Source organism: Ipomoea nil, unplaced genomic scaffold (genome assembly GCF_001879475.1).
Source record: "Ipomoea nil cultivar Tokyo-kokei standard unplaced genomic scaffold, Asagao_1.1 scaffold2928, whole genome shotgun sequence".
In the NCBI taxonomy this organism is placed as follows: Eukaryota; Viridiplantae; Streptophyta; class Magnoliopsida; order Solanales; family Convolvulaceae; genus Ipomoea; species Ipomoea nil.
Window position 1 is genome coordinate 1,336,912 of NW_017619356.1, and position 72,089 is coordinate 1,409,000.

General features: G+C 36.1%; 2 protein-coding genes, 2 long non-coding RNA genes and 1 other non-coding gene across 5 annotated transcripts; 3 read left to right on the forward strand and 2 right to left on the reverse strand.

Moving 5' to 3' along the window:
• Positions 1-7,906: 7,906 nt before the first annotated feature.
• LOC109162312 (double-stranded RNA-binding protein 2-like) lies at positions 7,907-12,137 on the reverse strand. The gene is made up of 3 exons (XM_019311044.1): positions 11,767-12,137; positions 9,090-9,309; positions 7,907-8,792 (listed from the first exon to the last, which is right to left on the reverse strand). The coding sequence occupies exons 1-3, from the start codon at positions 12,010-12,012 to the stop codon at positions 8,161-8,163; spliced, it is 1,098 nt and encodes a 365-aa protein (XP_019166589.1). The 5' UTR covers positions 12,013-12,137; the 3' UTR covers positions 7,907-8,160.
• Positions 12,138-14,703: 2,566 nt separating this feature from the next.
• Positions 14,704-34,308, forward strand: LOC109162244. Its single transcript, XR_002051054.1, has 3 exons — positions 14,704-14,715; positions 20,387-20,391; positions 33,965-34,308. It is a non-coding gene; the product is annotated as an uncharacterized LOC109162244 (long non-coding RNA).
• A 6,173-nt stretch (positions 34,309-40,481) lies between these two features.
• On the forward strand, positions 40,482-42,691 carry LOC109162259 (tubulin gamma-3 chain-like). Its single transcript, XM_019310979.1, has 6 exons — positions 40,482-40,835; positions 41,147-41,200; positions 41,261-41,365; positions 42,099-42,173; positions 42,275-42,319; positions 42,593-42,691. Exons 1-6 carry the CDS (start codon positions 40,482-40,484, stop codon positions 42,689-42,691), a joined length of 732 nt encoding a protein of 243 aa, XP_019166524.1.
• Positions 42,692-42,854: 163 nt separating this feature from the next.
• LOC109162293 lies at positions 42,855-43,729 on the forward strand. The gene is made up of 3 exons (XR_002051065.1): positions 42,855-42,901; positions 42,978-43,088; positions 43,705-43,729. It is a non-coding gene; the product is annotated as an uncharacterized LOC109162293 (long non-coding RNA).
• Positions 43,730-64,805: 21,076 nt separating this feature from the next.
• Positions 64,806-64,887, reverse strand: TRNAS-GCU. The gene has a single exon. It is a non-coding gene; the product is annotated as a tRNA-Ser (tRNA).
• Between the last annotated feature and the right edge of the window lie 7,202 nt (positions 64,888-72,089).

Here is a 72,089-nt window from a genome sequence, read left to right on the forward strand (position 1 = left end):
TATCGCCCATTTTACTAGAAAAGTCATCATTTCTTTGTCAGATCAAAGAGAGTGGCATGCAGCTGAATATTTTATCTTGTGATATTTTTAACTAATGATATTATTTCTTAAAAAAAAAATCAAAGAATCTAAGTAAATGTAGCCTTAAACTATAATTTTTTATTTTTTTTTTGACACACATCATTAAACTACCTTCCACATTTGCATGCTCTGTTCCTTTCACCATAGAAACCTTTTTCACCCACAAATGGAAAAAGAGGGCCTATTAGATATCTTGGTGGTTAAGGGTTTTGACAGATCAAACCTAGCCACTCTCCCCCCCTAGAGGGTTTACACACCTCAAAGCTTTTTTCCTCTTCACACCACCAAAAGGTGAAATTTGATAAAATATTTACGAACCGAAAGTATTATATATATATATATATATATATATATATATATATATATATATATATACACGCCCAAGAGAGTTAGGCCTATAATGGGTAAAATAAATGACAATCAAAATTTTTAATCAAATGAATGGCTCAGATTGATCAAATTTTAATTTTTCTTTGAGATTTTCTAATTTATCATGATTATCCGTTAACTTTTCCGTTAAATATTATTTTCCCGTTAATTTATGTTAGTTCACTGTTAACTTACTCATTGATTTCAATAAGAAAGGTCTTAGGTTCGAACCCCATCCCAATCAAAATTGACATAATTAGTATTTTATTTTACTCTTATTAAATTACTAATTTTTTCACGCGCATTGCGCGAATGAGATAATGCCCAATGATTATTTTTAAATAAGTAATACGTAATTCGGAGTATATTAATACAAAATTATATATAGGAGATGTTAATGCATAGGTAATTGAATGTTGAATTTGTTTATCTAAATCAGTAATTTAAAGTATATATAAATGCAAGATAATGTATGAGAGATTGATTATAATTGTCACTATAATAAATGTTTGCAACTTTGCAATAACGCTAGTTTAAATACTTAATCTAAAAATGATAGTCTAAATAAAAATACTACTTTCGATTTAAATTTCTCTAAATCTTCTATATTCTCTTTTGGGTAGCATTGTCATTGTCTTCATCTTCAATACTTGTCCTGATCTTTTTTTTTTTTTATTCGTAGTGTGTCATGTGCAATTGGATTACTGGTGGTAGCATAAAGGGCGGCGTCATGCAATGAGATTATGATGTAATAAGTTTTAGATTTGTCTTGCTATGTATATGATTGAGGTCTTAGTTGTACTATAAATTCTTTATCTTGCAACCGTCTGTTGATATTTGGCAGTGATAGTTTTTTTCCTTACATGTTTCATGTGTTGTGAGATGTGTGTCGTAGATTATCATGTGAAAAGTATTAAACAAAATATTAATATGTATTATATTTGTATAAAATACTTGGTAAATAAATATATATAACATATTTTGTATTATAACTTTGATATTTAATTACAATATATTGTAAAAAGAATACATTGACAATGTAGTGAATATAATTAATTAATGAATTTGAAGGTATGGAATCTTTGAATTGTAGAAAATAAAGATAATATAATTAATGAAATTATATCTATTTTTAATGTTTTTATAATGAATTTTGTTTTTGAATAAAGACAATATAGACATCTCGTTATAAATTAATTAAATGCATATGTATTATTTTTGGTTGTAGCTACTAATTTATTTAATTTAATAAGAATAATAATTAATAAAGTAGGGTATTTGTTGCTACAAGTGTCAATAGAGAATGATAATAAATAATTCGAAATATATAGTTACAATAGATATTGCTATAATGATTATAGTAAAAATTAACTTACAAATTTCTTCATAAGTTTTCACTTTTCATGCATTGATAAAATTTTGAGAATGATGTGTAAACTTGTTGAATTAGAGCCAGTGGGATGTCAATTCTTTGAAAAATGGTCATACCGTTTTAGAGTACATATATAGTTGTATTTCTGATCAACAACTTTGTAGTTAGGTCGCGCAAGTATGACAATGATGGAAGAACAATTTTGTACGAAAAAAAAATAATAGTACAATATTTGTAAAGTAATGTACAATTGTACCATTATAGAAATACATACAAAAAATATTAATACCATAATGGCCTAAATCATTCCAACAATGCAAAAACATAATTGGAATATTGAGTCTTATTCAAAATATAATCAAAAGAAGATTAATTAAACGAAAACAAAAACTTAACCTAAATTTGTTTTTAAAAAATGCAAGAAAATGATTGCAAGGTTCCTGATTTATAATCTTTGATGCTCAACTTTAAATGTTATGTATTTAGTTGAGCTAATTATTTGACCAAAATTTATGTTAGATTTTATATTGTATTTTTTAACATATGCATAGTATATGTTTTAGAATTATGCCAACTCTGATTGGGGTGAGGTTCGAACCTAAAACCTTTCTTATAAAAATTAATAGGTAAGTTAAGAATAATAAATAGTTAACGGAATATTCCGTTACTAAAGTTTATTCTAACAGAGTTTAGGGTTATTTAAGGGAAGAAAATAATAATATAATAGAGGTAAATAAGGAAAATCATTAAAAATATACTAAAATCAAAATAATATGAGCCATACATTTTAAGAAACAATACCACCAACAAATTTTTTTTTTGGTTCCAGTTAAGGGCCTAACAATATTGACTACCCTTATTAGATTTGTAGATCTCTAGATGTAGATGTAGGTGTAGAAATAATAATTTAGTAGCTACAACAAAAAATAATACATATGCATTTATTTAATTTAGAATTATGTGTCTACAATACCTTTATTCAAAAAAAAAATTATTCATTATCAATAAATTAAATAAGAGAAATAATTTCATTAGTTATATTGTCTTTATTTTTCTCCAACATAAAAATTCTTTACATTCAAATTCATCAATTGATTGTATTCGCTACATTGTCCATACAATGTCTTTATTAAATCATTATCTATAAATTAATTAAGAGAAATAATTTCATTTGTTATATTGTCTTTATTTTTCTCCAAGGTAAAAGTTCTTTACATTCAAATTCATCAATTGATTATATTCACTACTTTGTCTATTATCTTTTTTATACACTATTTTTTAATTAAATATCAAAGTTATAATACAAAATAATGCTATATATTTATTTACCAAGTATTTTATTAATACCATAAAATTTTAAATATATATATATAATTAATAAAGTCAATCATATTAACTACTTGAGCGATTTGTTGACAAAGAGAGTATTCAATTCAAATCACACAACAAATTGAAGTGGAAAAGTACCTCGCAATGTCCTTGTTTAACAATCAACAGTTAACAGAATATATTAGCGGATTTGACCAGCGAATTATATCAACGGTGGGTAAAAAGATATTTGAAAAAATTAGCTGTTTAGATTAACATATAAAATGACCAAAGGGTATACATAATAATAATAATAATAATAATAATAATAATAATAATAATAATAATAATAATAATAATAATAATAATAACTGTTTTAAAATAATAATAATAATAATAATAATAATAATAATTTAATAAAAAAAATAAAAATAAAAAAAAAAACATATGAGGAGCTGAACGTTCGACTCCCCTTAATTTGCCACTTTCTCCATATCGGTGAAAAAAGTGACATGTATAAAGCACACGACAAAACCCTAGATATGCTTTACTGCCATTCTACTCCACACACAAACACTCAACCCAAACAACAAATATTGTCATACACTATCAATTTCATCCAATTTTAACTGTTAACAAAACATTTCTTACTTAGTTGTAGATCCATTCCAGTTGCAGACGATGAATTACGCATTGTCCAAACGCAGAAGAGGATGTCCAGAAGAAGTAGATGACGTCTACTCGAAGATGATGTCCAGACGCAGTAGACGGATTCGTTGCTTTTGTATGAGAAGGAGAGGTTCCAGTCGTTCTTCGCAGTGTAGTGTAGAGTATAATTTGATTTTCAAGTCTTAATACGATTGTTGACAACCAAGTAGAATGCCCAGAGACCGGAGGAATTTCCCCCCCTTTTAATTCACTTGCAACGACTGTTTTAATTTGCCCTCATCAATAAAAAAATATAGAGGTGTTTTGGAAAAATCATTCTCAAAAACGCTAAGTGAAAATATTGTAAATTGCAATGTTTGTATTTTCAGTGGTTTGGAACAAATTGTTGTTTCAAACTGATTGAATAACCAAACACTTTCTTTTGCATTTTGATCTTTGGGTTACATCATATTTACCAATCGTTCAATATCTTTGGATTATATTATAATTAATTAAATTTTTACTACATCCAAATTCCTTAAATTAGGAATTTCTTTATCCATAATAATTTATTCAACAATAATGATTGAACTAAATGAACACGGAGCAAAACATATCTAGTTCATTAAATATATTAGAATCATTTGCAACAAAAATACTTGGTTACTATTTAAAAAAAAGTTTACTAACAATTATTGATGAGTTATTGGACCCAATGGACTGAGGCCCAGGAAGAATAATCAAACAAGAAGGCTTGACCCAAATGATTGGGCCAAAAGGATGAGGTATATTAACGGACGGAGGCCTGGCCAGCGAAGTGGGCTGACCGAGCCCGGGACCCGGCTTAGTAATGGCCGAGTCCCAGGCAGTCGGTCCTCACGAGGAGTCGACTTTTGACAGTACCGTTGGGCCATAAATGCAGAAGATGACCGTTCCACCAAAGAGACGTAACGACCGAGCAACGACTCTTAGCCATAATTACTATTCATTGTAAGCCTTAATCAAGGGATTTAAGTCTTTTCCTTTGAAACTCCCACTTCCCCTTGTATAAATAGGTGAGGAGGAAGTCGAGAGAGGGGACACTCCGTCTACTACAAAATCAAGCATAATATTAGCAAAATACATATCAATCTTCTTGTTTATTTTTCATTTTTCGTATTTATCTTTCCGGTGAATTCACCAACTCTTTGGTTGTGTTGGATCTCCGTGGACTGCCAAAAGTCTTAAAACCAACAATTATAATGAATTTACTTATGTATGAACTTATCATATATAATCTTGCATTGATATACTTTCAAATATTTATTTAATTATAAACATTGGGCATTAACTCATTCACGCAATGCGCGTGTAAAACTAGTATACTATACTAATAAGAGTCAATAAAATTAAGTCTATAATGAGAAATAAAAAGTATCATTTCAATTATTTGATTAAATGAATGGTTCAGATTATTTTGATTTTAGTATTTTTCTTTGATTTTCCTACTTTACCCTCTATTATATTTTTTTTTTCCCTTAAATACCTTCACATTACGTTCAAAAAAAAAAAAAATACCTTCACATTTCGTCAGCATAAACTTTAGTAACTGAATATTCACTGAACTATTTATTATTCTTAACTTACTCATTGATTTCCATAAGGAAGGTCTTAAGTTCGAACGTTATCCCAATCAGAGTTGGTATAATTGTTGAACATATACTATGAATATGTTAAATTGTATTGAATAAAAAATTAACGTGAACTTTGATCAATTAATTAGTCATATTATACATAACATTCAAAGTTGAGCATCAAAAATTACAAATAAAAAATCTTAAAAATTATTTAGAGGAAGGGAACCTTAAAAATCAGAACCTTGAAAATCATTTACAAATAAGAAACCTTGAAAATCATATTGTTAATATAATTAATTCTTTTCTTAGTGAATTACAACTTTCTAGTGGCATTCGACCTTTAGCAGCAACGATGTTGGTCTAGATTTTTGTAATAGTATTGGCATTGTTTACCAGTGTAGATACGAGTTGTGGGCAGTGCATGTTTGAAATTTCAAAATGATGCAATGAGTGGTAAAGTCAAATTGTCATGTTCATGGAAGGTAGGTGATCCACATCAAACAATACTGTAGCAGCAAAACTATGTTCACAAATGGGCAAATGATTTTCCGCTCTTGTGTGATTTGTGGACTATTACATAGGCCACAAAAATAGTGTTTACTAAGTTACTACTTGAGCTGTGTAGTTTGCAGAATATTACATACGAGTGAGGTTCAACCAGAGCTACTCGAGCTGTGTGGTTTGCGGGCTATTACACAAGAGTGATGTTCAACCAGGACTACTTGAGCTGTGTGGTTTGCGAGCAATTATACATGAGTGATATTCAACCAGAATTACTTGAATTGTGTGGTTTGTGAGCAATTATACATGAGTGAAGTTCAACCAGCGCCACTTGAGATGTGTAGTTTGCGAGTTATTACACAGGAATAAGGGTTTATCCAGTCACTACTCAAGCTGTGTGGCTTGTGAGCTATTACACATGAGTGCATGCAGGTTTTCTTTCCCTCACCACCCAAAAGAAAAAAGATTTCCCAGGTTCATTTAAAGATGGGGGAGTCAAAATGTGAGGGTTGAGAGGGAAATATTTCAAATGGCCATAAATGAAGAACCAGCAATCATTTCCCAGTTGAGTATCCCCAGGGCTCAATCATTGAACATTCCAAGAATCCATGCCCCCAACATTTGCAGAAACTCTGTGACCTTTTACAAGTTAATTTGACCAGAAACTTGGCACTGAGAATGGAGTTTGTTTTTCATTGTTTCTGCTATGCAGTCTCTGATCAGTCACTTTTGATTGAGAATGCCTGTTCTGTGATAATTTAACTAAGTTGGTCAACAATTTATGAGCCATGTCTGGGAAATTTGGAATTGATTTCATTACAGGGTAGTGTTTCACCATGCAGATGAGACATTATGTGGTCCTGTAATGTTTTGGAAATCCATATATAGAAGTAGGCCTTCACTGATGCTACAAGAAGCCCATGCCGGATATGATTGTGAAAATTTACTGCCTTACTTTTACCTTTTGCTTATTAAAAATATGTAAACCTGGAGACCAACCCTAACTGAGTTGGTTAGCCTATTGGTTTAATAACCACAAGGTTCCACCGATGAGAGGCCGTTTGGTTTGAACCGATTAATTATGGATAACCTATGCTGGTTTACCTTCTTATGGTCCTTGATTAGCTATGAGCAACCTAAGCTGGTTTACCTCCTTATGGTCCTTGATCAGCTATGAGCAACCTAGGCTGGTTTACCTCCTTATGGTCCTTGATCAACTATGAGCAACCTAGGCTGATTATCTCCTTATGATCCTTGATCAGTTATGAGCAATTTAGGTTGGTTTACCTCCTGGTCCTTGATTAGCTATGAGCAACCTAGGCTGGTTTACCTTATTATGTTCCTTGATCAGCTATGAGCAACCTAGGCTGGTTTACCTCCTTATGGTCATTAATCAGCTATGAACAACCTAGGCTGGTTTACCTCCTTATGGTCATTGATCAGCTATTAACAACCTAGGCTGGTTTACCTCTTTATGGTCATTGATCAGCTATGAACAACCTAGGCTGGTTTACCTCCTGGTCCTTGATCAGCTATGAGCAACCTAGGCTGGTTTACCTCTTTATGTTCCTTGATCAGCTATGAGCAACCTAGGCTGGTTTACCTCCTTATGGTCATTAATCAGCTATGAACAACCTAGGCTGGTTTACCTCCTTATGGTGATTGATCAGCTATGAACAACCTAGGCTGGTTTACCTCCTTATGGTCATTGATCAGCTAGCTATGAACAACCTAGGTTGGTTTCCCTTCTTATGCTCATTGATCAGCTATGAACAACCTAGGCTGGTTTTCCTCCTTATGGTCATTGATCAGCTATGAACAACCTAGGCTGGTTTACCTCCTTATGGTCATTGATCAGCTATGAACAACCTAGATTGGTTTACCTCCTTATGGTCATTGATCAGCTATGAACAACTTAGACTGGTTTACCTATTGTGATCCTTTGCCAGCTAGGCTCACAAGGCGAAGTTTACCCTCTGCACGAGATAACAACAGACATACAACCTAGAAATAGCAGCACTACAGAACATGAATAATATGAAACTAGTTTAATTGTCATATCCTTGAAACAGGTCAAGGCTACCCTCATAACAGCAAAAATTTAGTAGCATCTGAAGCTAAAGTGACCTGCTTTAACTACAAGTTTACACCAGGATACAGCATTAACAGCAGGGGGAGCACTGAGATTAAAATGAAGTAGGCAAAAGCAAGACTAATAAAGCAAAATTGTTAAAAGTGGGTATTTGAAGATTTCAGCAAAAGTTATCATATTTGGAGCTGTTCCAAGCACCTCAAGGCTGTTGATTCGTCGACCTCGATGCATTCAGACTTGTTTGTAGTTTCCTCGGTCTTGGACAGATGTGCAGTATTTGCGACAGCTTCCTTTGTGGGTGTTGGAGCAGCAAATACAGGAACAGCCTGCCTGATGCAGACAGGTGGAGCGACCCGAACAGGTTGGGCACGCACCATTTGAGAGGGGTGTGCAGGAGCGGGAGGTGCTGAGAAAACAGGAACTGCTGTTCTTACTGTAACGGGAGGAGCAATGCCACGGTGGTAAGGCGTTCTATATTGTCGAGCAGGAGGATATGGAGCTGCCCCCGGTGCAGAATAGGCGTGGCTATCACCCGTGGCTGTTGATGATGACCTGTGCCGAGGAATGGTTTTCTGGCAAATTAAAGGAAGGATTTTGGATGTGGGTGCAGGGTGACACCGAGGGCTCGACGACTGAGAGCTAGGAATAGGGAACTTCTTCTGGAAAGGTATTGAACTAATGCTAGAATTAGCCATTTCTATCTTTTCCTTGGAGCGGTAGTTCAGTAAGGCCCTTGCGATCCTCATCTGCTCCTGCTCATCAGTGTTCTCGGGCTCAGATGACAAACTCGCATCTTGCTTCGCCACTGTCGGGAAAAATACAATATTGTCACAAAAATGGCTCATAGCTTTTTACAATGGAGAATTCTTCATGAAATTCAGAAAGAAGCGTATATAATCTCGGGAGGTTTACTTGCAAATTGTCCCTTTATAGCTACTCCATCAAAATTTAAGAATAGCAGTAACAGTTTAGTGAAGGAAAAACAGGTGAAACTAACAAGGAAGGCAATGTGTCCCACGAGGAACTAAATGGCCTTAAAGGGACGAACATTAATTCGATACTTCCTATGTCGGTTTTCAATTTTGTAGAATGGGGGACTCACATTGTTTCAACGACGACCAAGCCGCCAATGCAGCATTCTTCTCAGCTTGTTTCTTGTTTTTGGCTGGTTCCCCAGTAAACGTGATTCCGGCTAGCTCCACTGTTCCTGTGAAGACCGGATGGTGTCCAAGGCCCGATCTGAAGGTTGCATATTGAGGCAAAGGGGCTCCAACTCTTTGTGAAATTGCTTGTAAGAGGTTTTTATACACTCCCGTTTCGTCCTACATTCAGCCCGTTCAATCAACAAAAATAATCAACTTTCAGCAATCATTTCGAAACAGCTTAAACAATAAGTTGCAACAATCTAAATAGTAAATACATAATATTTCTTAGTCTGCCAAGTTTCCAAATCGACCCTTCAGATTGCTGACCGCAGAAATAAAGGGAAGAAAGAGCGGGCAAGTGAGTGCGTGTTCCTTTCTTCCGAGTAAGAAGTGAAAGTCAAGTTCATAACTTTGAATAGATTCCGAGATAAGCAAAGACACATATTTTCTTTACAACTTTTTATCTTAAAACGGAGATAGGCAAGACCTGATATTTCTACCTACCCCTACATTTTTTTCCATTCGATCCTTAGTTCCAATGCAAGAATTCTTAGTTTAACCATGTTTTAAATGAAACCACATCCAAATACCAAAAACCTACGACTTTTATTTTGTAATTATTTGAGAAGAAATCATGTTAAATGAAGTTTCAACCTTGTGCCTTGTAAAACCCAACCTTGATAGAGACACCGGTTGACTTGGTTTTTTTTTTTTTTTTTCTCCTGTAATTATCATTTGTCCAACATGGCAGACTACCAAACCATTTAAAATTATTAAAAAAAAGAAAACAAAAGAGTAGTTCTTGATTCAATCAATTGAATTATCCGATTTCCACACAGCCTATGGAAGTGAACAAGGACATGCAAGTCCACCTCAATAAAAGGTTGGAATTAACGTTTTCCTTTAGTTTTCAGGTCTTGAACCCCACGAAACACCCCCCTCAATAGATTAAAGTAAACTAAAACTAAGTAGATGAGACTGTAAATACAAAGAGTAGTTTAATTTCACTTCCTAAGTGCCCCGCAGAAGATTTCCCACATTATATTCAATGTGAAATGTCCCGATTGGTCATATCTACTTCAATCTTAAACTACATGCACGAATGAAAACCTATACATATTAGCAAAAGTCAACAATGTCCCTGATCAATCTTTATTATATCAGATTAACAAACTTCAGAGCAGAAATTAATGCAATATGAAAAAAGAAAAAAGAAAAAAGGGCATCATCATCCCATACTGCCAAACTGATAGTCAGCCCACCTTGAATCAAGTACATTTGTTTATATAGTTAGGTAGGATTAACCCGCATTTTTCAATGTAATCATACTAACTTTTGCATTTTAGTTTATCCCTAAAAATAAAAAAAAAAAAACTGAAAAAGTCAATAGTTTTAATGTGTCTTTATCATGTGTTCATGTAATTGAAGGTTGGGATTAGTTTAAGCATTCAATCATTGAATATTAGGTTAAAGATCTGAGGCTATAAATGTTGAAAACAGAGTTTAAGGTTACATACATTTTATCCAAACTTTTGATACTAAAATTGCATACAAGCCACTACTACATCAATTCACCCAAACAAAATGCTTGTTAACTCCCTTTTCTTTGGGTGCATTATTTAAGCAAAAGGATTGTATATCCCCGGGCCGGGATAGCACTTTAGCATTTATCACTTCCATAGTTGTATGGATTAATTACTTAAGTCACTTAAGCACGGGGTCGAGAGTTCAAACTCATGTGTATGCAGCAATGCCCTTAGGAGAGGTGCCCGAGCAAGGCACTTAAGCATGAAATCTAGAGTTCGCCCTTAAGAGAGCAGTCATAAATAAGACCAATGCCCTTGGGAGAGCTGCCATGAATAAGACCCAACCGAGGCACTTAAGCATGAAAGCTAGAGTTCGACCATAGGAGAGGTGTCGTGAATAGGACCCAACCGAGGTACTTAAGCATGAAATCTAGAGTTCGACCTTAGGAGAGTTGCCCTAAATAAGACCCGACCCGACCCGACCGAGGCTCTTAAGCACGAAATCTAGAGTTGGAACTCATGTGTATGCAACAATCAACTTAAGAGAGAAAAATTCACAAGCATTCATTTTGGAGTTGAAAAAATGGCCACAAAATCATATTCAATAATATAATATATTAAAGAAGTGCCCCATAATTTAATGAATTTACTACAACACAGTACAAGAAGACCCCAAAACAGCTGTTAAGCAAATGTGAATATGATATTAATTATGGTCCCTCTCAAGAAACTTCCCCAACTTATGTTTTCCCACTTATCCCAAATTAGACCAACTTCTTTTCATGAAATTCCAGTGGCATTACAACCATATCCAAAAGCTAGTGTGACTGTGTGAGGACATTATGGTCATTTCCTACGCCATTAAATTCCACCACCAACCTCAGAGCCGGTCATAGATTCCGGTCATCTTAAAAAGGTTGTCGACGATAACTCCGACCAGCGCACGCTAGCGCCGTCAGTATCGCCGGAAAATCAAGAAATCAGTTCCCATTTCAAAGCTTGAGCCTTTGGCAATCCATTGCGGAAATAATGCAAAAGTAAGGCTATAAATTAAAGCAATTTCGCATAACGAGATGTGGGATGAGAGAGAGAGAGAGAGAGAACTCACGAGAATTCGAGCGGCCAGGGAGTGGGAGGGGCCACGGTGGGAGAGGGAGCTGAGAGCCACCTCGGCGGCGGCGTGCTCCGCCAGGCGGAGGGTGGGGCAGTAGTGGGGGCTCTCGAAGGACTCGCCGTTGAAGTTAACGATGGCCTTGAAGCGAGGGGCGTGGTCGGGGCCTTCCCTTATGCAGATGTAGGAGGGCAAGGTGAAGCAGCTCCGCTGCGCCAGCTCCTGTAGCTGGTTCTTGTACATTTTCCAGCGCAGAATCCGATGAGTTTTCCGGCGGGTTGAGAGAGAGAGAGAGAGAGCGAGAGAGAGAGAGAGAGAGGAAGAGAGGTTGCAGGGTGTGGCGTTGCTACAAAAAAAAATGAGCAAGGATAGGACAATGAGATGTATTTTTGTAAGTTTGTTGTTTTTAGAGGGGCAAAATTAGAAATACCAAGAAGTTGAGGGGGTTGAGCGTCAAGAGAACGTTAGACTGCATGGATAATACAAAAGTATTCCGTGGAAAAGTAGAAGTGACAGTGTGACACTCTTTTTGTTAATTTGACCCTCTTTTGGGTTTGTTGGGTATTAGTCCACCCAAAGTTTATTATTTTGAGCTCATATGTTGACATTTCTTAGAAATTAACGTTATTAGTGTGTAGTCCAAAAAGGAATTTATGCCAAATTTTGTTTCTTCTTTTACTTTCCTAGTTTTCAAGTTATTGGAACAATTACTAATTGCTTTGGTTGAGACAATAGTCCATTTATTGTGTGTTTCAAGAAAAAATAATATACCCACAAGTAAAGGGGAGTATCGAGCATGCATGTATACGTGCACGCACACACACACATATATGTATATGAATGAGATTAAGTGAGAAGAAGCGCCCAATAACAATTGGGTGAAATTTGAGCAGTTGATATGTCCAGATCCACAACTCTAAAAAAATAACATACTCACAAGTAAAGGGGAGTGTTGAGCATGCATGCACACGCATACGCGTGCGCACACATATATAGGAATGAGATCAAGTGAGTAGAAGCTCCCGGTAAAAGATGGTGTTAAATCTAAACCGTTGATCTATCCATATAAACAATTAAAAAAACATTGGGAAATCACAATTTTGGTCCCTCAATAACTGTCAATGTAGTCCCTAGTTTTCAATTTCAATTATGCACTTGTAATATAACATTGTGCACATGAAGAACAGAACTGTGCACATGAATAGCAAAACTTATACACATGAAGAACAATATGAAGTGGCGGGGAGGGGGGGGGGGGGGGAGGGGAGGGGAGGGGGGGAGGGGGGACCAGCGAATAGTTAAGAGATACATCAATTCTCAATATGGCTTTGGCACCAAGCTGGAAAACCAGTAAGATCATCTTGTAGAGTTCGAGTCACGTCTTCTAGTGGGAGGTCAAGGATGTGCATGCCTTTAGGGTATCTTCTGGATAGGGCTCACTACAAGAAAAATCACGAATCACGACGGAAACGTCGCGACAGAGCGTAATCCGTTGTCGATTCACAACGGTTTTTGCGACGAAACATGTTCTGTCACGATTTTGCATCGGAAATGGTAACGGAAATCAATTTCGTAGCGATTTTTGGCGCGAAGTGAGAAAAAACCTAGGAAATTTTGGCGCCCACATTTTGGTGACAGATTTTGCGACGGAATTAAGTTCTGTCACCACAACGGCGACGAAAAAGGCAACGGTTGATGGTTCCGTTGCGGTTTGCGACAGAATTGGCAACGAGAATTTATTCCGTTATGATATTTGGCGCAAAGTGGAAAATATTCCCACGTAATCTTTGCACCAAGGAATTGACGACAAAGGCTGAAGACGGAAATTGCGACGAGTATTTTTTCCATCGCGAAAATATTTATATTCTGAAGTAACGTTTATTTTTTGCAACAGAATGGAACGACAGAATCAATTTCATCGCAATATATTGACATGTTGGTGACAGAAAATGCGACGCCCTACATGTTTGTCGCGTTATGGCGATGGAATCGTAACGGAAATTAATTCTATTGCGATTTTTGATGCAAAGATAGATTTGATGTTTGAGGTTAGGCGAGGGAACTTGCGGCGATTGTTCTTTCCATCAGTAAAATATTTAATTTTTAAGTAAATTTTATTTTCGCTACGGAATGAGATGACAGAATCAATTCCGTTGCCAATATGTTAACACATTGGCGACAGAAAATGCGACGGCCCACTTGTCCGTCACGCAACGGCGATGGAATCAGCAACGAAAATTCATTCTGTTGCGATGTTGGGCGCAAAGATAGATTTGACGTTTGAGGTTGGCGACGGAACTTACAACGATCGTTTTTTCCGTCGCTAAAATATTTAATTTTGTAAGTAATGTTTATTTTCGCTACTAAATGAGACGACAGAGCCATCTCCATCGTGGTCTGATGGCACCTGGTATAGACTTTCAAATGGAAAGTCCCAGGATCGACTCCCATCCTAAGCATGGGTCGGAATACCCTTGAAAAAAGGGCGGTCCCGGAAGGTCTCAGGCTCGATTCTCATCCCAAACATGTCCGTCGTGCTACGATGATGGAATTAGCAACGGAAATTAAATTAATTCTATTGCGACGATCGTTCTTTCCGTCACTAAAATATTTAATTTTTTAAGTAAAATTTATAGCTTTTTAATGGTCGAATTTTGCACTAGGTTTGGTAATACAAGTGGAAAATTTTAAAAATTTAATGTAAAATTGAAATTACATATGAATTCATATGCTATAATTAAATTGCATAAATTTTTTAATCACTACTCCAGCCGTCCTATTTTACTTATTTTACTTTCCTTTTTAGTTAGTTCTGAAATAGTGTATTCTTTCTAAAATTGAAATTAACTATCATTTTACATTTTTCAATTTACCATCTTGAGTTGTTTATATTTCTAGGCAATTAATAGGGTGAGTACAATTGTACTTTGTACAAATGACACATACGTCAAAGGGGCATAAGAGTTAATACCTCCAATGGTCCTCCGAGTATTAGCAATTTACCAGCTGTGGTCATCCGAGTTTTAAATGGCTTTCAATGGTCCTCAATATTTTAAAAAATAACTACACGTAGTCCTTTTAGGACGTCTCGTGGTCATTTTAAACTCGGGGTTTTTTAAGAATTAGGACCACGAGTGGTTATTTTTTAAAACATGGAGGACCATTGGAGGTCATTTAAAACTCGGATGACCACCGCTGGTAAATCGCTAATACTCGGAGTACCATTGGAGGTATTAACTCGGGGCATAATTAGAAAGTTAAAAATAATTGTTTTATTGTATTAAAAATCGTGCAAAAAGCAAACGTGCCAAGGAATTATGGACAGAAAGAATATTTACTTTTAACAGAAAATAAGTTAAGTTTTACTGTTTAATCAATATTGAATTATAAATTTACTTTATTTTAACATAAAAAATTGTTACAACATCATTTTTATTATCGATTATAATTATCAATAACAATATTCATCTTTACTATTACTTTTACTAGAAGTTTAAAATACTCTTTTTTTATTATATCAAAAATAATAATTTTTATTTTATATTTAAAATTGTACTAAACATTTACCTATTTTAACTTTCGTGTTATATATATATATATATATATATATATATATATATATATATATATATATATGTTAATTTAGTTGACCAATACCCTATAACCAAACTATCGATAATTAAAATTTTTAAAAATCTTTAATCAATGACCGAATTGCAATATCTTATTTAAAAATTTATTAACTGAATTTATCGGTTTGATCGCTTAACAAATTTTCACCGAATTGTACACACTTTTCAATATAATAATTAAAGTTTGTGTGAATATTTAAATATGAAAAAGTTTATTCATACACAAATGTGAAAAGTAATTATATATAGAGTAATTAATTTTCTCAATTATTTGGAAAGTATATTCATTGTAATCATTAATCCAAAACGACGGTAATTTTTATAATATATATATATATATATCTGGCCGCCCTGAGGCTTGAACTCACAACTTCCGTATGAGGGAACAACTTGATGTCACTGGACTACAAAGTTGGTATATATATTTATATTTATTTACTTTAAAAAAAAAAAAAAAAAAAAAAAAAAAAAACTCAAGCATGAGTATTGCTCTGTAAGTAATATCTTCCTTCAAAATAATTATTAGTAATACTGCGTATCTGTTATCCCAATTACCACGACCCACGTATTCCCCATTTCCCTTAATTGTCCTAAAATCTCTAATTCACACTTCTGCGTCTGCGACACTATCGCTGCGTCTGCTATCTGCGAAGTTCGACCAGCCGACCAATGTGATCCCAGCGCCCCAGCCGGCAGCCGCCAAGGTCTGAGGTCTCCCTTCGGTGGTTCTGCCTTCTCCCAATTCCAGTCTCCGTACTCGATATCTCCGGCAGATGGCAGTAGCTTCTCCAGTTCTCCGTTCTCCGTTCTATATTCGGCTATAGCCTATAGCTCTATTGTTCTAGCTCCGTGCTCCAGGTAATTAGGCAAACACTAATTCATTAAACAATTTTTTTAGTAATTAGTTACTTGTTACTTGTTATTGTTGTTGATACAATTAAAGCTTAGTAATTAGTTAATTCAGATTCAAAATTTAGTAATTTTTAGTAATTAGTTTTCATCGTGATTTGAGATTTTTCTGTGGTGCTCACGGTATTTGAAAAATTATTATTGATTTCTTGAAGAATTGGTGAATATTATTGTGTTCAAGTGAAATTGTAATTTTAAAGGCGTATATCTACATCCCTGAACATCGTATTTTAAAAGTGTACATATATACATGTGGTTCATCGTTCTGTAATTCTTTTCAAATGTGGATTGCTTGGTTAATTTGCTTATATACATATGCGTACATCTTCTAATTAATGGAAGGGGATGACTGATTGGCTTACTGTATTTCTTATATATACATACTGTAATTAACTAAGGTGGTTGGATGATTAGTGTGGTGGGTGTGATTAACGTTCTTTGCTTTATTCATATATTTTGCTTTGTTTTAATTGAATTAGTGTTGATGGATGATTAGTGTAGATGGACGATGGGTTCAAAATTTAGTAATTAGTTACTTCAAATTCATAATTTGGTAATTAGTTGCTTGTTAATTGTTATTGTTGTTGATTAACTGATTAGTTGTTAAAATGTTAGTGATAAATGATAATGTGATTACTATCTTACATATTTCATGTTTAGTTGCCTATCAATGCAAGAACATGCGAGGAATGAAAAATCTTGGGTTTGGCATGCTATTGATTTTGTTAATGGGTAACTAAAGGAGGAGACGTTTTGCATTATATTTGCTTCTTTTGAGAATAAGTGTCACTTTTCTTGCATATGTGGTTACATATGGATACCTCAAACTCTTATTTTTTGATATTCAAACTACTGGCTGAACATTTATGTTTCATTGCTATTGTGGTTTCTCAAGCATTTTTAGTTCTATATATACGATGCATCATCTGCTCACTAAGATATATAAATGCAGTTTATTAATGCCAAATCACAGAGAACATGATATTATTCTCTTGTCTAATGAGAAGAATAAATTGTCTTACGATATTGGAATAGTTTTTGAAGTGTTGCCTTGGGCATATAAGTAGTAGATAATAAATAGTAATTTATGCTCATTAGAATTTATTAGCCTACTGATTTTGATTTTCCTTTTTACATTCGTTGATATCTATGATCTTAAAATTTTTATATGCGTTAATTAAAACAATGTATGCTTATTAGTTGAGATTTGTTAACACTATTGTATTAGTAGATACTTTTCTTAAGATTATTTTAATATATAATCATTGTGATTTTATTTTATTGTGCCTATTGTGTTGATGTTGAGATTTTTATTGTGCCTATTTCACTAATTTTTTTTTTTAACTTTTGTAGCAGCAAGTTGCATTGCAACGGGATGTATTAACTCAATAGAGAGGATGTAGATGAGTGTCAATTGTATTATGATGCGGTTGCCAGGCATGATAATAAAAGAGTTTATGGACTTGACTCATATGAAGCACATCGAACAATATAACCTCAACATCGAAGCCATTAGACAATGCTAATTCTGCAAAGATGCAAGTTGATATTCAGGATTTGAAGACTTCTATGCTTCTTATGCAGTAAAGATTATATGCTGTTGAGAGTGAAAGAGCTGGTACTTCATGTCTTCATCAACACCCTCATCACAACCGAATTCAATTTGATATGATTTTTCTTTTATGAATTACTTTATTGTTTTTAGACATGAATTTGGTATTAAGTACAACATTTAATTTTTTCAACTTCAATGTAGTATCACTTTTATATTACAAGCTATATTGTACTTCAGTTTGCATATTAGCCATTTTAAATACAAATATTAGAATTTTCACAAAATAATAGTAATTATGAAAATATTAAAATAATAATAATTTAGCAGAATTGTGACGAAATATAATTTTAGCGGTGGAATATTCATTGTCATTATGACGACAAAAATGGTGACAGAAAGATTTATGTCAACTAAAACGTGACGGAATCACGACAGTGATTAGTTTTGTTATTTTTTTAACGACGAAATTTTGTGACGGAAAACAAATTTTGCGATGGAATATCTAGCGATGGAATCACTACGGAAATTTGTTCCATCACTTTCTTATGATGAATTTGTGCGACAGAAGATGAAATTTGCAACGGAAAAGTTAGCGATGGAATTGCGACGGCAATTTGTTTCGTGGTTTTTTTACGACGAAATTTTATGACAGAATTCAAAATTTGCAACAGAAAGGTTAGCGACGGAATCACGACAATAACTATTTTCGTCGTTATATTTCACGACAGAAATATGCAACGGAATATGAGTTTTGCGACGAAATAGTTTTTCACGCGATAGCGACAGAAAGAAATATTTCCGTTGCCAAAATTGCGACGGACTCGCGACGTAATGACTTCCATCACCTACTTTGCGACGGACAATTCTGTCACCATTTTCCGTCGCCACCGCTCTCGACGGATTATTTCTGTCACGAGATGAAATACGACAAGCCTTGACACTACGGAATGGATTCCGTCGTGAAAATGTAAAATTCCGTCGCAAAACGCGATTTGCGACTGAATTTTGCGTTTTTGTGACGGAAATTTTCCGTCGCTAATCGCTATTTTTCTTGTAGTGGCTGCTAGGGTGTCAGCCAGAGCATTTTGCTCACAAGCAACAAAGTTGATTTACCAGTCCATGCAGTTACGCAAATCCTTTCTGCATGCAACCAAGATGTTATGCATTGCATTGCTGGTTCCGGAGTTATTGTGAAATGCTTCCACTACTTCTTTCGAATAACTCTCAATTCTAACATGCCTAAAGTCCATGAGGTTTGCGAGTTGAATTCCTTTTAAGAGGGCCCAAGCTTCAGCCTCCATGGGAGAGCATGTTCCTATGTTGTAAACAAAGCATTTTCCCCCATTTCTGGTACTATCTCTGACAACATCGTCGCAGTCTGCTTGGTTTGTTTGTAGATTGATCAAGCCATCTACGTTAATCTTCAGGAGGTTACCTTGTGGTTTCGTCCAGGAGAGGCAACTCCAGACTCTTGTTTCATTCTCGATCAAATTACCGTTAGCTCTTGCAAAGGCTACCCTTATTTCTTCCTGCTGTGCTTTGATCCAGGATATCTTGGCACTCAGAGGTAGCTCAAGTTTATTGAATATTGCCTCGTTTCTCCACTTCTAAATACACCATGTCGTAATGGCGAAAAGTGAGTTGTCCTCATTAGGGTGATTACGATTGCCTTTGCTTCTGACGTCATTATCAAGCCAGTCAAGGAAGGGAAGTGACCTGGCCCTTGTGTAATTACTGGGGAATAACGTCCTCCATACTGTATCTGCTTCCGGGCAGTTTCGAATCACATGGTCTGTGTTTTCAACCTTATCACTACATTTACAACACTTATCACATGTGGTAAGATCCCATCTGAATCTGGCTTCATTCGTCATTATTCTACCATGTCTAACAAGCCATATGAAGGCTCTCATGCGATTGGGTACCTTTAGTTTCCAAATGCTATTCCATTTTTCTACTTCTAGGGCTTCACCTTGGCTTGCTGCAAGCTGGTATGCTGAGTTAACCGTGAAGGTACCCGAGGCCTCTTCCCCCTACACAATAGTGTCATTCATATTATCATCATTGCAAATAATGAAAGCTGCCAATCTGCGAATGGCCTCTTAAGGAAGCAAGTGCTCCAAACGTTGCAGGTTCCAACCTCTGTCCTCTTCCCAATAATCTGAGACCATGTTACGACTCTCGTGTTTTGGGATTGGGGCAATGGCCATTTCCTTAAGGGGCCGGTTACACAACCATAAATCATGCCAGAAGCTAGTAGATTTTCCATTTCTAACTCCTTTCCTGGTTCCACTGGAGAGGATAGGGGCCGCCCTAATAATACCTCTCAATGCGTTTGAGCAATTGTTCTTGGGCCTCCATGAAAGAGGGTCCTGGCTGGTAATAGAGTACTTGGCTTTAAGAGTACGTACCCAGAGACTGTCTTCATTTTGCATGATTCTCCAGCCAAGCTTAGCAAGAAAAGCTTGATTCATAACACTTGCCTTACGAAGCACCAGGCCACCACATGACTTGTTCTGAGTTATGGTATCCCATTTGACCAAATGACATTTCCTATCTCCAACAGAACTTCCCCATCGGAAGTTCCGGACTGTGCGATCAATAGAGGAGGTCAGGCTAGCTGGGAGAAGCGTGGTTTGCATCATATAGTATGGTATAGACGAGATTAATGACTGAGCCCGCGTCTGCCTATCTGCAAATGAGTTCATTTTCAACCTCCTATGGATGGATGGAATGCCAAGGTATATTCCCAAATCTTCTACCTTTTGGCGTGCTTGTGAAATCTGCTATGGACTGTTGCAGTTCTGGGGGAGTATTCCTCGAGAAAAAGATGGATGACTTCAGATAGTTCACCTTCTGCCCCGAGCTCTTACAGAAGGTATCAAGACAACTTTTGATTACAACAGCTTGATCTAATGTGGCTTCACCAAACAGGACTGGATCATCTGCAAAAAAGAGATGAGATAGGTTAGGTCCCTGTCTAGTGATGCTGATTCCTATCCATGTCCCTGCATTAACCGAAATGTCAATAATGTGACTCAATCTTTCAATACATAAAACAAATAGAATATGGGAAATGGGATCTCCCTGTCCAATCCCTCGTCCCGGCTTGAACTAATCTAATCGTTCCTTATTCCATGTGATAGCCAATCTAGATGAATTGAATACACACAGTTTAAAATGTTCCTTCTCCAATTCTGGTTGAGTCCAATCTCTTGGAGTGTATCTTCGATGAATTCCCATGAAAGTCTGTCATAGGCTTTATCCAAGTCTACTTTCCATACCATCCAACCCATTGCACCCCTCTTGCGCCTCATGGAATTCAAAACCTCTTGATAGACTAATACATTATCTGAAATCTGCCTCTCTGGTACAAAATTGGTCTGGTGAGGACCAATAAGCTTCTTTGATACAGCCTTCAATCTCAAGGTTGTGATTTTAGTTAGAAGTTTATAAGAGACGTTACACAGCCCTGTGGGGCGTAATTGTTTTACAGATTCTGGAGAAGGAACCTTCAGAATAAGAGCAATAGTAGTATCATTACATCCCTCTGGCATTATGCCATCCTCAATGTACATTATTTGTTGCACTTTTAATATATTTTACTTGCACTTAGGTGCACTATATGAAAATGTTACTTGCACGTCAAAATTCAATATTTACAAAAAATACCATTGCGTTTTTAAAAAAAAAATAAAATAGTGTTTCTGATCCGTTAGATCTGGACACGTGGACGATTGCGATTAGTTCTTAGTTCTCTCTTGAGCAGTTGGTTCTCACCTAATCCATGTCATATATATATATATATATATATATATATATATATATATTCATATATATATATATATATATATATATATATATATATATATATATATATATATATATATATATGCGCACTTCCGTAAAAATTACTCATCATGAGAAAACTATTAACCAATAAGAATCCTCTATTTGAAATGATCTAATAAATATGAAGCAATTAAAAAATATAGTAGTATTTTTGTAAATAAATCAAATTTTAAAGTACAACTAATAAAACTATAGAGTGCAACAATCAACACTACATGGTATAACTAAGCAAAAGTAGAAAATGCATATGTTAAGGTAAAAATAACTCAAGCTTTAAAGTGCAATTATCAACATTATATAGTGCAATTAAGCAAAGTTACATAGTGTGCATATGTTCAATGCACTTATACATATGCGAGATGTACTTTATGATGTTATTAGTTACATTTATAGTATTGTTAATTGCACTTTAAAGTGTATATGTATGCCGCACGTGCAGTTTACTATCCTATAGTTATATCATGGATCATGCATGTATCAACATGCACCTAAGGCATCCAAATTTTTTTTTTTATCTTAAATTTATTTATATATATATATTTTTTGTATCTTTGTACAAATAAAATTAATGTATAAAAAATATATTAATTAAAAACTCTAATTGGGATCTTTTAAATACTACTCATATTAATTTTTTTTTTTAATTTTTAAAATGAATCTATAAGTACATAAAATTATTATTTTACCTATCTAAATCATTACATTACTATAGTTTATAAAGTCACAACTATAAGTATATAAATTTATTACTGAATGTGCATAAATGCATTACTACATATTCATAAGAGCACTATTGCATATTTATAAAATTACTACTGCATATCCATTAAGTCACTATTACAAGTACACAAAATTACTATTACATATTCATTCAATTATTACTATAAATTCATTAAGTTATTATTGCGTGTTTATAAAGTTATTGCTACAAATTCATTATATAACTATGCATGGTTGTTTAATAAAGTCACTATTACATATTCATAAAATTATTACTACAAGTTCATCACAAATTAAATTATTAAAATGATAATATTAAAAATAATATATCAATATAGGTGTCATTTTTAATATATCAACGATATCTTTTGATGAGATATTTTTTTATATATTGGTTTTTTTATACAAAACAAAATAGAAAATAATATATGTAACTGATAATTGATCAATATAATTGGTGCAATTTTTATCAACTTGTAATAATATTATTATGTACCTAAACTTTTTATTAACATAGCTATATTTTTTTATTTTTATTTTTATTTTATGTACATGGGTCCATGATGCAACATGAACCTTGGTCTATGGTATAATTTGTATCATCTATTATTTTAGATTTTTAGTTGAGATGAAATATATCATTCAATTGCTTCTTACAAAAAAGTTGTAAGAAAAATTTGGTTAAAATTATTTAAAATTATCAATGTAATACGAGTGTGGTTATCTTAATCTTTTTGGGTGTACTTAAAATTTTCACTATCGGACACAGTGACTAATCCCTTCGCCTAATTGATTATGATTAAGCATATTTACTCTATGTTATGTGATAATCTTTGGTAATGTAACATTTGTGTCCTGTAAGTTAATAAGATAATGTAACTCCATTTCTTAAATATTATAATATTACCTTCAAATGCTTCAATTTTACTTATGATATTGAACATTTTTTTAATTAAATGCTTCCTAGAGTTTATTCATAAAGAAAATGTCTCATATTTTATTGATGCAACTAGTCCGACCAATAGTTATACCATAGACCCGGGTTCACCTTGTAAGGTGAACACAAATCCATAATACACAATTTACATATTAAATGTTCGTAACTTGAATTGTGAACATTTAGTATGTAAACTGTGAACATTTAATATGTAAAATTGTGAATATTCAGTATGTAAATTGTGTATTTTTGAATCCAAATCTACCTTGCAAGCTGAACCAAGTCCACGGTATAATTTGTCAAGTCCTACCTAACACAGTGTTGTTTGATTAATCTAATTATTAAATTAAGTGATCTCTTGATTTAACACTTAACTAAAAAGTATATCAAGCAAATTTCAGATTTAAATATGCATATAGCATTATCTCAAACATTTATTAAATCAAAACACAAAACTTTATATATCAAGGAATGGAATATTCAAGGTCTAGGAATTCCAGTGCAAGGTAAGTACGTAAAAGAACACATCGTGCAAACTTTATTGCAAAAACGCGTTAATGATAATGATTATGATTAATCCATTCAACTACGTTGATGTGAACACCTTTCACTTTATTTATGTTGTTTATTTTGTCCAATATGTATGCGTATTCTCCCCTAAAACAAAATTGAGATATCCTTTCTGAGTCACGTTGGAAATTTGGGACTATTATCTTGTAGTTATTTAAGTTTAGGGGTGTAGCGTGTGCAAACTTAAAGTTCAGTTGGTCTATATATATAGTCCAGTTCAGGTGCGGCGAGACCCTCTCGTGAAATCGTGCGGCGGTTTTCAGCATACACCAATAGTTAAGCAAATATACACCATCAACGTTAGGAAATGTACTATGAAAACACACACAAATTAGATACGCATCACCAAAAATACACCATTAGGTATGACTAAAAGCACCACACAGTGTTCGAAAATACACCATTAGTGGTAGGGAGTTATATGGTGTATTTTTTTTTGGGTGTGTTGTGTCTTTTTTGGTGTATTTTTGCATTTCATTGTTGTGTGTTTCTCTTACACTATTGGTGCATATTGTTAACACGGTCGATGTATATTGAAAACCGCCGCATGACAACACAGGAGGGTCTCGCCGCATTTGAACTTTTTCCAATATATATATATATATATATATATATATATATATATATATATATATATATATATATATGGAGTGGATCAGGTACAAAGATAACTTCTCGTGCGGTGAACACATAAAGACGCACCTTAAGTACACAAACCACGATTTTTAAACACACAAACCACGCACCTTAAATACACAAACCACACACCTTAAGCACACAAACAAATCACCTTAAGAACACAAACCACGCACCTAAAGTTTTAAAATGGCGCACGTAGCCCATCTCATTATTCTTATTAACTCCTTATTCAAAATCAAAACAATTTAAAAAAGAATTCTTCCCAAGAAGTCTTGTGGTATATGTTTACGACGCGTGATTCAATTAAATAAACTGAACGGGGAAATGATTCCCCGTTCAGTTTATTTAATTGAAGGATTTACCAAAATCTAAAAAAAAAAAATTTACATAAACTTAGATCAATCAAGTAATGATGTTTCTTTGAATATGCATATGTAATGATTTTCTTTATACATCTGGTAATGATTCGGTTTTCAACAACTAATGCACTTTAAGAAAGAAAACAACGCACCTTAAATTTGACCTAGATGCAAAAAGATCAAATTGTCACCATTTTTTTAATCATAGTTATTAATCCTGGACGTTGAATTAGGCAAGACCAATGACTCATATTTAATCGCACCATACACACCCAACAACACGGGAACTGAATTATTATTATTATAATATATATATATATATATATATATATATATATATATATGAGAACTCATATGTGGTCATGTCATTAAGTGTGGCGATGTGGTCGTATCTGTGTCGTTGAATATAGTTTAATCTAACGACAATGGCTAATTTTGAGGATTTGAGGAATTTAACGCGTTTTGGTAAGTGGGGGTGTTATGGTAACTACAGTGGCCATTTATAGCGGCCAAGTTTCAGAAATACACCAACAGTGTTGACAACATGCACCAATAGTGTAATGAAACACACCACAAATGAAACACACCAATAGTGTATTTCCCAAACACTGTATGGTGTATTTATTCATATCTAATGGCGCGTTTTTGGTGTTGCGTACCTAATTTGTGTATGTTTTTTGCTGTGCATTTCATAACATGGATGATGTATATTTGTATAACAATGGTGCGGGCGCACTGACCACATGAGAAGGCGTTGCCGCACCTGAACTTAGCACCAATGAAAATCTACAAATACACCAGAGTAAGGCTAATAATGCACCCAATTACACAAATAAAACACACAACAATGTGATTTTTCCTATTCCGGTGTCCTATGACAAGTTTACCCTTGCAGTTCACTGGGTAGGAGAACGTGCGCGAAAATACTGGAAGAATCTTGATTAATGTGATTCATTGGATCTATCTAATCTAATGGCCTGTAATTGACCATATGACCACACCTAAAAATATATATAGGGAAGGGTTCAAGTGCGGTAAAACCTTCCCGTGTAGTTGTGCGGTTGACAGCTCAAATTACTGAAAATTAAAAAAAAAATGCGTGACTGGAAGAAAAGAGCTAAAAATGGCGTACATTAAGTGATAGACACACGCACCTTAAGTATTAGAACAACGCACCTTAAGTGTTATAGCAACGCACCTGAAGTGTTAAAATGACGCACATTAAGTTTTGTTCAAAAGTTTTGTTCTTGAGGGTCTGAACCATCCCTTAATTCAAAAGTTTTGTTCTTCTTGAGGGTTTGAACCACCCCTCAGTTCAAAAGTTTTGTTCTTCTTGAGGGTCTGAACTACCAACACGTGACTCACAGAGAATGGTGCGCGAAGAAGAAACATGACTCACCTTAAGTATTAGAACAACGCACCTTAAGTGTTATAACAACGCACCTTAAGTATTAGAACAACGCACCTTAAGTGTTATAACAACACACATTAAGTTTTGTTCTTGAGGGTCTGAACCATCCCTCAGTTCAAAAGTTTTATTCTTCTTGAGGGTCTGAACTACCCGTGACTCACAGAAAATGGTGTGCGAAGAAGAAACATAACGCACCTTAAGCACAAAACCCACGCAGTTTATTCACAAAACCTACGCACCTTAAGCACAAAACTCACACACCTTAAGTTTCAACTACTCACATTAAGCACAAAACACACGCACCTTAAACACAAAACTCACGCACCTTAAGTTTCAACAACTATACACATTAAGCACAAAACACATGCACCTTAAACACAAAACTCACGCACCTTAAGTTTCAACAACTATTCACATTAAGCACAAAACACACGCACCTTAAATTTGGCCTAGTTGCAAAAATTACAAATTGCCACCACATTTTTTTTTTTAAATTTTGGTAATCTTGAACGTTAATTTAAACCAAATCAATGGCTCTCCTCTCCCGGCCCGGCACAACCACACCTAGGGCTGCCACCCGCACCCGCACCAGAACCATATATATATATATATATATATATATATATATATATATATATATATATATATATATATATATATATATATGTGTGTGTGTCTTACGATGCGGCGATTTCTTACGGTGCGGCAACACCAATAGTTCAACAAATATGCACCATCAACGTTAGGAAAATACACCACAAAAAATAGAGTAAACAGAGCCCACACCACAAAAAACAGAGTAAACAGAGCCCTGCATCACCAAACACACACCATTAGGTGTGAGTAAAAACACCATACAATGTTCAGAAATACACCATTGGGGGTGGTGAGTTATATGGTGTATTATTTTGAGTCTGTTGTGTATTTTGTGATGTTTTATTGCATTTCATTGTGGTGTATTTTTGTTACACTGTTGGTGCATATTGTTAACACTGTTGGTGTATTCTGGAATTCCGCCGCACCGCCGCACGGGAAGACCCCGCCACATTTGAACTTTATATATATATATATATATATATATATATATATATATATATATATATATATATATATATATATATATATATATATATATATATATATATATATATATATATATACTAGTTTTTCTACGCGCTTTGCGCGAATAGGATAATGCCCAATACTTATTTTTAAATAAGTATTTCAAAGTATATCAATGCAAGATGTTTATGCATAAGTAAATAAATGTTGAATTTGTTTATTTAAATCGGTAATTTAAAGTATATAAATGCAAGATAATATATGAGAGATTGATTATATATAACTGTCACAAAAATAAATGTTTGCAACTTTGTAATAACATTAATCTAAGTACTAAGTCTAAAAGCGATAGTTTAACTAAATACTCTTTTTGGTTTAAATTTCTAATTCTCTTTTGGGTAGCATTGTTATTATTTTCATCTTCAGTACATGTCCTTTTTTTTTTTTTTTTTTTTTTTTTTTTTTTTTTTTTTTATTATTATTGGTAGTGTGTCATGTGCAATTGAGTTATTGGTGGTATCATAGAGGGATTCATCATGCAATGAGATTATGGTGTATGAAGTTTTAGATTTGTCTTGTTGTGTATATGACTGAGATCTTAGTTGTGATATGAACTATTTATCTTACAAGCACATGTTGATATTTGGTAGTAGTAGTTTTTCCTACATGTTTCATGTGTTGTGAGACATCAAATTATAAATTAATTAAATGCATATGTATTATTTTTTGTTGTAGCTACTAATTTATTTTTAAATTTAAGTAATTGTGAATATATACCTTTATAACCATAGAGATTCAATAATTATAAAGAAAGATTCAATAATAGCTACTAATTTATTTTTAAATTTATTATAGAGATTCAATAATTGTGAATATGAAGTTAAAAAATTATGAATATATACCTTTATAATTATGAACATATAATTCAGTAATTATGAACATAGAATTCTCTAATTGTGAATATAGAGTTCAATAATTGTAAATATAGAGTTCAATAATTATGAATATGATGTTCAAAAATTATAAATATATAGCTTTATAATTATAAACATATAATTCAGTAATTATGAACATAGAACCGTGTTCACATTGCAAGGTGGACACAGTTCCACAGCATAACGATTGAATAAAGTGGCGTACATACTTTTCATCAACAATAATGAAATTATTGATTTTTTTTTATTTCCATTCGTTGTTGAGACAAATTGTTTTGAGAGTTTGTCAATGACAATTGCTGTCAATAGATGATGATAATAAATAATTCAAAATATAATGTTACAATAGATATTATTATAATAATATAGTAAAAATTAACTTACAAATTTCTTTAAAAATTTTCATGCATTGATAAAAGCATAATTGAAATATTAAGTTTTGTTCTCAATAATCAAAAGAAGATTAATTAAACAAAAAAAAAAAATTAAACTCAATTTTATTATTTTTTAATTGAAAAAATCAAATGATTTTCAAAGTTCATGATTTATAATCATTGAATGCTATGTATTTAGTCAGGCTAATTATTTGACCAAAATTTATGTTAAATTTTATATTATATTTTTAATACATTTTAACATATTCGTAGTATATGTTTAACAATTATGTTAACTCTAATTGTAATGAGGTTCGAACTTAAGACATTTCTTATAGAAAATCAATAAGTAAGTTAAGAATAATAAATAGTGAACGGAATATTCCGTTAATAAAGTTTATACTAAGGGAATGTAAGGTTATTTAAGGAAAGAAAATAATATAATAAAGGGTAAATAAGAAAAATCATTAAAAATACTAAAATCAAAATGATATGAACCATTCATTTTAAGAAACAATTAGTACCGACATTTTTTTTATTCCAGTTAAGGGCCTAACATTATTCGCTCTTATTAGAATGGTATATATATATATATATATATATATATATATATATATATATATATATATATATATATATATATATATATATATATATATATAGAAGAGCGCTCATATGTGGTCATGTCATTAGGTGTGGTCGTGTGGTCATATCTGTGTCGTTGAATCAGTTTAATCTAACGGCAGTGATAATTCTGAGGATTTTCGCGTGTTTTGGTAAGTGGGGGTGTTATGGTAATTATAGTGGTCATTTATAGCGGGCGGGTTCCAGAATACACCAACAGTGTTGACAACATACACCAATAGTGTAATAAAACACACCACAGTGAAGCACACCAATGGTGTATTCCCGTGTTATGGTAATTACAATGGCCATTTATAGCGGCCGGGTTACAGAATACACCAACAGTGTTGACAACATGCACCAATAGTGTAATAAAACACACAAGAAAATCTTGATTAATATTCTGGTGTTTTATGACGAGTTTACCCTTGCAGTTCGCTGGGTAGGAGAATGTGCACGAAAATACTAAAAAAATCTTGATTAATATGATTCATTGGATCTATCTAATCTAATGGCCTATAATTGACCATATGACCACACCTAACAACATGGCCACATGTGATCACTCCTCTATATATATATATATATATATATATATATATATATATATATATATATATATATATATATATATATATATATATTCATTGGTTAACTATTATTTATACTTAACCGAATGCACACCCCTAACTAAGTCCGACTAATCTAATGCACACCCTTAACTAAGTCAGCATCTGATTAACTTGGTTAGTGTTATCTCCATAAAAATTGATAAATCCTACATAAATTCGACTAGAGTGTGGCTTTAAAACTATAGTACGACAATTAATAAAACTATAACAGCATGAAATGTTAAAATTAATTGAGTGTAAAAGCACACTAGATTAAGAGTGAGAGTTTTACAATATTACTCTAGAATAATAGTATACTATGTTGTTGATAATATCTCCACCATGAAATACTCATATTAAGGGTCACATTTGTTGAAAACGTCTCACCGATAAACGTGTTAATATGAAAATTTTAATATTTATATTGAAAAATGTAATACTAATTAGGAATAAAATGTTTGTTACTTATATCACTTTTGAGAACAAATATAATATTTTTTACATTTTGATGTAAAAATATACTTTTAAATTAAAATATAAAAGAATTATACTGTTTTTTAAAATATATTACACTTTTTTCATATAAGTAATAAACATTTTATTCATTATTAGTATAGTATTACATTTGATCTTGACGGACAAAGAAATATGAGACCAAACATAACTCCAGTTTAATTTAATAATCATAAAATTACAAGTTCATATATTGAGCTTCTTAGTTTGAAGTAGCAACAGAAGCTATTTTACCTTCTGACCTTTGCGATTAAAGTCACAAAATCAGATATACAGTGTACACACTCACAAATAATAATTGTAAATTTTGAAGAGTAAACAAAAATATATGCAATGAAGCAAATAAAAAGCTGCAAAACTCGTCATTTACCGTAATTCACATCCTCTTCGATCAGCGTCTTCAATGTCCTTGATCAACGATCCATTTGTGAGGTCTTTGAGGTACTAGCCGGCAGCCGGGACATTGAAAGAGCAAGAAGTCATTCGATGCTCTATAGCATGCAGAGGCTGATGAATTGAATTGGGGGTAGGTTTAGGGCTTGAGAGATTGCGGCGGGGAAGAGAAATTCGAATTGGAGAGGAAACCACTAACTATGCACTGCTTTCAATTCTTCCAACGTGAAAATGAGAGCGGAGAAGTCTGACACCCTAACCGCCAACTGGATGACCCAATTCGACTCGTATTTGGGAACGGCAATTTATATCCTACACCACGGCGCGCGTTGCATTATGCACCGATGCAAAACGACGTCGTTTTAATTTTTTTTTTTTTTGAAATTTCTCGCCCCAATGAATGGCAGTAGTTTTTTTCTTTAAAAAAAAACCCGCTGTTCAAGAATGTACATAATGTTATACTAGAATACACATAATGTTATACATGAATATACATAATTATATAACAAAATATACATACTCTTTTTAAAAGATAATACACATAATCTAACATAATACATAATAAACATAAACTTTTAACATAATACACATCAACTCTTAACATAATACACACAAATTTTCTGATTCGGATGTACATAATTGTATAAAAAGAATGTACATAATTGTATAAAAAATACACATAACTGTATGAACCAATACACATAACGTTGTGAACAAATACACATAACGTTGTAAACAAATACACATAATCTCAGCAACTTCCTACCGCGCCTCCCAACACTATCCCAAAACGACGTCGTTTTGGGAGGCGCGCGGCGCACAGTGCTATGTGCGCCGTGGTGTAGGATATAACGATTGTTTGGGAACAGAATCGCGTTCTTTTGATAGGATTTCGGGCCTACATTCTCTCATTTCTCCAATGGGCCGTGACTCTGTAATATCCATTTTTTTTTTAAATAGTGGTGACACTGCATGTTATACGACAAATTATTATTGTATGAACCATGACTATCAGGTACATTTTTAATATATTAAAAGTATATTTTTAATGTGTGTACTCTTAGTATATTAAAAATGTATTTTTTATTTATGGTCCACACAATTGTGTAGACCATAGTTCATGTAATAATGATTGTTGTTATATCATGGAATAGGTGGACTCTGGTCTTAAACGATGTATAAATTGTGTATTTTTAGTATTAGAATTGTGAACTTCTAAAATATAAGTTGTGTTTCTAAGTCAAAACACATAACAACTGTAGAAGGAAATTTGTGAAATTTTAATATGTTAATATTGTGTGACTGCAGTATTTGAAAGGAACTTGTGAATACAAAAACAAGGTAATCAATTACATATATATTAACATTATGTGTTCGTAGTATACAAATTGTAAATTTTAAAAGATAAATTGTGAATATTTGGATCCGGATCCACCTTGCAAGGTGGACCCAGGTCCACAGAATAATTTGCACGGCATGTCAGCTTTCAATTATAATATATTTAAATATTGTTATGAATTTAATGATAATAATAACAATAATAATGATGATGATAATAGCAATAAGAAGAACAACATAATGAAGCTGGAGGAGGAAGAGATGGAGCTATATTAATCATTCGTCTGTGAGTTACAAAAAGTGAGGGGGAATAAACAAATACATTCTTTGCATAGGGTGTACACAAAGCAAAGTTAGCCTAATTGGTAGACCTAGTGACTATGTACCTTTGTGGTATGTTGAGGACACGTGTTCGATTTCTACCTCATGAATCATCATGAGTCAACTCTTTTCTTTAGAACTTGGAATCTGATCATATTGAACATTTAGTTCAATACTCACTGCATGTATGTCATGATATGAAAGTGTTGATAGCTTGGTGGTAAGAAACTTAATTTCTATATAATGGTGGTCTTGAGTTTGAATCTCAACTTGGACATCCACATTTATTTTGCTTTATTTCATAACACTCCCCCTTGGATGTCCAAAAGAGAACATTTTATTGCCTCATTAAAAACCTTTACCAAAGAAAAACCCAATGGAAAAAAACTTTTGGTTAAAGGAAAATAGTACAATAATCTGCTCCCCCTGATAATGATAACACTGAAGAAGTGTGTTATGTTCCATCTTCTTTACTTCTATTCCATCTCTCATAACGTATCATTTCTCCAATTGGACAATACATATCGTATTGTCTTCATACTCATGCCTCGTTAAAAATCTCACTAGAAAAACCCTGTGGGAAAAACCTAGTCAAGGGAAAAAGAGTACATGATGTATGTTCAATTATGTGTTGCACCGGTTGCCTCATTAAAAACCTTAGGCTAAGAAAACCCAGTGGGAAAAAATTAAACTTAGCTAAAGGAAAAAAGAGTACAACCATAACCCCAACATAAACTTCAGGGCATAATATTCATGATCATTATACTCCCCCTGAAGATAGTATTCTTTAAATCCCTTATAAACTTCCAAAATATAGAAGAGGGGTTTTGTGAACAAACATGTTCAACTATCACTGGGATAAATATATTATAATGATCTCGTGACTCTTTTAGAGCTCACATGGATATAATATTGACATCTTTATGTCTAGCCAAAATTTCTCATAAATACCCATTTCTCATTGGTGCAACACAATCTTTATTGTCCCCTTATAGAACAATGAGGGAAAGATATAATACACCCAGTTTTGGTACTTTGGCATTCATTGGGATAATATTAGCCAGTACCCAAGTAGCCCATTATTATTGGCTTGTCTAAATAGCCAATCAAAATCATATTTTGGCTAACTGGTGTATGGATTCCCTTTAAGGAAATACTCGATCTTCAAGTCGAGATAATGCTTATTTTTTCAAGCTTTTCATTTCAATATCCCCGTCTTTAGACATGAGCTAACATCATTAAGCTCTTTATGTATTTCATTGATGTTCACACCATCAATATTTCAGGTCATATAAAGACCATAATACTTTTCATGTTGCGATTTTCGCATTTTTCTCATTTTAAGAACTTTCAAATCCATTCCGGATTTTCAAATATATTGTCCAATGACTCATTATCATTTGGTCATGACATTTGTCATATTTTATCCAATGACCCAAGTGGTCATGACTTTTCTCAACTGCATATTTATGCACTGCCAATGATATTAATCAGCGGAACTTATTGCCATCCATTTTGGGAGAGTATATCATATCAATTATGGGTACCTTTGTAAATCCATAAGCTCCAAGCCTCGCCTTTTATCATATCATTATTCTCTTTCGTACCAACACCTATTCAATGGTGTGTACATAATTTAGAGAATAGCGAGCTGAGCTATGCCTTAATTGCTCTTTTATATATCAGATTTTCAAGGCACATTTTGTGCCAAGCTCTGGATCCAGATTGAGCAATTATTGAGGCAATTGTGTTGTCGATAACATTTTCATAATTTTCTCCCATATGGCCATATCCATAATAATTCATGGCAATTTCTTTTAAAATCAACCAGATTATGGTTATTTTTCCCATATTCAGATCTGGTCGTTCCGCATCCCAGTATTATAATTCTTTGGTGCACCACTGTATTTCGTCTTTTTAGACGAATGTCTCTTCAAGACATAATTAATCAACATATATATCAATCGATATATATTTGGCAGATAGCGTGTTCCCAATGGTCAATTTTGTCATATATACTTTCGTTTTGGGATAATTTTCACGCTTTTCCTCGTCGTGTACTAGCATTTTCGATGGTAACTTTTACTTTTGAAGTTATAACCACCATAACAATTTTGACCACGACCAGAATTTTTACCACGGTATCTTTTATGACCGTGACCACGGCTACAACCCTTTGTATTTTCACTATAATACAATGCCTTATTCACTTCGGGGAATGGGATTGACCCAGTAGGGCGTGCCTCGTGGTTTTTCAACAGCAGATCATTTTTTGTTCAGCCACTAGAAGGCATGAAATCAATTGAGAGTATTTGGTAAAACCTTTTCTCTCTATGTTGCTGTTGTAACACAATATTTGATGCATGAAATTTTTCAAGCATATCCTCATCAGTAACAAGTAATAACAACAACTGAGAGCTAATTTTGAGCATAGCAAGATTATATTTGCTTACAGTAAAATCATTGCATTTGCTTGATATTAAAAATCTACTGAACCTTCAGTTCAGTTAATCTAGTATGTGGATTTTTGAAGATCCTTTCATATCATGAAATTTCACGGCATTCAAATTTTCAAATCCTCAAAATAATTTTGGGGTCATATCTCCCCCTAATGCCGTGAAGTGATCTTCATAAATTATGCAATCAGTGTATCTACTGATCCTCATTTAATAGACTCTAGGTATTTATAATCAACATGTATACCTAATTTTATTTGATAACCCGTAAAGATACGCAATAATGATGTGATGATAAATAGATTGCATATTAATAAAACACAGATTTTGTGAAATGTTCAATTTTACCACGTACTAGATGTAAGGAGGTCATATTCAAGATATGCAGTATGTCATATTTTGATAAAAATAGTAGTATATCAAATTAGATCTCCCAATATATAATTTTGAAATTTTCATTTACACATGCTTCATAAGGGAGACTACTGTTTGACATATATATACTATGTTCAATAATAGCATTTCAAATCTGACTTATCAATATTTGGTCCAAAATGAACCAATCGTCACATATCAAGTGCTCAAATGTATATGCAATCATATAATGTATATGATCAAATTAACAAAGCATATACATAATTTAAGAGCACAAATTTGGCAAACCAAAGTGGAATTAAAATTCAGGCATATACAATTCTACATTGACTCATAAATTGCCAAAATAGCTTTAATAACAACTAAAGCAATTAAATCCGATTAAAGTGACTCTATGGCCATCAAAGATTATTTAGTAATTTGCCAGTCATATTACCAAAGGCCAAACAATTTAGTTGGTAATGCATATATATATTCTTATATGTATTATAATGCTTACTCAAATAATCATATAGACATTAAATGCCAAATAAATTGTGGATGGTGAGATCTTTCATGATTTCTAAAATCCATTTTCTTAATTTGTGAGAAATCGTCATCATCATTATGATCATATAACCAGGATGATCTAATCGATTGTGCCAAATCTTAAAATTATTCAATTCAGTAAACTTTTTAGTTTACTATAAGATTGACTTCAATTGCACTTATTTTTGTGCAACATAAACATGAGGAAAACATGGAATTTTCTAATACACATTTCTTCCCTGATATTGCCTTTTAAAGGAATTTTTTTATTCCTTTCCTTTTATAGTCTCAACATGATATTCGTCACTACGAACACAAATTTCTATGAGACTTCGGAGAGAACAATGCATTTCAATTTTCAATGCATTATAAATTTTGTTCCTCCAGGCAATAATATATTGGCTCTACCGGAGCTCAATTATTTTTGTACTACCAAATTTTGTAGTAACGAATTCATCATTCTTTTCAATGTGCATAAATAATTTACACATCAATTGTATGTGTTGTCACATTATCCACAACACATACATGTTTCTCATTTTTCTTGAATTCAATCAAGAGTGATGATGTATTCATTTGCTTCTTTCAAGCATATAGCCTTTCAAAATAGGCATCACATGAAAAATCATGACTCACGTCAAATCCATATGATATTTGAAAATAGCATATACCAACATAAGCATAACTATTTATATTTATCCCATGATTTTGATAAGCATATCAAAATAACTTTCATTTATAATATATGAGATAAATTCATCATTTATAGCAAATACTTATTATGCCACCTTTTATCTCATGATGATTTATAGGACCATATTGTATACGAGAGGAAATTGTGACACAAAAGAAATAATTGTCACATAATGTTCATAGCACTTAGCATATAATACATGAACGGGTGATTTTTAAAGTGCTTGTCACAATATTTTATGTTCCAACTTTCTAAAATGTAAGCATCAATAAAATGCAATTAAAGACATGACATAATTCATCTAGCACAATTATTATCCGACAATGATAATCTTAACAGAATATAATCAATGTCCAAATAAATAACTAGTGCTCAGAATAACTATTTGCACATAGTAATCATTATCACATTAATATATATGTATCATATTGAAATATGAAAGAGCAATACCTCAAAGTACCGTCAAAATTTCGACCGATATGAATCCACTAGTCATTTTCCGTTCTGGTCCGATCCCTTACTTAGATGTTACCGAAGTATGGACAAAAACTCCATAATATTTCAATAAACTGATTCGGTTGTATTTCCATGCCTTATTGGTTCCTTGCTGCCATCAAATAAGCAAATATATTAAATATATATGTATATATACGTGGCTTAATTAGGCTTAAGCAGTAATGCTGGCAGCCATTTTTTTTTCTCTTCTATCCTTTCACTACAAGAAAAATGCACATAGACAACACTAGAAAGACAACAATTTTTAAGAAAAGTGTTGTCTTTTGTATAAAAGACAACAGTTTGAACCAAAACCGTTGTCTTTGATGCAACACTTTTGTCAAAGACAACGGTTTTTACTTAACCGTTGTTATAAGTGTGTTGTCTTTGTGCATTTTGTGAAAAGACAACACCACAACGACAACGGTTTTTTTAAAACCGTTGTCTATGTGCGTTTTTTTTTTTTTTTTTAAAATAAGACAACGGTTTTTTTAACTGTTATCATTGGTGTGTTGTCTTTAAGCGCACTGGAATACACAACACTAGAAAGACAACGGTTGTTTAAAACCGTTGTCTTTGTGCGCTCTTTTTTTAAAAAAAGACAACGGTTTTATTTAACCGTTGTCGTTGGTGTGTTGTCGTTAAGCGCACTCGAATACACAACACTAAAACGACAACGGTTTTATATAATCGTTGTCGTTGCACGTTCTTTATTTGTTTAAGACAACGGTTTTATTTAACCGTTGTCTTTGGTATGTTGTCTTTAAGCGTATTTGAATACACAACACTACAAAAAACCGTTGTCTTTGCGCATCATTATTTAACTGGTATATAAAATAAAAACAAGGATGTTAACAACAAGAATCAAACCTATAACCTCAAACTTAACAATTAAACGAATTAACCAACTAAGCAACACAAACTCTTATGTTTAAAGGTGCAACATCTGGTATATAACTTGATTGCTTCTGTGTTGTTTGTGAAAACCAAGACAACAATTTTAGAAAATAGTTGAAAAATTCCCCCCAAGAAGAATAGAACCTAAAACCTCTAACATAATAAACTAAGTTTATTTAAACCCACCAAGCCACACCAACACTAGTATACTTAAATGCAACATCTAGTATATTACCAATTTGCTTATGTGCTGTCTTTAAGAACCAAGACAATGATTGTATAAAATAGGTTAAAAATGCAACCACAAAAGATAGAACCCAAGACCTTTATAATATAACAAACAAAGCTAAATCCACCAAGCCACACCAACTCTTGTGTACTAAAGTGTTACACCTTATCTTTTACCTATACTTTAACAAAGAAAGAATACAATTCAAAAGTTAATTTAATCGTTCTATTTTCGTTCATATTTAAATATAAAATTATTCACCAAAATTTCAAAGTCAATTCATTAAAGTTTTATTTTCAATTATATTACAATTAAGACCAATCTATGAATTCAAAAAAATAATAATAATTATCAAGTATAAAAAGCAATAGATTATATGTATGATATTTTTTTGGGGGCCCTGTGCGATCGCGCCAGTTCGACATGGCCTAGAACGGCCCTGCGCGGTGCGGTGTGGTGTTCATAATGGTACGGTATGATGTGTAGGGGTTAAGGGCGGTATGATAGGGGCCGGGGTTGGTAATCGACCATTCCGGCTAGCGCATGACTAACAAGGTTAGCTATATGTTGGTAATCGACCATTCCGGCTAGCGCATGACTAACAAGGTTAGCTATATGTTGGTAATCGACCCTTCCGGGACTAACAAGGTTAGCTATATGTTGGTAATCGACCCTTCCGGCTAGCGCATGACTAACAAGGTTAGCTATATGTTGGTAATCAACCCTTCCGGCTAGCGCATGACTAACAAGGTTAGCTATATGTTGGTAATCGACCCTTCATGGTGCACATTGTTCTCTGTATTCACAAATCACATAACTATATGTTCATAATTTGATAACTATACAATTTAGAAATTATGAATCAACAATAAAGAAATTATGAATCTACAGTCCAAATATTATGAATCTGCAGTGTAGAAATTATGAATCTACTGTATAGAAATCATGAATCTACTATATTTAAATTATGAATCTACGGTTTAGAAATTATGAATCTACCGTAAAGATTTTATGAATCTACAGTATAAAAATTATGAATCTATAGTATAAAAATTATGAATCTATAGTATAGAAATTATGAGCCTATAGTATAGAAATTCATAATCTATAGTATAGAAATTATGAACTATTTTGGACCTAGCACCCCAGGTAATAAAACTACTATTTTCTTACCTCCCGTTCTGTACCTATATACCCGGTACACCTCGGGTAATAAAACTACTATTTTCTTATCTCGCGTTCTATACCTATATACCCGGTACTATTTTGGGTCTAGCGCACTGGGTAATAAAACTAATATTTTTTTACCCCAGATCTATACCTATATACCTGGTTTATGGTGGACTCGGTCCCTATAAAATCATGAATATACTTATTTAATTTGAAAAAAAAAATGAAGGTTTTATTATAAAATTAAAATAAAATTTCGTCATTTTTGTTATTACGGAGTATATTAGTACATAATATATTGTATATAGTATATGTTATGTTATTTCCCTCTTTGCAAAATAAAAATAATTCCTTCAATTCTTTCAATTCCCTCTTTTCGCAAATTTTTACTTAGCGCGAATTTTTCCCTCTTTGCAAATTTTCACTTCGACAGTTCACTAACACCGTCGTTCCCAACTCTCCATTGCAAATTTTCCATTTCCTCAATCAGTGCTCGCGCCGCTCAGTGTTCTCTGCCGAGAGCGTCGTCTCGCCGCCTCCAACCTCCGACGCCATCGCTGCCTCCAACCTCTGCCGCCATCGTCGCCTCCAACCTCCGACGCCGTCGCTGCCTCCAACCTCTGCCGCCATCGCCGCCTCCCTCATCTGCCGCCGTCGCTCCAACCGCCGCCGCCATGAAGAAGTCAGTAAACTAGTGTGAAAAATTGAAGGTTAGTTTTTCTCTTGAAATGTAATAAGCTGTGAAATTCATCCAAATATTATCTGGTTGTATCAATGTGTGTGTTTATGTTAAACAATTTTGGATTGAAGTTAGGGTTGGGGAATTGGGGTTTGACGATTTGAAAATTTTATGGGAAATTTCTGCCTCAATGTTGTTACATTTATGCTAAAAATCTGAGTTCTTAGTCACTCAATTGCTGGTGGAACAGGCTCATGGAAGTGATAGTCTTGAGGGTTTTGTTCTCTGTCACTCAATTGCTGGTGGAACAGGCTCAGGTTTTGTCTCTTTGTCAATTTGGATCAAGTTGTTATTCTTCTTTGTATTTTTGTCATTTAAGTAATAAAAAAGTTTTAGTTGAAACCCATTTTGTCTTGCACTGGTTGCTGAATCAAATGTGTTGTGTTTGTTCTAAATTTATTTTGTGTCAAAATGAGACAAGTGATGTAGTTGTTCAGCCATACAACTCCCTTCTCACACTCAAGAGACTGACACTTAATGCTAATTGTGTTGTTGTTCTTGATAATACTGCACTCAATAGAATAGCTGTGGAGCGCCTTCATATAACGACTCCTACTTTTGCTCAAACAAATTCTTTAGTTTCTACTGTCATGTCAGCAAGCACAACAACGTTGCACTATCTAGGGTATATGAATAATGGCTTGGTTGGCCTCCTTGCTTCTCTAATACCAACACCAAAGGTGCCACTTTCTGATGGCTCCCATACACCACTCACAGTGGAGCGTCAAGTAAGATTTCTAGTCATGATCTAATTATTACCTAATTCATGTTTGATGCATTAAGGACAACAGATAAGTGAGAAGCCAATTGATGGTAAGCCCTTTAATTAACTATATAAATATTCCATCATACATTCATACTGTCTTCTTAATATGAAATGCACATATCTATATCTGTGTTTGAATATTTAAACTTCAAGACTAGAAAGTTAACAAAGTATAATGAAAAGGCCTGATGTCAGCGATGCACTGATGCATTTTGTTCAGGAAGAAAGAAAAGAGAAAACCCTGTATTCTAATGCAGATAATCCTTTTTACAGGTTAATGTAATACGCAAGACAACTGTTCTTGATGTGATGAGAAGTCTTCTTCAGGTGGGACTGAATCAAGCAAATAGTGAAATGCAAATATACTTAAAGCTTTCTGCTGTGCAGACTAAGAACATCATGGTTTCCTCTTACGCTCGGACAAAGGAAGCTAGTCAAGCAAAGTATATATCAATATTAAACATTATTCAAGGAGAAGTAGATCCAACACAGGTATTCTTGATGCTATGCTCATTAAGTATTTGACCTTTGTGCTAAAGTTACAAGTGTACTTTGATCATGTCGTTACTGTAGGTTCAATGAATCATAAAACATCTTATCTTATCTATAGTGCTACTTATTGAAGGCCTTTCTAAATTTTATCAGTGAAAGTAATGAGTTTATTTCACTTTCTCAACTATAGTTAAATTTCCACTTTTGCTTCTCAATTTTGATTTGTTCCACTTTTTAGTTTACAATTTTAGATAACATTCTACTTTGTCCAAAATATCCGAACTGCCATCACAAAGAGTTGTTTCCATAAATCAAAGTCGAGGACCAAATGTGGAATTCTCACTATAGTCAAGGATTAAAAGTAGGATAATCTCTTAAAGTAATCTATAGATGGTTGAGTTTGGTGTAGAACCAAGTGTTAGCCCGGTGACTATTAGATTTGGCCCCTGGAAACAACCTCTTTGAAGACAAAGTTAGGTACATCTCCCTTCCAAAATCTTGCATGGTTTGGACACATCTCATATTGGCAATGATATTTTAAGAAATGAGTTCTATAGCTTTCTCAGCAATTTTTCTCATCTTAATTATTAGTACCACTTTGACTATATCTCATCCATATAATGGCATAAGATATATATATTTAGTTTGTGGTTCCAGAAGCATGCAAATTTTCATTAAACATTCTAGATCCCATTAAGATTCATTGTAAAATATTTGGACTTTCCAAATTCAGGTCCATGAAAGCCTGCAGAGAATTCGTGAGAGGAAGCTTGTAAATTTTATTGAGTGGGGCCCTGCTAGTATCCAGGTAAGCCTTTTAGCAATATATTACTCGCATTAATATGTGAGATTCAGTTTGTTTTACTCACATTGGTCCGTAACGTGACAAAAATTAATCTTTCTTGGTAAGTTGCTTTATCTAGAAAGTCACCATACGTCCAAGCTGCTCACAGGGTAAGATTTCCTTGTTTAAATGGTCAATCCTTACTAAGGAACTGATTGCATGATTTGTCAGAATTACTGTGGATCATATTATCGAAAAATTAGCAGTAAGCTAATCTAGCCCATATAACTGTTGGAATACGTCTAGATTTTCAATATTTTCATGTCTTCCATTTCACTGAATTTTAGTGGTATAATTACTTGTAAGCACAAGAGTTGGTAAATGTGTTCAAAATTAGTCTTGTGTGAATTTTAATAGTAATATATTATTCTTAAATATGCTAGGTTAGCGGCCTTATGCTTGCAAGCCACACAGTTTGTGTGTGGGACCCTCTTAATCATCGCATTCGTGATGATGATTGGAAGCGTGTTGTAGAAATGTAAGTTTTTATTATTTATTTATTTTTTATTTTCATTCTTTCGATTTATTATTACATAAACTGAATATTCAAATATATATATATATATATATATATATATATATATATATATATATATATATATATATATATATGAAGGGCTATTAAAATGGTTCATGCATCCACTACGAATGCAAAGAAAGGACGCAGTAAAACTGCTTGGGAAATTGTCAAGGTAATTTCATATTTTTAACTATATAAGTGTTTGTATATAGCTAAATTGTAATGCAAATATTATTTAACATTTGTAGGCTCCTCGTCAACCGGATAGTAACCAATGCGGTTTCTTTGTCATGGCGTACATGAAAACTTTAATTGAGAATATGCCAGACTTCGATGATAAAAATTCTGTTCAAGCACTGGTATTACATTCCATTTCTACTCTTTCTTCCTTGTTTCTCGCTGTTATTTAATTGCAGAATGGTTCTAGGTTTTTAATGCTTTGTTAGCTTGGGTTTAAGCCTCTCCCTTTTTCACTTGATTTGGACAGTTATTGAAGATAAATTTGATTTTTATTTTTTATTTTTTAGAATAAGTTTGTTGCTCTGAAATTTGGGTGTAGAATGCGTGTGAAAGCTCGAAATTTTGGGCATTTTAGTTCTTGATGTTTTGTAATTAATAAAGGATTTCTTTGTCGTTTGTGTTTAAGTTTCATGCATTATATTCTCATGAGATTTTATCTGAATTGTTTATCAAATTTGGGTGTCTAGTAATCTCCCAAAGACTTGAAGGCTAAGACAAGAACCTGAATCATGTGTATCTGATCTGTTAACATTTTTTTTGGGGAGTGCATTTGTATTGCTTTTTGAAGTGTGTTTCTTTACTTGTTGGCTACCCTTGTTATGATTCTCTTTAGGGAACTCATTATCTTGTTATGAACAGCTTGAGTATGAATGTGGTGAGAGTAAGAGGGCAGTTTCATTTCATTGCAAATTATTTATATCTATACTAATTTATTTTCTTACTTTTTACATGTAGTTTCAACAAGTTGATTATGACAAAGAGGTTATTGATCTGGTGCGATCTGAATGGGCCGATATTCTATCAAGTCATATAGAGTAGGTATGATTTGGTCATTCGAACGTTGTGATCATCTGGACTTGAATTGGTTCGGGGAATTGTTGTAGTAGTATTATGACTTGGATGATAATTAGAATTGGTCATGTGTTGTCTTTTGACTTGTTATTTTGAACCTTATTAGCTTGTGCACAATTATGTAACTACACTTTGCAACATATGGTGAATGGATAAATTGTTTTTTTATACGATTATAATTTAAGCAGGTGAAAATGGTTAAAAACCGTTGTCTATTTTACAATAGACAACAGTTAGAAACCGTTGACTTTTCTACAAAAGACAACAGTTTATGGGTGTTTCAACAACACCCAATAGACAACGGTTTATAACTGTTGTCTTTTAAAAAAAAAGACAACAGTTAAAAACCGTTGTCTATGTACGTGACTTTTAACAACACTGGTTTCAACAACGCTTAATAGACAACGGTTAAAAAACTGTTGTCGTTGGTAGAAAAGACAACGGTTAAAAACCGTTGTCTATTGCGTGACTTTTAACAACACCGGTTTCAACAACACTTAATAGACAACGGTTAAAAAACCGTGTCGTTGGTAGAAAAGACAACGATTAATAACCGTTGTCTATTGCGTGACTTTTAACAACACCGGTTTCAACAACACTTAATAGACAACGGTTAAAAAACCATTGTCGTTGGTAGAAAAGACAACGGTTAATAACCGTTGTCTATTGCGTGACTTTTAACAACACCGGTTTCAACAACACTTAATAGACAACGGTTAAAAAACCATTGTCGTTGGTAGAAAAGACAACGGTTAATAATCGTTGTCTATTGGGTGACTTTTAACAACACCGATTCAACAACACTTAATAGACAACGGTTAAAAAACCGTTGTCGTTGGTAGAAAAGACAACGGTTAATAACCGTTGTCTATGCGCAGGACCTACAACAACACCGGCTTCAACAACACTTAATAGACAACGGTTAAAAAACCGTTGTCGTTGGTAGAAAAGACAACGGTTAAAAAACCGTTGTCTATGCGCATGACCTACAACAACACCGGCTTCAACAACAGAAAGTATACCCCTACGACAACGATTAATAACCGTTGTCTATGTGCATTTTTCTTGTAGTGTTTCTTTTCATTTTGTTTTTGTTTGAACGAAAGAACAACAGCAAAGGAGAGAGCTTCGCCTTAAATGAAGAAGACGAGAAGTTGGCAATGTCGGCGTTGGGAACCAGCTCTGCTGTCGTATAGACCCAACTCCATCATCTGCCGGATCTCTCTGTCTTCGATCTCTTTCAGTCCGTCGCCGGCGTCATCCTTTTCCAACGAGGAGCCAAGCCGGTTAGTGAAATCAGAGGTTTCCTCCGTTATAGCCAGCGCCATCAACGGCGTCGCTGGAAAAATCGATCGCCACCTTGCTTTGCCGGTTGCATGGCTTTCATCTCGTTCATGGTGAAATATTGCTACGAAAAATAAATAAACAAACAGAGTTTTGCCGGCCGAGAAAGACAATTTATAAAAGAGCACTATCATGCTGATAACGTGTTATGAATTTAATGATAATAATAACAATAATAATAATGATGATAATAGCAATAAGAAGAACAACATAATGAAGCTAGAGGAGGAAGAGATGGAGCTATATTAATCATTCATCTGTGAGTTACAAAGAGTGAGGGGGAATTTATAGTATTAGAGATGGAATAAACAAATACATTCTTTGCATAAGGTGTACACAAAGCAAAGTTAGCCTAATTGGTAGACCTAGTGACTATGTACCTTTGTGGTATGTTGAGGACGCGTGTTTGACTTCTACCTCATGAATCAGCTTCTTCCATCATGCTTTTCTTTAGTTCAATACTCACTGAATGTATGTCATGACACGAAAGTGCTGATAGCTTGGTGGTAAGAAACTTAATCTCTATATAATGGTGATCTTGAATTTGAATCTCAACTTGGACATCCACATCTATTTTGCTTTATTTCATAACAAATATTTAATTATTTCATATATTTTTAGAAAGACTAATTCATTAATTCATATCAAAGTACATATCGTTAACGATAAATGACGGATGGACAAACTTCCACTCCTACGGTACAGACATAGAACATGCTTCCCTAGCTAGAACATGTGTTACCATATTCGTAGTGCAATTGACATGAGAAATAGTTACAAAAGTAAATGACCCTAACATATCTTTAACATCTAGAAGAATTAAGTCCATGAAAGTCACTTCCTCTGCATGTTTCAAACTTTGTACTAGTTGGAGTGCGTCTGATTCCACTTGTACCATATCAATATTTTGCTTCTTGATCCAATTCAGTGCTTCTCTTAAAACCAACCGAATCCCATCACGCCTTTGAGGTAGTCAACAGTGGCATTCGTATTGAGTTCGAGGTATCTTGGTTCTGACTTTTCCCATTTTTTGAGGTGCATGATTTCTCTTGTTATTTAATTAGGCTACTATCTCCTTCCACAATCTTGTGCCATTCTGCGAGGTAGTGCTTGCCGCCCTCAATAAGACTTCTGGTTGGAGTAAATCTTGTTGGGAGCATTTAAAAGGAAAGGCTTCCTTTTGCCTATCCATGTTGTCCCACATTGGAAGTTTAGCCTCTTATACTCAATTGGGATGGTCTATGTTGAGATAGACCTAAAGAGATCCCTAACTTGAGTGGAAAAGGGCTACCATGGTCCATGTTGAGATAGACCTAAAGAGATCCCTAACTTGAGTAGAAAAGGGCTAACCGCCTCTTATGAAAGATAATGGGGTTATCCCAAGAAGCTGAGTGGCTAAGAAACATGGTGATAACCGTGTAATTGTGGGGGTGTCAAACACCTTCACCACCTTGTGATTCACGAACTATCATTTGCATTGCAAATAACAGTGCCTTTGATAGAAAGGAAAGTCTTACCACTGATTTATGTCTTTAACTACTCTATAAGCCTTTAATGGTAGTCTATACTAAGATAGACTTGATAGAGTTAACAGTCTATATTGAGATAGACTTGATAAGACATAAAATTTGTAATGCGGTAAGACTTGTCAGAGTTAAAAGTCTATTTTGTGATAGACTTTGACAGGGTAGAAGTCCATATTTGAGACAGACGTAACATTCTTTAATACTAAGGGTGTTCATAAGAAGTCAAAGAGTTTGACTTTTGTAGAACCTGCTTTTTGAGTTGGTGTGTGCATTCGAGTTCAAAATTTATCTAACCGGTGAGTTCAAGATTCACATCACTCCCGAGAAGAAAATTACTCACTGTCACTACGTGTCAGTTCAAGTTCTCAAACACTGACATTAAGATCAGCTCATTTGTATTGCTCATACTTTATCCTTGCCAACCCTCAAGAATTTGTGGGGGATTGTTGGAAAAATTCTTAACTGTTGGTCCACATCATACTTTGTCCAAGCTTCCATTTTATGTGGCTGCCTTTTTTCCCAAAATGAGTGAATCTCATTTTGTTGAGAATGAGGCGTGCAGCTTATTTTTTGGACATTAGTGGATAAGGAGTGAAGCCTATATTACTATATATAGCATACTTCCTTTGTTCATTAAAAACAAACCTTCGATTCATCTATTCTATTCTTCACCTTTCTCCTTGAGTCTGAGCTTTGCCGATTTGCTTTGTGGAGCATTATAGAAGCTTCGTACTCTGCCTGATACATGCTCAACAGTTGAATATATTTCAACAAACTTGGTTATCTCAATTGATCACAATTACCCTTTAACTAGGAATTACAGGTATTTCAATATGACTCAACCAAGAGTTTAAATAATATATATACAAATGCTCATTGTTAGTAAGCCATAGAAATAATGTTGTCCACATGCTACATCAAGTTGAACAACATAATCACAAATTTCACATCATATTCTTATAAGAAATTAATCTCATACAAAAGGAATATGTTTGAGTTCATATTTATTCAGAATATCTTTCAACAATGAGACTTCACAGTTGCCACTAGCACAATTTTTCCTTCCCTTAAGGAATTTAAAACTCATATAAAGCATTCATGCAGATCAATATTACTATTGCAGTACTTCAACAACTTCTATTGCAAGGCTTTGATTGTAGTAGCAACATATGAAAGTCAACCTCATTTCAGGTAAAGATCAAGTGGCGCTCTAACTAGCCTGCATGATCAACACCCTACTTCTTAAAACTCCCAGGTCGAGTGGTGAAACCGAAGTTTGCTTAAAAACCATCTTCCTAGACAGAGTGTTCAAGAATGATGACTTTTCCATGTTCTCACTAAATTACAATTGAAGCCTATGATATATGCTCTTATTTTTATATAAATAATTTTAGTAAAAAGTTTGAGCAATATCTATGCACGAATTATTTCAATAAATGTCATTAGTATTCAAAATACTAAAGAAATAAGTACTACTAAGTAATCAAAATCTAGACAGCTCAACTAGAATTCAGTACTAAGATAACCATACTTCATGCGAACCCTTAGAACTAGAGCAAACATAGTTACTCAAAATAACTATTTATTTAAAGAGACTCAATACTCATCTTGCTCTGTCAGATTGACACTACAAGAAAAATGCACATAGACAACGGTTAATAACCGTTGTCGTAGGGGTATAATTTCTGTTGTTGAAGCCGGTGTTGTTGTAAGTCCCGCGCATAGACAACGGTTTTTTAACTGTTGTCTTTTCTAGAAACAACAACGGTTTTTTAACTGTTGTCTATTAAGTGTTGTTGAAGCCGGTGTTGTTGTAAGTCACGCACATAGACAACGGTTAATAACCGTTGTCTTTTCTAGAAACGACAACGGGTTTTTAACCGTTGTCTATTAAGTGTTGTTGAAGCTGGTGTTGTTGTAAGTCACGCACATAGACAACGGTTAATAACCGTTGTCTTTTCTAGAAACGACAACGGTTTTTTAACCGTTGTCTATTAAGTGTTGTTGAAACCGGTGTTGTTAAAAGTCACGCACATAGACAACGGTTAATAACCGTTGTCTTTTCTAGAAACGACAACGGTTTTTTAACCGTTGTCTATTAAGTGTTGTTGAAACCGGTGTTGTTAAAAGTCACGCACATAGACAACGGTTTTTAACTGTTGTCTTTTCTATAAACGACAACGGTGTTTTAACCGTTGTCTATTAAGTGTTGTTGAAATCGGTGTTGTTAAAAGTCACGAACATAGACAACGATTTTTAACCGTTGTCTTTTCTAGAAAAGACAACAGTTTTTGACCCGTTGTCTATTCAATGTTGTTGAAACCGGTGTTGTTAAAAGTGATGCACATAGACAACGATTTTTAACTGTTGTCTTTTCTTTAAAAGACAACAGTTATAAACTGTTGTCTATTGTGTGTTGTTGAAATCGCTGTTGTTAAAAATCACGCTCATAAACTGTTGTCTTTTGTAGAAAAGACAACAGTTTCAAACTGTTGTCTATTGTAAAATAGACAACGGTTTTTAACCGTTGTCTCAACCCATTTTTAACCTGCTTAAATTTTAATCATATAAAAAAAATCAATTTATCCATTCACCATGGCCAAGTATAGTTACATAATTTTGAAGAAGCTAAGCAAGGTTCAAAATAACAAGTCAAAATACTTTCATTACCAATTCTAATCGAATCATCATCCAAGTCATAATACTACAAAAAACAATTCTACGAACAAAGTCTAAATGATTACAACGTCAAATCATACCTACTCTATATAACTTGATAGAATATCGGCTCATTCTGAACGCACCAGATCAATAACCGCTTTATCATAATCAACTTGTTGGAACTACATGTAAAAAGTGAGTAAATAAATTAGTATAGATATAATAAATTTGTAATGAAATGCGAAATAAGTTAGGAGTAATTCAGAAAGCATAAAAGTAGAGTTATAGTTGGGTATCATATAAAACAATATAAAAACAATACAGTGATCCAACTTATAATTTTCAAGGAGAAACTCTACCTATTTGCTGCACTCAAAAGAAGCTAATAGAATAAATAGTTTTAAGTTAATGCATAAGCCTTCTACTGCAATTATAGGATTAACTTATCATTGTACCAAATACTCATTAAGACAAAGCAACTGGTAAACTAAACTTACAAATTAAGATACTTATGAGTTGAGACAAAATTTAACCACTGTATAGAGCTGTAATATGTGTCCATATGAAACTGTTCTAAACTAAATTAAAGAAATAATTATTGTCGGGTGGTCGCGATGCTAATATATTTATATTCACATATATTATCATAACTTTCAAAATAATGATTATGCAACAAAAAAAGCAACAAAGAAGCATTCAAATATTGACTACATTCTGTCCAAAATCCCTTAACTCACATATAATAACACCTCACACTTCCACCTAAATTCATTTTTACTCTTTATACTCTTATTAAGTCAGTCCATCATCCAATTAAATTACAAAGTTAATTAATTTAAACCAAAATTTGTCAAATAAAAAATCTGTAGCTTTGGATTTTTGGGTGTATAATACTGGACTTTTTTTGTTATTCCAAATGCCACTCATACCAACTTATAATTTTTCTTACATTTTTGAATTCTATATTTAACCAAAAGGGTTGTGTGGTTTCCTCATATCCAAAAAAAAAAAGAATATTCTGATGAAAATTTGCATTTAATTAACTGGTTTGATGTTCCTTTATGTACCTAAGGAATTAAAAATCAATCCACCCATCACCACATAAAACTAACAACAATAAAACCAACAACAAGAAAGTATGATAGTACCAAGAATACAAGAATCTAAAAAGCTATCTGCAGAACATTATCACCCAACTTGCAGCTTTTCTATATCCAGATAACTCTCATTTGCAAGCTAATGATGAAGAGCCCACAAATAAAATCAGTACAGCCTTATGAAAATGACTTGGTATTCATGATCGAGATTTAGAACTGAAGATTTTTCACATACCCATAAATCCCATGGGAGGGGGAAGAGGAAAGAGGAGAAAATTACCTGTTTGAGCTTTAACTGGGTATCAGTACAGTCTTTACCTGTTTGAGCTTTAACGGCTAAATAAAACCGTTGTCTTTTATAAAATAATAATGCACAAAGACAACGGTTTTAAAAAACCGTTGTCTTTGTAGTGTTGTGTATTCTAGTGCGCTTAAAGACAACACATCAACGACAACGGTTAAATAAAACCGTTGTCTTTTTATAAAAAAGAGCGCACAAAGTCAACGGTTTTAAACAACCGTTGTCTTTCTAGTGTTGTGTATTCTAGTGCGCTTAAAGACAACACACCAACGACAACGGTTAAAAAAACCGTTGTCTTTTAAAAAAAAAAAACGCACATAGACAACGGTTTTAAAAAACCGTTGTCGTTGTGGTGTTGTCTTATCACAAAATGCACAAAGACAACACACTTATAACAACGGTTAAGTAAAAACTGTTGTCTTTGACAAAAGTGTTGCATAAAAGACAACGGTTTTGGACCAAACTGTTGTCTTTGATACAAAAGACAACACTTTTCTTAAAAACTGTTGTCTTTCTAGTGTTGTCTATGTGCATTTTTCTTGTAGTGTGACTTTTGCTAGTTTTGCCCTTGTGATGGTAGCACTGGTGTGCTCGGTGTCCTTGCTTTCTGCACGCAAAACACCTTCCTTTAAACTTCTTGATTTTTCTACTCCTTTCGTTGTAGACGGTTCTGACACTTTGATTTTCAGTTCCATTGGCACCGTACTTTTCTGACAGTGATTCCCAAATGACTTTTGCCGAATCTTGTTTGACATAGATGTCGAACAAATCGTCATTCATTTGTGACAGCAGGTATCCTCTGGCTGCCGCATTGTCATTTCTAAATTGAATCAGAGTTACACCCGGTTCTTGACCCAGAATGTAATCTATTTCAGGACTGCTTTCTCTCGATTCTTCACCCGGAGTGTAATCAGGTTCATGATTACATTTTGTAGCACCAAACGGAGAGAACACTAATGGAGTAGGTTCAGGTGCAACTGAATATAGCACGTAAGCCAACTTTAATTGCTCAAAAAGAATAAGCATTCTTTGAGCCCACCTACTGTAATTTTTCCCATCAAGGGCGGTGATTTTTGATAGATCCGGTATGACAGTAGGTGTCATAATGCTGAAGGTTGACTGTTGCAGAATAACGCTTTTAACTGTTGTTTGCCGATTTGCTTTGTGGAGCATTATAGAAGCTTCGCACTCTGCCTGAAATATATTCAACTGTTGAGCATGTATCAGGCAGAGTGCGAAGCTTCTATAATGCTCCACAAAGCAAATCGGCAAAGCTCAGACTCAAGGAGAAAGGTGAAGAATAGAATAGATGAATCGAAGGTTTGTTTTTAATGAACAAAGGAAGTATGCTATATATAGTAATATAGGCTTCACTCCTTATCCACTAATGTCCAAAAAATAAGCTGCACGCCTCATTCTCAACAAAATGAGATTCACTCATTTTGGGAAAAAAGGCAGCCACATAAAATGGAAGCTTGGACAAAGTATGATGTGGACCAACAGTTAAGAATTTTTCCAACAATTCCGTTCCAAATCCTGTCATTGCGTGCGTACCAGATTTTCCAGCACAACAATAAACTTTTCCTAATTTATGGACATGAAAGTCTACAAAGGAGAACACATGATCTGTATCAATCGTGAGTCCCGAAGAGTTCCAACATTCCTTTGCAAATTAAATTTGCACTCTATCAGTAGGTGGATAGTAGATTCATCCTCTTCCAATTTTCCAAACACATTTGACACTCTCTTTGGGAGTTGACCTTCTTTCTCCTCAAGCAGTCCACCGTGGGTAGGCAGCCTGAGTAGGCTTGCCAGACGAATGTTTTAATCTTCCGAGGTAAGTTGAGTTTCCACATCTCCGTCCATTTTTTCCTTGCCGTTTGGTCCAGTTGGCTGGGTAGAAATGGCTTTGTACTTTCTTTTTACAGTGAACACTCCATTCTGATCATCATTCCAGATTAACTTGTCACTCATTTGAGCTAAGGGTAATGGGATGCTTAAAATCAAATTTGTATCGCGCTCTTCAAATATTTCACAAATCGTGGCCTCGTCCCAACTGGCACTGTCCTCTTGAATCAGTGCAGATACTGGTGCATTCTCAAGGAAGGAAAATGGGGAGTTTAAATCTCCAGATTGTCCTGGTTTGGTAGCAATTTATCTCCCTAGATGCGGATTTACTTCTCGTCACCTATCCTCCACCTGCTATGCTTTTGGATCACTTCTTGTGATTCGATAATGCTACTCCATATATACCAAGGGTTGCTTCCTTTTTTAGCTTCCAATATAGAGCTGTTTAGGACGTACTCTAACACCTCCGTTTTCTAACACTAAAGCCTAGATAAATTTACAAGCTTACACAGCGGAATAAACAAAAGAATTCTATTAAAACAGGATGAAATTAGAATCCTTAAACACTAAACGGAGAATGCTACCGCCGCAGCCACCCATACTAGGATAACTACCCGGCTGAACTACTAAGCTACCAACTACCACAAACTAAACAAAAAGGATTAGGCAAACCCAAACATCAACTCATTAAATAACCCACAACTCAACAATAAGTTAAACTCAGAAATCCTTAACCCTTCTACTTTCACAAGCAATCTAAAATGTTAACTTCAATAACATTTATTCAAGTCTATAAACATAAGACTTAAAAGTCACAACATTGACAACATAATTCCAACCTCAAAAAATTAATAACTAAGGTCAAACTAAATCAAGATATACTATCAATTTGAAAGCCTCTAATTGTACTCTCGACATACATCAATCCAAACCTGAAAAGGGTTATCAAGAAAACAAGGAAAAGAACCCGTTAGCATAAAATGCTAAGTATAAACCACTCAATCCTGTAAAGTAGATATAAGTTTGAAAAATAGTAGTTTTGGCATTTACACATATCATCACAAAGGATCATAGAGGTTCAGCAAGTATAGATATAGATAGGTTGACATATATATATATATATATATATATATATATATATATATATATATATATATATAACCCACCAAACATAACTATGCATAGATGCAAATATAAATGAGGATAAGTAAATAAGGGTAGTGTATACTGAAAAGCATTAGTGTAGAAATAAGTATAATACTGACTTTATATTACCGCAATGGGTAAACCTGAAAGGTTAAGTAATAACTACATTTCAATATGTGTAAAGGAGTTGTCAAAGTAAGGCGACGTTTAATATAGGTACTCTCACCCTCAAGAAAATATTATTTCTTTTATAATACTAGAGGAAACATATTCATTCCCATATGTGTCATAAATCTCATCTATATCATAATGGTGGGGAGTTAGGATTTCACCATATGTGAATGAACCTATCCGGGCACGGTAGCACATGACCAACCTAATCTCATGTGGCTTACAAAATCACTCATCTTTGTAATCAGGACCGTACCTTCAGTGTGCACACCTCCTAACTAGGACTTCAAGCCTAACGAGTAGTATCGAAGCGCTTGAAGTAAACCAAGGATTTTTCGACCAGGCCACTTCATATAAAGCCAAGATTTTTTGACCGGATTTCTTTTCATCATGTGTCTCATCATTTCTTTTCATTATTTCCTTCATCATTCCTCCCGAAGGGACCATAGCCCAATCGGGTCCTCCAAAAATATACATTTTCCTCACTTCTTTGAAGATAGGGTTAGTATAGTATTTAAAACCTTTATTGCTAAAATAATTTCCATATATGATGCACATACTAGGAATAGGGTATAGGTGTAGTACTTTAAAATAAGGGAATGCATGGGATATGTGATGGAAGCATAGACTTTATTTGAAAAAAGGATTGGTAACCATATATATACAATTATATATATATATATATATATATATATATATATATATATATATAAAATTTGAAAAGGGGATAATTATATAAGGGTAGTGGCAGAGTAATGGTGCTAGCACCCGACCCTGATCACCAACAGGCATCTAATCCGACATCGCGTGGAATTCCAACAGGCAGAACTTCAACGGACAGAATACCAACGGGTGGAAACATTATGGCCATTCATTACATTGAAGGGAGAGAATTAAAGCCTCAACGCCTCATTCATGAATCTTCATGTTATTGCCGTCAGCCTTAGCTTCCCAATTATGGTTCTTCATGTTGTTGCCGTTAGGACCTAGCATAAATAGAACTCCCCTCAGCTAGCAAGGGACACGTTCAAGATTCTGTACTAAGACACACGGTCACTACTTTGTACTGAAACACTTGCAATACAACAATTCATTATTCTGCTACTATAATATTTTTATCCGGTAACATATTTACCGCCAGGTAGGTATCTAAAATAGGTGATATTTATAAGTATACTAGTATGGATTTTCAAAATAGAGACGTATAAATAATCGGGTAACCAAGCATAGTTGAAAGGGTACTACACACTTTAAATAAATGAAATATTCTTAAATAATGATTCATGAATTCACATTGCACATTTCAAAACATACTTTCTAAATTTGGTTTAGGTTGAATTTGGTGAAATTTTCATATTTATTCTATTGAGTTTTTATATAGCTCATATAAGGATTGTCAGCACACGAGTACAAGTTTTTTTTTATTTATGTTGTGTTAAAAGTTTTTATTTCTAGTCAAGTGTGTATACATTCTTTGAGTTGACACTAACCTTGCATCGTTGACAATAAAATTTAAAGTTTATTCGGGTGAAGCTCAGTTTAATGTTTGGTTTTATTTTAATTTCTTTCTGATTCTTTTTAATAATGTATTTGCTTGAGGACAAACACATAAATAAGTGTGGGGAAATTTGATAAACATTATTATTATTATTATTATTATTATTATTATTATTATTATTATTATTATTATTATTATTATTATTATTATTATTATTATTATTATTATTATTATTATTATTATTATTGATGGGGTATGGACCCCGGCCCAAGAAGGATAGAGAAAGTCCAATGGAGAAGCCCAAAGAAAAAGGGAAGCCCAAGAAGAACAAAATATGGCCCAAGGAGTGGGAGTCCAAGAAGTAACAAGGCCTGAAAGAGACTCGGACCGAGTCCGGAAGTCGGGCCGACCCCGAGGTCGGGACGAGGACTCAGCTAAGAGGGCAGAGAGCCGTTGGAAGATATTAAAGAGCGCATTGAAGAGCCCAACCAAGGAGCCGTTGGGAGGCCCAGTAACGGCAGCCCAACGGCCCTGCGATATAATTGGCATTCACGACCCCTTAATGTACTTTGAAATCGAATTAAAGGAGGACCTACTATATAAAGGCCCCTCGAAAGATGTAAAACAGGCGTGTCCATGCCTAGAGAATAGAGAAATACTTTTTACTACTCTTATTCATTCCTTTCTATTTTTCTAGCTTTATTGAAAGGTGAATCCACCAACCAAGGTTTTGTTGGACCTCCCTGAGCCCAAAAACCCTAAAACCAACACTGGCGCCGTCTGTGGGGACCGAACGAAGGGTCACGTTTGCTCCTGAGCAACAGAGTTCATAAAGGAAGAGAGACGAGCGAGGGAGAGAATGTCTGAAGGACGAAGCTGTGCCTCCGACCGTAACCGCTAGCTGGAAGCCGACTTGAGAGATCAGCTGAAGCAGTGAAATGCGCAAAGTCAGGAAAATGATTTGGTGCCCCGAAACCGACACTCGCCGATGATACCTCTCACCCCGCAGCAGATTCGGGCCATCAGACGAGCAATCGCTGCCGAGAATCAGGAAAGAGGAAAACCGTCGATTTCACGACCACCGCCGCGCAATCAGCAACCGCCCCAAAGGTCGGATGGGTATAGACGAGGAGATCGACGAGCGGAGGATCCGCCGACGCGATCAGTCCATTCAAGGCTACCTATGGTGGCCTCCCCAGTTGGCAGAAGACCACATTTCACCATGGCCTGTACCCGGGACCAACGTTTGACGGAATAGGGCCCCATGCCCTTCAAGAACTCGGCGCCCTGGATCGCGTCCGGGGTGAAGACAGTGCGCCGGGAGCAGGGTTTGAAGGGAGCAGCCGGCTACATGGTGGGGAAGGTGAAGGTAGAAGAGGAAGGACAAACGAAAAAGAAATAGGGCTTCTAGTCCTTTATGGAATCTGGAAGGCCCTCGAAGAGTTGACGCCCGAGTCGGGCAGAGACTTGGACAAACCCTGGAGAATGCGACCCGACCTTGTTCACCGTGAATAAACACCTGAAGAGATCCAGGTCGGGCTCGCAAAGCCACCAGTGACACAGAGTGATGAAGCAAACGAGAAGGCGGTGCGAGTTGGGCACAAGTTGACCCGGGACCAAGTTGTAATGGCGAAAGAGAGAGAGAAAGGGAGAAGGTGGCACTCGGAAGCCAAAGGCCATCGAGTGTAGGTGAATGCCAACGCAACCCTCCGGCGGGTTGTAAATCGACTGGCCTTCCGGTGGAAGGACGGTGGCCGAAGGACCAAGAAGGAAGCAGGCCATATCGAGGTCCGCCTCGGTGATTAGCGACGGAGACCCCGCCGGCCGGGATATGGGGTCAAACTTACCCCTCGGCCGTTGAGAACCATCGGGAAGAGCCGCCTCCGTCGTAAGGGGGGCCGGGCTCAGAGGAGTAAATGCCCCCGAAGAAGAGGGAGCCGGTTGAGATGAATACGCCGATGGATGGCTGGACGGAATCTCCATACGACGAGGAGAAGAAGAAGATGATGAAGTTGAGGAGGAGGAGGTGGAAGTAGAAGACCCCGCCGAGTGGCGGGAAGAAGAAGAAGAGAAAGAAGAAGACATAGTCGGAGGCACCAACCTGGGAAGTCTCCGGCTAAGGGAAGAAGGAAGGAAGAGTTGAGAATCTTCGAGGAAAGTTTTGGGTGAAGTGCGTGGAAGAAGGGTGAGGAAGTATTTAAACTTGGGAGAATCCCAAGGGGTTGCCACGTGTCGATCATCTACTAGAGAAGAGAGAGGGTCGATGGGATGTGATGGGACGGCTGTAATAAATGCCCTCGAAAGGCGGAACGACGGTTGAGCCTAGGGTTGGCCTAAAACGGCGCGTCTGTAAACCCTAGGCCTAGGACGGATCAAAGTGACCCGACCTACCGACCTAAGGCCCATCCTGGGCCACGGCCCCTAGGCTGCCCGGGTACAAGCCAAGTCATCTAAAGAATGATCGCTGGGCCGGGCCCATCAGTCGGCATGAACAACTCTGGGCGACTAAAGGACCAGGCCGAGTCCATCGGTCGACATAGGAGTCGACACCGACCTCACGTCGCAACAAAAAAAAAGATGAAAACCAAGTCGACTAAAAGCATAGTTTGGTGACAGTGTAAGTCAAGTAAGAAATGAAGCAAGACAGTTTATTGATCATGGATGGATAAAGGCCTACGACTCGGCTACATTACAAGATGTGAAGAACATGAAAAGATGAGTCAGGAGCTAGTCTTCTCTTCCGCCGGGCGAACAGGAGGCGGACGCTCTAGGAACAGCTTGGAGCGGAAAGGAGGCGGAGTCGGATTCGGTTCCGGCACGTCGTCCAAATAAACTGTTGGCTTCCCATCGTCGATCATTTGGAGGGGCCTCTCAAGGGTGCTGGGAGACATGGACACCCCAAAAAGAGGAGGAACCTCTCACACTTCTTCCTCGTCCAGCGCCGGCTCCTCCACTATTGGCTCCACTCGCCGCTCAGACGGGTCCATAGGAACTAAGTCCAACATGTCCGGCGGCACAGCAATGGGATCTGAGGTAGAGTCGCCCACCAAACGACCACCATTGGCCAGCCTCTGCTGCCTTAACTTTTCTAGTCGAGCATGCTCCTTCTGGCGGATGGAGAAACGACGATCGCCGATTCAATAACTCATGATCAAAGTTGCTGGATTGAAAAGTGGTGAAGAGCATGAATGGAAGGGAGCCCCTTTATATAGCCTAAAAGGGGGCGAATATCCAGGCGAAAATCATGGAAGGAAATCATAACTGCCATCCTTGGGCAGGATTGGACAATATTCGGGAATCTTTGTCAGAGAAGGGTTCCATCGAATCCACTTGGAAAGAACAAGATTTGCACTTTAAACTGGAAAAGTAAGATCTTTCAGGGATGCTAGGAGATTACGATTGTTAGACATCGGGATAAGACACCAAGCCGACTCGGAGACCAGATGACTGACGAGCATAGTCGGGGGGGGGGGGGGGGAAGAAAGACGGTCGGAGAGCAAAAATTTTATGATTTATTATTATTATTATTATTCGGAAATGCGGTACATCAAGAAAGGAACTTATTACACACCAATGGATAAATATCTATATAAATGTTCCTTTTTGCAGCTCCCCCTTAAAAACTTCACTCGGCGCTACTGGCAGACCCTGGATGGCACAATCACTCATCGGGTGAAGAAGGCTCGTCTTGAAAGAACATCTCCTACGATGGTCCGGTAAGAGAAGGGCAGAACGAATCCCAGAAGGCCGGCATAAGAGGCAGAACGATGGGCGACTCGTCATCCGGATACAACTCAAGGTAGCGGGCGAAGTCGGCATCAGTCATCAGATCAGCCGCTGGCCCGTCCAAGTCGTCGAGGGGAATGGTGAAAGTCATCTTGAAGGCCAGTTGCTCTGGGACTGCCACCTCCACGAATGATCCTTCCTGTGCAGTGACTCGAGCCACAGTCGGAGGTGGGGGGTCGGCCAAGGATGGAGTGTTTGCCACAGAGGACGGAGCCTCAGTCAACGGCCGGGAAACAGAGGAGGTGGCGCCGACATGATGCCTTCTGGAGGAAGGACGATAGGCGTTCTTCTTGCCCTCTTTCTCCAGTCTCGACCACTTAGAAGGAAGAGGACGATGCGGCGACCCGAAGTCAATCTTCTTCCCTTTCATAGGGGAGCGACCCATGGTTGATCGAAAGGAGTGGGAAAGGACATAAGGAGTAGGGCGCTATTTATAGGGTTTCGAGGGAGAAGGAAGGAATATGAACGGCCTTGGCGAATCAGGAAAATAACGAGAGATCTGGGCGTTACTCGTCCATTAAGGGCAATGTAGAGAGAGATTTGCGGACCAAGGAAATAAAGCTGTTACTTTCCGATATCCGAGTTAGAGGACCGGATATTGGAAAGTGAGGGACTAGTTGATGGGGTATGGACCCCGGCCCAAGAAGGATAGAGAAAGTCCAATGGAGAAGCTCAAAGAAAAAGGGAAGCCCAAGAAGAACGAAATACGACCCAAGGAGTGGGAGTCCGAGAAGTAACAAGGCCTGAAAGAGACTCGGACCGAGTCCGGAAGTCGGGCCGACCCCGAGGTCGGGACAAGGACTCGGCCAAGAGGGTAGAGAGCCATTGGAAGGTATTAAAGAGAGCATTGAAGAGCCCAGCCAAGGAGCCGTTGGGAGGCCCAGTAACGGCAGCCCAACGGCCCTGCGATATAATTGACATTCACGACCCCTTAATGTACTTTAAAATCGAATTAAAGGAGGGCCTACTATATAAAGGCCCCTCCAAAGATGTAAAACAGGCGAGTCCATGCCCAGAGAATAGATAAACACTTTTTACTACTCTTATTCATTCGTTTCTATTTTTCTAGCTTTATTGAAAGGTAAATCCACCAACCAAAGTTGTGTTGGACCTCCATGGGCCCAAAAACCCTAAAACCAACAATTATTATTATTATTATTATTATTATTATTATTATTATTATTATTATTATTATTATTATTATTATTATTGTTATTATTATTATTATTATTATTATTATTACTATTACTATTATTTATAATTTTTTATAGTTAATTTGAAATAATTAATTAATTTATATATATTTTATATATTATTGCTATAAGTTGTTTTTAAGAAACATTGTTTAATTTTAGGTTGTTTTAATTATTAAATTTGTTTTATTATTTGAATTCTGACAGTCCAATAATTTCTTCTTAATAATAATAATTGTAAGAACAACAACAACAAAAACAACAACAACAACAGTAGTTTAGTTATACTTGATTAGTAGGAGTTTAATAATTGCTAGATTAGTTATATATGAAGTCTACTTTATTTGAGCTTTTAACTGTAATTTATTTAAGTTATTTAATAAAAGATAAAAGATTTAGTCTGGTCTTGGTCGATTTGTATGGCATACAAAGTCCCAGATTGTCTAATCAACACATCGCGAGAAAGGAGATCGTCCAGAGGCCATGGCGAGCGCATTTCAGGGCATTCAAATGACTCTCTGATCTAAAGCTATATAAATAGAAGATATTGCGGTTGAGGGGATCATCATATTGAACACTGGACATCAATTCCGTCAGGAGGTAATTTTCCAGTAGGCGACGATGATTTCCAGTCTGCAACAGCTCTTGGTCGGTGGTAGCTTGAAGCCTGAGCAGTGTTAATTCCTTGGTGACTGCAGTGAATTTCGTTCGTTGGCTCATCGAAGCATTAATTTGGTTTGGCAGCAACAATTTTGTTCGGTAACAACCATTCGTGCAGAGCTATCACTGCTTTTATTTCCTTCAATTCAAATTACAATTTCATTCGTTAATTTCCCATATTTTAGTTTGTTAGTTAATTTCCAAGCTACTGCTAAGATTTTAAGATTTATTACTTTTGTTTTTAGTGGTTGATGTTAAAATGCTAGGTTTTCGAGCCAACTCGAGGAAACGTTTGTGGTACTCCACCACCGTTGATACCCCTTGTTGAAGGTGAAGGAACTCTTCGCACATGGCCACCCTCACGTGAGACAGGTAGAACCTCTCTCGCAACTTATCCTTCAACGCCAACCAATCAAACCCTGGTTCCTCTAGGCACGCCGGGCCTTCATGCACCCACCAAAGGTCCGCCTCGTGGCTAAATTAGAAAGTAGCAAACTCAAAACGGCGGTCTTCCGGGCAACCAACCACCGTGAAAATCTTATCCAAAGACATGATCCACTCCTCAAGCAGAACGGGGTCTTCTTCCCCAGCGAAGACGGGCGGCCTATGACCCGAAACTAGACGGCCCATGTCCCGATTCCCGACAGGCGGCGACGGAGGGTTGTTGTTGTTGTGCAAAAGGGCGTTGCTTAACGTCTGCATCGTCTGAGTCAGGTGCTGCAGGTTCTGAGCCAGATGCTCATTTGTAGGCGTCTCAGGTTTACGAGCACGGTGGCGAAGCAGAGCCATCAAAAGATTCTACAGAAACAACACGATTACGACAAAACACGAGGAAACTGTACACCCTTACCCGGCGCTTAAAACGAGGAAGCTAAGACTAAACAAGAACAACAAGATAAACACAACAAACGGTAAGCAAAATCACATCTCACCGCGCATCCTAAACATCTTAAGTCCTAACACTTAGGTACTTAAAGGTCAACTTAGAGTCTTAAATCACACTTAGCTTCTTAAAGTTCAATTCTTAACATCCTAGGCTCAAACCTAGGCTCTGATACCAACTGTAACACCCCCGTTTTCACCAACATTTTAAAACTTAATTTAAAGAGAATAAACAATCTAATCATCCATTAAACCATAAGCGGAAGCAAGTCTAAAACGGGGACATTATGCCACACCTAAACAACGTAGGTGCACAGGCTACACAAAGTCTAAGTCAGAGTTCAACATCTAAGGCTTACAGGCCCAAAACATAACGACTAACGAAAGGTAAAGCTACACTAGCTAAGAGTCTCCACTAGCGCGCTTGTCATCTACTCAAAACCTGTAAAAGATAAGGGATGACACCCGGTCAGCGAATAAAGCTGGTAACCCATCAATACGCGTTAAATAGCATAATATATAAGTATAATAAAAAATGTTTGAGACTGAGGAATACAATATATAGTCATTTTAAAACCAAACGAAGATCAACATCAAAGACTCATCACACTCTCAATAAAGAATGAGGATCATCAACCTCAATAAGACAACAAACCACAAACAACAAGGGACAACACAACTCTAGATGCAACCTACCATTCACAAGGTAGAGTTCATCAAAGACATGCATATAAGCAAGGAAATACACAATCACATAATGACAAATTCACGTTCTAACCTTATACCTTAGTACCACCCTTATGGCTACCCCCTGCCTTATCACAGTTCCAACCTGTACCTCCGAGTGCCACCATGTACTTCTGAGTTCTGAGTCCAACATTTTCCCGGTCTGGGACCGTCGTCCCCCACCAATCAGAATACCATTGATCTCAAGTACACGAGGGTACTGTTCAATTCATAGTCACATACCACCGATCTCATGAGCAAAGCTCGAGTAACAAAACCACCAATCTCATTCATATTCACACATAGTCATCATCATCAAGAAGACTAAGGCTCATCAATAGCCCCAATCAAGCATCAACAAAGGTTACACCGATTGGTACAAGATAACACCATAAGAATCAATCAAGAGATTTCAACAAAGTCATGAGACAATACTCAACAACAAGGACTACAATCCACATCAAAATGATTGACAACGTGAGTTGCCAACCCCAATAAGAAGGAACAAACCACACATACTAGCATAACAACATCAAACTAGCATGATCATCAAACGGGTAAACCAAAATGGTCCCAACGAACCTTCAAGACTCATATTAGCCCAACGAATCACAAGGTTGGACCCTTAGCACGATTCAAAACACCAAATCCTAAGATGGATTCCTAACTCATCGTTCTAGACATATGAAACATCAAGAAGACTCACAAAGAGCTCAATAATTTAACAACAGGAAGTTAAAGCATCAATACCAAGAAGAAAAGGATCACGGGGAACAAATTCCCGCAACCCACATAAGTGTTCTCCGCGGGTGGGGCCACGGGTAGGCCCCCACCCGTGGGCCTGCCCGCGGGGTACAAGCCAAACGCCCCACGTTCCCCGCGGGTAGGGTGGCGGGTAAGCCATTGCCCGTTGTTCCGCCCGCGGGTACAGTCCTGTACACCAAAAATTCCCTTCGAGGAAATTCATCAACAAAGCCAAGTTCAAGTCCAAAACACCCAAAATCTCACACACAACAAAGATATGACTTGAACCCAAGAATAAGCCAAGCAATGGCATTCAAGAAACCTAAATACAAGCTCTAAACATGCAGCATCACAAGATCATGCATCAAATCTCACAAATCATATCAAGAACATCAACAGAAGCCAAGAAATATCAATAGCAAGCATAAAATAGGTTTTGTATAGCATGAGTTACCTTTGTAGTCTACAACTTCTTCCTTAACACTCTCTTAAACCTCATCTTGGAGTTTTTCTTCTCCACCAACTTCTTACACAAGCCAAAACACAAGAAAGATTCTATCTTAGATAAAGACACCCAAAAGATGGCTAAAAACACTATATAGCTATGAATCTTACCCTTTCATATGCTGGGAAAGTAGAAAGTAGGAATCTTGGGATGGGATTTTGCAAAGCTAGAAGATCCTCCTTTTGGCTTGAAGAATAAGGTTTCTTTTTAGAGAGATGATGGAGTGTTTGGAACTTAGGCTAGTATGAGAAATGAATGGAATGACTTACTAAGGATAGCTTGATCAACAAAACATGGGTGAAAGGTCAATATTACCCTTACTAAGGTTGGAAGGGCAAAAAGGTAGAGGTACAACACATAAGGCAAATGGTACACTTGGTTGACTAAAGAAACTAGTCAAATTCTAGTCCCCCGACTATTAAATTTCAGGACTTTTAGGAAGAAATTACCAAGAAAGGCTAGAATTAATTTCTCAATTAATCCCAATTAGAATTTAGATTTGCGGGGTGTCACATCTGTAGCCGATTATATGACACCGAAGTTCTCAATGCACAACTCCACTTGTGTTCCACCCTTGAAGAACATAAACTTCCACATCCATCCGGCGGTACTTAGTTTAGTGCAAAGCAATCCATTTGGATGATCAATTTCGGAGGATCTACATACTCACATCACCAGTTTCATAAGAGCTTGCAGAATGTTTAGACAAGGAGTCCCGGATGAGATAGTCGTAAACATATTATTTTGTTTAATATTATTTTAAATATAGTTTTAAACAAATAAATTTCATATACTAATACTAAATTAAATATTACAAAAAAAATAGACTATAAATAAGTTGGCCCAAATATTATTAATTGAACAAAATACATAAATAATAAAAATAAAAATAAAAACATCGCCTGAGAGATTTGAACTCTCGTAGGGAAACCCCATGTACTTAGCAGGCACACGCCTTAACCACTCAGCCAAAGCAACAATTAATACTAAATAATTTCGTTGGAAATATATATAAATTAAGAGCCCATTGTGTTAGCTAGATCATAGGAAATTAAGTTTGTTGACCTCTTAATAAAAAGATAAACTACCCAGGATAACAAGTAACATCTTCAACCTAGCTCCAAGAAATGACTCAACCAGACCTGGCTCAGCGCTCACCAGAAGAGCAAGTTTTTCTGGAACGCAGTACCAAGAAACCTAAGCAAGATGGGTCGCCGCCAGCCCCGTGCCTGCCATCTCCGATGGTCAGCGTCGTCTATGAAAATCCCCTTGAAGGTGATGCAGGCTTTTTAATGCCACAATCTGGAGGATCTTTGCCGGTTACCTTCAAACAGACCTTACGAGGTGAGACCAGCATTGGGAAGACAAATGAATACTCTGATGATGATCTTGTGTCTAAAGACAACGAACCTAAGGATGACCGTGAAGATGCAGACTGCCCAACAATAGTAGTTACCAAGACGGAGAAGATGAGACTTAGAAGGCCCTGTCATTGATCACTGATTATAAGAGTTCTTGGTCGACTGATTGGATATGCATATCTTCTTCGACACCTCCATGCGATGTGGAGACCGGAAGCACATTTGGAACTAATCCCCCTAGAGCATGACTTCTTCTTGGCTAAGTTTGAATCATGACATGATTACAAATACGCCAAGTGATAAGTGCTTATTTGTCTATTTTTCCCCCCTTTCACTAAGCCATTTTGTATATAAATCTTTCCAAATTTCATGAGATTAGGACTAAATTGTGTTATTTTTCAAGGAGTTTGATTTGGAAAGCATTGGAAGAAAAGATGAGTAATATCATGCATTATTTTGGTGGATATTGGAATCAAGTGGAGCATTAAGGATACATTTAGAGTCCATGGGAGCCAAGGAAAAGCTAAGAGGATGGGCAAAACACTTCCAAGGAAGCCTAAGGGTGGTTCTTTGAATGGTCTTGGTCATTTGAGCAAACCAAAGCAAAAGAGAAGCAAAAGATCAATGCATTGCAATTCCCGACCTGCACATCGATGTCATAGTCTTTGGATCATATCTCGAGCTAAAAATGTCCAATTGAAGTGATTCTTATGTCACTGGAAATCTAAATTGAAGGGCTACAACTTTGATTCAAGCACCAAAGACTAATTCAAACTTTTTGAGGGTGGAAAATGACCTAGAAGACAGACTCAGTGCACAAGCAGTGCACACTGCCTTGTGGCCACGGGTCTGGCCACGCCCGTGGCCACTAGGCAGTGTAAACTGCATTTCTGGCCACGGGTGAAGCCACGCCCATGGCCAGCCCTCTACAACTCATATCATCTCGTTTTTGCTCTTTTAAAAGGGGATTTTTGACCCCAAAAACACATCTTTCATTTCCCTTTCATTCCTTAGTTAGGTTTAGCTCTAGTATAGCTTAGATTAGTGTAGATTTAGGTTCTTTTTCATATTTCAAGCTTGTAATCAAGGATTCAACACTTGGATTCCAAGATTTGCCATCCATTTCTTAGTGAAGTTTTCTTCCTTTTATCTCTTTCTTTTGCAAGATTTATGTTTGTTACTTATGCTTTTGTGTTCTTTATGCTAATTAATCATGAGTAGTTAGTTTATGGGCTTGAGTTAGGGTTGTATTATCTATCTTGATGCTTGATTTGTGATTATTGCAAAAAAAGGGGGAAGAACTCCAACCTAGGGTTCATGTGTTTGTGAAGGTTTTGTATTTATATCTTGTTAATGTTTGATGTACACTTTCATTAGCTTGTTTTTGGTGGATTCCTTGCCTCAACGAGAGTCGGGTGATGAATCCTCCACCCATTGCATAGACCCAATTTCTTCTTACAAAAATAGGGGAAATTGGGGGCTTTAGATGCTTTCTGTGATTGATGGGCTTGGAATTGATTCACCACGAAAGTGGGGCAATTCCTTGTTCTAATCCTTGTTTATTAATCACGAGAATGGTTCGTAGACTAGGATACCTACGTGCATTCCCGCTTGATTCTTTGGTTACTTGTTCTCCCTAATCCCTTAAGTTGTTAAAGCATCTAGATGATAATGCTCCCTAGCTTGAGTTCTATTTCTTTATTTTGTGTTTATCTTTGCGTATATGTGTTAGTCTTACCATTTCCTTAAATTTGTAATTTGCTTAGCTTCTTGTTGATCTCCTTATGCTAGTGCCTAGTTTATTGTGATTGCATATTGCGTGCCATAACCCCCTGTAACACCCCATGTTACGGCCTTCAATCCCAGATTAATTATTTAATTAATTCCATTAATAATAATTAAAAAGAGTTTAATTTGGTTAGGATTCCCTTTAATTAATTAATACGATCCACCATGGATCGTGGACCCTTGCCTAAACTAGAGTCTTAAGCCTATTAGGAATAAAGAGAGTAAACCTTTTACTAGTCAGATTCTAATTAGGAATCCTAGATCTATATATCTATTAGGAATAAAGAAAGTAGGCCTTTACTATTCAGATTAGGATTAGGATTCCTGATTCTATAAATAGGGGATTAGAAAGCAATTAGAACCCTTACCACCCATAGTTATATTACACCAAAATATTCCCGGGAGATTCACCACCACCAAGCCTAGGGAGATCAATCGGATGGAAATCTTAGAGAAGAACCTTAATAACCAAGGGAGGATTAATTAAGGCTAAAAGGTAACCCATGTCTCAACAAAACCTATTTTCCTTGCTATAATCTTCTTCTTTGGCTCCTTCTCTATGCTTGTGTCTTGATAAATCTTTTATAATGATGATGATATGATCTTGATGATTGATGAGATGATCTTATGTGTTGATCTTGATAATCTTGATGATTATAAGATGATCTTGATAATTGTGTGATGTTCTTGATAAATCTTGATGTTCTTGATTTTAAAGATAAACTATGATTTTGATGATTTGAATATGATTAGAGCCCTAGGTTAAATGGGGGATTTCGTATTGTGATATTCTTGATATATTTGGGTGGGATTTCGCATACTCGGGAGTTAATTATGTTTAGAAGTCATGTTAGGATGGGTTCAATATGATTCTTGGTTTTGATCCATTATTTGACTACGTGGTGTCATCGTTTATGTTCAAAAGTGTGTAAACATGGTTTTGAGTTCCACTAAAGATCCCGGGACCAATATATTGAAAAAGAGTCAGTGAGGGGTAGGGGAACCCGCCACCTACCCGCTGCCCCAATTGGGCGTTGCCGGCAGCGGGCAGGCGACTGCCCGCTGGTCACCCGCTGCCCGGTACTTCGCCACCGGCGGGTGGTCCTCCACTCACCGGCCACCCGCTGGATTTTCCCACTTCGGGATGGTGGTTTCCCCGACCCTCGTGGTGTCCCAACGAACTCCGTTTATCGTGCCTAAGTCTAGTTTGATGTTTCGGGTACCATTCGTAGGATAACGGAGTCTTATGTATTGCATGCTAGTTGAATCGGTACCCCTTTGACTTAGGTGAAAGGAGTATGAACCCCTTAGGATTATTCCTAGTATGTGGATGACCACGCATAGGTTTCATTATACGTTTTCTCCCCCTTCCCAATGTGTTGATGTGGGTTGAATGTGCTTGCTATGTGTTATGTGTGCATGATTCCCCAATATTTGCTGCGGTCAAATTGGTTATACATGAGCTGCGGTTCATAAGCTGGCTGCAATCAGAAATACACTTTTGGGTTGCGGTCCAACGTTTGGCTCGCAAACGTTTTACATGAGCTGCGACTCATAGCCTGGCTGCGGTTAGAGATATACTTTTGGGTTGCGGTCCACCGTTTGGCTCGCAAATGGTTTGATGAGCTGCGGTTCATCGGTTGGCTGCGGTCAACCCCTTCATGCTACAGTATGAGGTAGGGTGCTACGGGGCCGTGTTAGCGCTATATGCGCTGACCCTCATGTATGGGCATGCGAATGGTCCTGTGGCGCCACCAAAGTGTTCTTATGTGATAAGATAATGTTTGAATGATGATATTAATGATGTGAAATATGCTTGTGACTTTAGGATATATGGTAGTGTCTTTATATGCTTGATTATAACTGTGGAATGTGCTTGTCACTACTTGTCGAGTCTATTCCTGGTTTTAAAACTAGAGTCTCCTAAGTATATATCTTCCTGTTTCAAAATGGTTTTCCTATATCTATATACATATATATACCTATATTGTATTATAACGCGTTGGAGTGGGTTACCAGCATTATTCGTTGAACAGATATATTTGGCTTTCAGGCACAGATGAGTAGACTCCAGAGCGCGTTAGAGGACCGAAGCTTAGATAGATAGTTTTCCTTTCGGCCTGCGTGCCATGATGATATATTGACAATGCTTTAAAGATATTTTGTTAGTATAACCTGTGCATCTGAGTTCTCCAGCTCAGATGTGGCAGAGCACCCCAAACTCTGATGTTTAGTAGGATGGGTTCAATATGATTCTTGGTTTTGATCCATTATTTGACTACGTGGTGTTATCGTTTATGTTCAAAAGTGTCTAAACATCGTTTCGGGTTCCACGAAAGATCCCGGGACCAATATATTGAAAAAGAGTCAGTGGGGGGTAGGGGAACCCGCCACCTACCCGCAGCCCCAATTGGGCGTTGCCGGCAGCGGGCAGCGGGCGGGCAAGCGACTGCCCGCCGGGCACCCGCTGCCCGGTACTTCGCCGCCGGCGGGTGGTCCTCCACCCGCTGGATTTTCCCACTTCGGGATGGTGGTTCCCCCGACCCTCGTGGTGTCCCAACGGACTCCGTTTATCGTGCCTAAGTCTAGTTTGATGTTTCGGGTACCATTCGTAGGATAATGGAGTCTTATGTATTGCATGCTAGTTGAATCGGTACCCCTTTGGCCTATGTGAAAGGAGTATGAACCCCTTAGGATTATTCCTAGTATGTGGATGACCACGCATAGGTTTAATTATACGTTTTCTCCCCCTTCCCAATGTGCTAATGTGGGTTGCATGTGCTTGCTATGTGTTATGTGTAACACCCCGTGTTACGACCCCTAAAACCGATTAATCATTTAATCAATTACCCAAAAGAAAGAATTAAATTACAGAAATTAATTAGGAAAAGGCCCACCATAGTCCGTGGGCCCTCATCTCTAAACCCAACCCCTAGTCCTAGAAGGAATAGACCCCAAGTAAGACTCTTAGATATATAAATAGGGAACTTAGAAGGCACCTAGAACCCCCACCACAATAATCTCTTACCACCCAAAGAGTTCCAAGAATTCCCTTAGGAAGAATCAAGAAAGCAAGAAAGCGTAAAGAAAGACCCTTCATAGCCAAGGAATTAATTAAGGCTAAGAGGTAACCCATGTCTCAACAAAACCTATTTTCATAGCTATGTTTCCCCTCTTAGGATTTCCCCCATGTTCTTGTGAGATTGATGATTCGTTATAATGATCTTGATAATTGGTATTATGATTCCATGGGTGATCTTGATGTTCTTGAGAAGTTCTTTATGATTAAAAGGTGTTCTTGATGTTCTTGATGATTATGTGATGTTCTTGATGATTATATGATGTTCTTGATGCTTATGTGTTGTTCCCTACCGAATCTTGATATTAAAAGATGAATCGTGTTCTTGTTGATTTAAAAAGTAATTAAGAACCCTAGGTTATATCGTGAGATTTGTGTGGTATTATTCTTGGTGTATTGGGCGGGAATTCGCATGATTGGGTGTTGTTTATATTCAGAAAAGCATGTTAGGATATGTGCCGTATGTTTCTTGATTTCGATCCGTTAATTGTCTACGTGTTGTTGTCAATTGCGTTGAAAGTGTCTAAGCATGGCTTCGGGTTCCACAAAGGTTTCCGGGGCGGTATTGATGAAAAAGAGTCAGTGGGGGGTAGGTGGGGGTAGGGGACCCGCCACCTACCCGCCGGGCACCCGCTGCCCGGAACAGTAACGCCGGCGGGCAGCCGGCGGGTGAACCCTCACCCACCGGCTACCCGCTGGAAAGTATCCCAACCCGGGATTCCGGCTTCCCCGTTTGATGTTCCCCCGACCCCCGTGGCGTCCCAACGGACCCCTCCTATGGTGCCTATGTCTAGTTTGATGTTCGGATACCGTTCGTAGGTCGAATGAGTCTTGTATATTGCATACTAGTTGAATTGGTATCCCGTTGACCTAGGTATAAGAAGTATGAACCCCTTAGGAGTATTCTTAGTTGTGGATGACCATGCATAGATTTCGTTATGCGTTTCCTCCTTCCCAATGTGTTAATGTGGGTTGCATGTGCTTGCTATGTGTTATGTGTGCATGTTACCCCGATTTGGTTGAGATCAATCGGGCTATACGGGCAGTCGGATGGGCTGAGAACCATACCGGCTGTTAACCAGGCTGGTAGAGACCGGTCAGGTATATAAATATTATATAGGACTGAGGTCCACTATACGGGCAGTTGAATGGGTTGAGAACCATCCCAACTGTTAACCAGGCTGGTAGAGACCGGTCAGGTATATAAATAATATATAGGACAGAGGTCCACTATATGGGCAGTTGAATGGGTTGAGAACCATCCCAACTTTTAACCAGGCTGGTAAAGACCGATCAGGTATATAAATATTATATAGAGCTGCGGTTCATCGGTCGGTTGCGATCGACCCCTCCGTGCTGTGAGACGGGGCAGGGTGCTGCGGGGCCGTGTCAGAGCTATATGCGCTGACCCTCATGTATGGGCATGCGATTGGTCCTGTGGCGCCAACAAAGTGTGCTATATGATGAGATGAGAAGGATTGATGATATGACTGTTATGGAAACGTGACCATAGGGTTCTTGCTAGTAATGCTTAATTGTGATTATTGGTTGTGCTTATCTATAACTGTTTCCTATGTGAGAATTGTATATGCCTGATTATGATTGTTGATTGGGTGTACCCCTATTTGTCGAGTCGGTTCCCTGATTTGAAAGCTAGAGTCTCTTAGGATATATCTTCATGCTTCGAAATGGCTTTTCGTATATCTATGTATATATCTATATGTATTGTATTTCAACGCGTTGGAGTGGGTTACCAGTATCTCTCGCTGAACAGATATATTTGGCTTTCAGGCACGGAAGAATAAGTCACGGGAGCGCGCTAGAACTTGGAGCTCAGAAGTAGATAGTTTCCCTTTCGGCCTGCGTGCCATGTTATGCATTTGCTTTATCAAGGATATTAGTTAGTTGGCCTGTGCACCTGAGTTCTCTAGCTCAGGTGTGGCATAGCACCC

What these genes read in the sequence shown, in the direction of transcription:
- LOC109162312 (XM_019311044.1), bottom strand. Translation starts at nt 12,012, where the DNA reads ATGTACAAGAACCAGCTACAGGAGCTGGCGCAGCGGAGCTGCTTCACC. An exon ending in CCCTGGCCGCTCGAATTCTC is followed by an intron (nt 9,310 to 11,766) that starts GTGAGTTCTCTC and finishes GGCTGAATGTAG; the next exon opens with GACGAAACGGGAGTGTATAA. An exon ending in TTGGTCGTCGTTGAAACAAT is followed by an intron (nt 8,793 to 9,089) that starts GTGAGTCCCCCA and finishes TTTTCCCGACAG; the next exon opens with TGGCGAAGCAAGATGCGAGT.
- LOC109162259 (XM_019310979.1), top strand. Translation starts at nt 40,482, where the DNA reads ATGTGTTGTGTTTGTTCTAAATTTATTTTGTGTCAAAATGAGACAAGT. An exon ending in GGGGCCCTGCTAGTATCCAG is followed by an intron (nt 42,174 to 42,274) that starts GTAAGCCTTTTA and finishes CTTTCTTGGTAA; the next exon opens with GTTGCTTTATCTAGAAAGTC. An exon ending in ACGTCCAAGCTGCTCACAGG is followed by an intron (nt 42,320 to 42,592) that starts GTAAGATTTCCT and finishes TAAATATGCTAG; the next exon opens with GTTAGCGGCCTTATGCTTGC.